The following is a 72,089-nucleotide window of genomic DNA, read 5'->3' as shown; positions in this document are numbered from 1 at the left end:
GCATAGATACTAAAATCAATTTTTCATATGTTTGAATTAGATTCATAATAATTTTTACCTTTTCATTATACCACCTTAATTTTTAGGACTAGAATTGTTATTGGTGTTATCCAAACATCCTATTTGTTTTTTAAAATCACGCTGAAAAATTGAAGTAATTATTTATTATTTTCACTTTCAATATGAAATTGGAATTGATTCTTGGAGATTGAGTACGTTTTTGGATTATTAGTAATAAAAGTAATTTGGGTTAAAATAAATTTTTAAAGTGACGAATTTATGTTTTAAAAAATTTATTATAAAAATAAGTTTGGAGTAAAATTTATATAAAATAGTATAGAATATCATTTTTTGTATAAAATTTAGGTAAAATAAGTATTGAACTCTTTTAAAACTGAGACAGATTTGACGACTCAAACTAAACTTGCATAAACATTATTTATTAACAACATACTCACATTCACAAGAAGATTCAAACCGACATTCTCATGACATATAAGTCGTATCCTTAAAATCTTCACTATGTCGTGTCATTTTAAAGTATCCTTTCAGTAATTAAAACAGAGTGGCTGAGCAGCCAACAATGAACTGCCACAGCTAAATTCAATTATAAACTTCTCAATTTTCTCACCAATCCACCCTTTTTTGTCAAACAAATCCACTCTTTTCTTTTTCAACCTTCACTTCAACGGTTTGATCTCTCACCTACTTTGAATCACATATATTATAAGCTAGTTTCCACACTTCTCTTTGACAAAAACAATCCAATCTCTTCCCTTTTTTCCACCTTCTTCCTTTACCTCTATTCTCTTCTTCACCACTCAATTACTCCAACATCACAACCAAAAGAAATTGAATCAATTGTGCAACATCTTGCATCATCCAAAATAATAAAAAAAGGGTCGCAAAATAATGAACCATGGCACGTACATTGCTTATGATGTGGTCATGGTTACTCTATCCATATCCTTCTTTGTTCTTGCTGTTGTTCTCTATCTTGTGTGCAAGAAGAAACCGGTTGAATCAGAAGAAACACTTGCTGTGAAGCATTGTGCTCGTGCATACTCATTGATGGACATTCATGCTGCCACTGATGGCTTCAACCATAGCAGAATTCTGGGAAAGGGTCGCGTAGGAACCGTGTATGCCGGTGTACAAGAGAATGGAGAACTTGTGGCTGTGAAAAGGATTCATTCCGTTCTTGTGTTGAGCAATGCAGGATTTGGATTCTCATCAGTGTTGAAATGGCTCTCTTCAGCTCAACACCCCAACATTGTTTCTATCCTAGGATTCTCCGAAGCACCGGGCGAGAGGATCATAGTGATGGAGTTTGGGAGAATGGTGAGTTTGGATTTCTATTTGCATCAAAATGTTAATGGTGCATCACTCTTGGATTGGAACAAGAGGATCAGAATTGCGTCTGGAGCAGCTAGAGGGATTCAGTACCTTCATGAAGTGGCGACACCAAACATTGTACATGGGTGTGTCAAGTCCTCAAATGTTTTAATTGATGTCAATTTTTGTCCTAGGATTTGTGATTATGGTCTCAATTTTTTGGCACCCCGAGAAAAGAGAGGGCTAGTAGGGTATGTGGATGATGAGTATTGGAATGAAGAAGGGGGTGGTGCTAGCAAGGAAAGTGATGTTTATGGGTTAGGGGTGATCATGCTTGAGCTATTAAGTGGTAGAGGGTGTGAGGAAGGATTGATAGCTAAATGGGCATTGCCTTTGATCAAGGAAATGAGTTTTGGTGAACTTTTGGATGCTAGGTTGGTGATTCCTTCTGACATGAAGCCTCTAGTTAGATTAGCCAAAGTTGCTTCAGCTTGTGTTGGTAATTCAAGGAAGTGTAGGCCTTCCATTGCTCAAGTGACAACTATTTTGAACAATATAGAGATGGAAGTGTGCATATGATTATCAGAGAAATTCTCATGTGGTTCTGGACGATCTCTTCGAATTTTTACATGACACATATTTGAGTATTGTTAATTTTAAAAACTTGAGTAGATATAGTGTGAAAATGATTCAAGATCAAGACCATAGATATGCATGTGGTGATTCTAGACTAAATAATTTTTCTTGTTGGTTGTGAGTCTCGGAGTCACTATGAAGTCCAATACTCAATTTGATAGGAGCAATTGCCTTCAATTTTTGGACAATTCGGACGGATACCCGTTACCCAAATGGGAAAAAAGTTGGTATGCACTTCTGATCTGTAAAGTGTAAACTATATATTATAAGCTTTACAAGTTTTACTCGCATGGGATGTTTTGCCTATTAATGAGGGACTTTGTACCCAAGCTATGACAGGTTGAGAAATTTCAAAATCATGTTATAGGAACGTTGAAATAGGTTCATCATTTAGGGCAACTTCTGTCAATTTATGGTTCCCTTTGGTGTGGGGATCCTTTTGTTGACGAAAGGGAAAGGGACCCTAGATTTTTGTTATTTTTTCTGGTCTCTGTTTTAATCAGCCTTTTATTTTAATTTGTGTATAGGTGTTTTCTTTTTCAGACTTTGATTATTCAAAACATGTGCCATAAATACTGCAAATAAAGGACGCAGATTTTGCATTCTTATGCCGGTGACCATGTGTATACGTATATAGTTTTAAGTTGAACACATTTGCAGTAAAAAAAAAGTTGAACACATTTACTTTACATATGATCATAATGCATACTTTTAATTAATATTTGATCCAGCTATTTTTCCTGTTTATATAGTCAGTAATGACACATACACTTCCATATTTTATTTTGAACTAAAAACTTATTTTTTTTTTGTTGAAATAACTTTAGGTCTTTGTGTCTCTTATTTCTTGAAGTTATTGAATATTTTGACTTTGTTTTAGCTACTTCAACTACATTTTCTCTCTCATGCATGGATTTTTATTTTATCTTATAGGAAAAATTTCACAATCAGCTTACCCCTTTTTCTTAATTATATTCTTGAAGGATACATATTTCTATATGCTGTGTGTTATTTGAAATAAACAACAAAAAAATATTTTCATTATCTATCTGACTAAAACGACATAATACAAACACGCTTTCAATATATAATAATTGATATTAGCCTATTAGGGGCGTGACTTCACAATGCATAACAAAATTGTTTCTCTCGTGAATTGCAAAAGTTACACTCCCTAATAACACAATGAAAACACATTTTTATGGTAAGTTATTCACAGAAGCTTTGTTTTTTTTATATTTATTTTTGTATAAAAAATTAAATAAAGAAAATATTAGGGTGTGATTGTGTGAATTTAACAGAGAATAACAAAGTCCCAAACAGAATTTCCCTGCCTCCCGAGAGTCTAACTGAACTAAACTAGGGAGGCCCAACATCTTGTGTGAACTTAATTCATTGCTCTTACATATTGAAATCAGACCCAAGAAAATCGAATGTATGCATAGGAAAGTTCGTAATCATTTGAAATTCAACCACAATATTTTGGCCACGAATAATTTATTAAAATTTATTTTAAATTCTTTTATTATTTTTTTTACAAAAATATCGTTAATTTTGGATCATTTCTAAGTTCATCAAATCATAAGTGGAATACATTAATGTCTTAAGTTCTTTGGAGTCTAACTTTGTCTTGCATGATTTTTTTTTGTTGAGATTTTACTCTGCCATTTCACATAGATAGCCAATAAAAATTAAAGCAATACATATTTTAATGATGAGAGAGATTAAAAGAATTATAGTCAATAAAAAACAGTGAAAAAAGAATAAGAGTATATTTCATTAATATTGAGGGTAGTTTTGAAAAAAATATGAAAATTTAAAATAGATTTAATATTATTAACTAAATTAACTATTTTTTTTTTCAAAATTTTGATGAATTAATTAATCGGGTCTTATAAAAAAGAGTGAAAGAAGTATAAAATATATTTATAGTAAGATGCATGTATATGTTTGTGTACATACGAGTGCGGTTTTTTCTCATTTGTGGTCTAACTCAAATGGTCTATGAGTAAGTTGATTGTTTTTATTTTTTAACTTTAAGAATATAGTTTTTAAAAAATTGAAATGTTTTTTCATATAGGTAAATGAGTTAGTTGTTGCAAACTAAAGCCATTTCTCTACGAGCTAGTTTTACGGTTTAACTCGCGTAAATCCACAATTAAGAGAACTATATTTTGTTTGGTTTAAACCTTGCCACACAAACTGTGTTATGCACAGCACACTGGTCTAAGGACTGCACTGCATGCAGGCCATGCACCTATCTCTAAATACAAAGTTACCAATTGACAAATTACTACTCAGTAGTTATATTTTTGAAGCAAAAGTCTTGCATTCACACTCAATAATTGCGTTTTCGTTGTCTTTTTATGAATTGTGTTGCCTATATGCTAATGACCACACCAATTGATTTTCCCTCTTCGAAAATGACCCACAATGAAAGCGAATTTCTTGTCGGCCCCTAAACATATATGCAAAAGGTTGATCTTAAAATTAACTTTCCCTTAATTATTAAGGGAAGGAGCGATTCTCAAAGGAAAAATCATTGAAATTTTTATGATGATAGGATAGGAAAAACCGAAGCATGGGCTGTCGAGCGATGAGTGATGACGTTTTAAATTGTAATATACGGCTATAGCATATAAGGCTATGGTTCTTGGACAGTAGTATAGTATATAAAATCGTACATGTTATGGTCAATACCTTTTCTTTTGGATCACTTTTATTTTTTGCACCTTACACAGATTTATGTGGCATGCATGGATGAATTTGAATTCACAAACTCATATCATTATTATAAGCTTTTTGTTTTCTTAAGGTTAATAATCTAAAATTAAGATTTTAATTTGTTTAATTTGAAAATTATGTAGTCGTATATATAAGGTGAGCCAGTATCAAAATATAATATTATTAATTAATTTTTATGAATCAAAAGAGTCAAAGAACCTGTAAATTACATTGAACCAACAACAATTTTGGACTTTAACTTTTTATGGATTCTTCCGCTCTTCCCTATTTTTATACATCATATCTCCTAGAGTTCCTTTTTTAATATGCTGGTAATTAAGTAGATGCAGCTGAATTCACATTATATGTTGAGTTTATGAGAGATAATACCTAAGTTCAATTACCATAAATACATATTTATAGAGAAGTGAAAAGTTTAATTTTAACCTGAGGGTTAAAAATTGTGGTACATGATAAACCACATAAAAGCTGGTTCACCTAGACTTCGCCTATATATGTAGGCAATTTCCTATAGATAAGTTTCCTTATCGAACTTTGTCATACTCGTACCTCATAATTACCAGCAATAAATTAAGCACTTAATAAATTATAATGTTAAATAAGTTTTTTCTTTATAATTTGAATCTTTAATTTTTTTTATTTGTTCTTTTAATTTTTAAAATTAATTATGAGAAATATATATTTTTGTGGTGGTTTAAAATTATTCAATAACGATTTTGAATCATCATAAATTGTGATTTCATATAATTTAATCTGAAGAATTAAATTGAATCAATTTAAAAAATTAGATAACTAAATTGAACCAAAAAAATTAGAGAACCAAATTAAATCTAAAAAATAAATTAGAGAACTAAAAATTAATTCAAACAAATTATAATGGCTAAATTAGTAAATTAAGTTATTAAATAATAATCTTCAAACCTTGTAAGTTTAACGCTTACACAATCAATTAATTACTCTGTTAATCAAATAACAGGAAACGAATTATTATTGGTTTTTGATTTTAGGTTTTAATTAAAGCTAATGAGAAACAAGTGCAAATAAATGGTTAAAAGAAAATTCAATAAGTAAAGACATGTAGGTATCAGAATCATTTCTATTATCCCGTAGTGTAATCTCATTTTCTCCTAAATCCCTTCTAATAATGTAATTGACATGTAATTTCTCTAATTTAATTCATTAATCCCTTTGTTGCCAATTATATGATCCTTAATTTCTTAAGCGAGCGCAATTAGAAGCAAGCATTATGTTTAAGAAATTACAAGGGAATGCATATATTCAAACCCTATTCCTAGGCACAAGAATTATTAGATTAGAACAATTCAAATCGCAATTTCTAATTGCAATTCAAATTACAAATTAATCTCAAAGAAAGTCAATCGGTGGAAGTAGTAAGCACAAATGTAATAAGTCACCTAAAAAATGTTCAAAATTTAGAAATCAATTATAGATTTTGTACCACTTCGTCAATCAATGATAAAATGACCTTATTAATACTTGATGTCTTCATGTTTATGCACTTGAAACTGTAAGACATTGTACCACTTCACTTCCTCCGCCCAGAGTGGGTACCAGATAGTGCTTTTGGTACCTGACCGATGCACTAGGGCTACCAGATATTCAATCAGTTATGCTTGCCGACCTTGGTCCCCAATTTACAAATGGTTCATGAGGTGATCCCAAGGATCTTGGGAGTTGGTTGCACCACTATTGGATAAGTTTCCCCGGACCAATTAGGTTACTTGGTTAGACGTATTCCTATATAAATCGTGTCGTTTAACCTAGGAAGGACACTTTACACTTGAATGTAGTTGGGATATGTTTCCTTCCTCTTAGGGAACAAGTTCAAACAGAGTTTCATCCATGATTAAAAAAACAGAGATTCATCCTAACATTAACCTAAAGAAATTAGAAACTTAGATAAGAAGGAAAAAAGAAGATAAAGATGAAGAGAAGATCATGAATCTTCAAATAACCTTTTTTTTTATTTCTTCAATCTTCAATGGTGGTTAATGATTTCTTAAGCTATCCCTCGCTTCTGGTCACTAGAAAAGTCAAAGAATACCCAAAGTTCATATTTTTTTTCACACTTAAACTTATTCGGTGCTACAAAACACATCTTGAATGCTAGCCATAGTCAATTTTGCATTGGCCCCAAAAAACAAGGTAAAAGGTTGTGTTGGGTGACTTGTCTCCTATGTTTGTTTGCCAACACTACACCGGAAGCCCTCTACGAACAGACCGGGTACCCGAGCACTTGGAAAATCCTAAGGAATCAGGTATAAGGTATAATCATATTCTTTCTCATTTAAGATTTTCTAAATATAAAACACTTAAAAATGCTTTTTAATTGGGTTATTTGCTCACAAAATTCCATCAAATTAATGCATAAAAATATGTAAAAATTATCTTTGAGATAAATCTACATATGTCACAAATTTATCATCATACAATTGCCATCAATTTTAGTCTTCACGGTGTTACCTTTATGTGAATCTATTTGTTGTTTCTTCCCCCGTCAAATAGTTGCAAGAAAGAGACAACATTGTTTCCCTGTAGAAAGAGATTTGCCCAATATTGATAAGGGTTTTTCCAATTGAACCCAAGTGAAAAATGGAGTTAATTAATACTATTTTCAAACATATAATTTTTACTTGTCATTAAAAATGGGGTTAATTAAACCCATTTTTACTTGGCATCAATTAGACAAGTCCATATTAACCATTACCAACTAAGAAAGTTAGTCCTAAATTTCTTAATTAAATTAGTTGGTCTAGAAAGAAAAACAAAGAAATGAAGTGAATGTAAACGTAAGGAATGACATAAAAATAAATGTTAAAATTTCCTTTTTCATGATTTAAAACCCTATAGGATATATCATAACAAAAGTTACAAAATAAATTATAATATGAGCAAACACGTTAAAATTTGTAACTTAAAAATACTGCAGGTTATAGTATTATATTTTTTCCTCATATTTTGAATGTAAAATATTTGATAATTGCTATGCACACTTACTTTGTACATTTAAATTACAAATCAATTATCTAATTTATTCTCTTTTAATGCTTCTTTTGACTTAAAAAGATAGAAATTTAACTTCTTCTAAGTTTTTAATTCGAAAATGCTAAAGTTAGTGATTGTACAGTGCTTTGATTTTATTTTTCATTATAGAATTTTGACACAGTAGCAGAAGTCTTGAAGATGTTGAAGAATTAGAGCAGTGCGCTGGTGCATGTTTAGTGTGTGAAGCCAAGCTGGAAGCCAGCTTTATCGAGCATGAGTGATAAGCGTGCTGAGAGACTTAGTGCGTGGTCACTTAAGACAACTTGTACTTTGCATGTGTGCACTATTATTTTTGAAAAACATGATTGTACAACATTTTGAAGATTATAAAAAGGTGACATTGTGCTTTTGGAGGGAGTTGGTCAGCAAGGGCACAAAATAGAGAAAAACACTCACTTTGGAGCTCTTCTTCTTCCATTTTCTTTGTTTCATCTTTTGTTTTTTGAGCATTTCATGACTATAAGAGGTTAAATTACCCATTGTTGAGAGCTTGAATACCAAACACTCTTTGATATAATGGTCTTTACTATCCATTTAATTTTATTTCAATATTATTCCTTCCTATCTATGTTTATGGTTTGATCATCCATTCACATGTATGTTATATGGTTTTAATAATTGGGAAATATTTTTACCCTAATAACTTGAAGGAACTTCTAGGTAATCCATGTCTAGGGATAAAATGATATTATATAGTCTTATTTATGCATCTTTATTCTTAAAGCACATTACTTGGTTTAACTCTTAAGAGATTATGAGTGAAATTAAGTGATTTAAGCTCTGTTACATGAGAAATTATGGTTATAGTAGTTTAGTCGATGAAGATAATAGTCGAAATAACTTTAAATGATGAAAAATCCTTAACATTACATCAAAAGTAATTTTGGTAGGCCAAACACCCAACATTACCACAAATATCAACACCAAATATCATTTTCCACCTGCAAGTGTTTGCTTTCTTGTCTCTCACATCTTGCTCTACTTTCTTATCCTTGGTTATGGTTGAAGTTTATATTTTTGCACTATCACTTTGAAAATATTTTGTTTTAGTCATTTATTTGCTTAAAACTTGGTATATACAAACTCTAAGTACAATTAAAGTCTATGTGAATTCGACATTCTATCTTACCGTTTAATATTACTGTGACAAATTGATGCATTTGCTAATGAATTAATAATACTATATCTTAATGTTAGACTTGTAATAACTAGCATATTAGTTATAAAATATTCAATAATTTAAATTTGTTTTTAATATATATTTATTGAACATTAATCCAAAGTTTATTTGTTACTTTCTATAAAAATAAAATAAAAATTGATTCAATTTGAATTGCTTTTAATTAAATCAAATCAAATTATATTTGAATATAAAATAAAAAAAAATTCACCAAAAAAATAAAATAAAAAATTGATAAAATTAAATCAAATAATTTTGTGAAAACCTCTTGACAAAATTTAATCAAATTATATTCAATCTAATTTGTGAACACCTCTTGATAATAATGAGAGTACTCCTCTCTACATATTAAATTAGAATAATTATCTTGAATGATAATATTTTTAAGAGCTATTAATTAACATAATTATTTTCAAGAATTTTTCTTCAATGAGAATACTTTTAGGGATTTTAATTTCTTGATCTCTTATTTCTTTCAATTTGTTCTTTTCATATTTATTTGTAAACTAAATTTCAGTATTTTATTTTAAAAAATTATCAATAGTTAAAAATACATCTGTATTAGAATATAAATTATTTTTCATAATTAAGTATAAAATATAACTCATAAGTTCAGAAATTTTTATTTATTATGAAAATTAATTATAATATATTTTTATATTTAAAATATTTATTTATTATAAATTTTATTATATAAAATAAACATTTATCCTTCAACTTAATTAATAGTCTCACATTCGAGTTTTCTATATAAAATTATATTAAATATTCATATTTTTTTTTTAAGATTCATGATAATTTTATTTGGCTTCAACCAAATTATACATTTCAAAAAGATATATATTATCTCTATATATTTTTTAATTATATGCATTATACATATAAAAATACTAATTCAAAATTAATTATGTAAGCTAGCTTTATAACTCAAACCTGTGTCCAACACTCCAACAATATTCAACCTTGACTGACCAGGAGTCACCGGGTCAACATTGTAATCGTTCAATTGCGTAAGCATTTAGGGCTCAACAGTTGGTACTACATTCGGCATTGCCTTTCTCTTTCCATGCATTATGACCTACAATTAATAAAGATAATGGATTAAAAAGTATGGCTCCTCTAAAATGCGAAAATATATTTTAGAAATTAAATTTTAAAAATATAAGTTAATAATTTCATAATTTATTATATGCACATATATTTTTATTAAAATATTAACCATTGCATTTTCAAATTAATAATTATATGTAATTCTACAGTTTTTTCTAAAGTGTATCCCATACTTTAAAATAAATTATTATTTTTTGACAACAAAGTCTTAAATTCAGAGAAATAGAAAAATAAAAGAAAGAAATGTAAATTTGGACGAGTGATATAACAGACACAGATATATAGAAGAAAAAAAAAAGTAGTGTTGTAAAATGTATTGTAAGAAATTATCTATAGATAATACTGTGTAATAGAGGAGCCATATATTATTGGATTATATTATTGGAGTATAACTTATTTCAAATATTCAAATCCAATAATCTAAAGAAAATGATCCAAAAACATGTTTAAAGTATTTTAACAATAAATACACTCGCGTTATCCTTGCTTTTTTCATGGTATATTATTGTTGAGTTTCACTTAAATGTTTACCATATAGGACGATATTTTTTTTTGAAGAGCAATAGGACAGCATTTTATTTACTGAAAGTTTTGTTCCTTACATAAGCATTTTATTTTTTTCACCTATTTCTAACGGTGAAATATCTATTCACTTTGCTCATGATTAATTTTTATAAAAAAATCTATTTTTTTTTAATTATATCTTAATTTTTTTTATTGATACGACTCAAACACAATATCTCATCTTTAAAGAATTTGAGTCCAGTTTTACTAATATCAATAATGTGCTGATGTGTTTTATTTGACATGAACACAAATGCTTATATTTTAGAAAATGGAAACGCGTATAGGCCAAGCCCGCGCGTCTATGCCAAAAACCAAATCAACAAAGGTGCCCTAATTTACGTGGTGTTCCTATGACAGTTTCCATGCCATGTCTCGTGTTCGATGGCCCATATCACGTTTTGGTATAAAGGAATTCTTCTCCTCCTTTTTTCACTCCCTCTTCCCTCCTTCTCAAACAAACAATCCTTATCTACAGAAACTGTAAGACAACTGGACATTATGCACTTATACGTGTACATATATATGGAAAAACAACATTCTCAAAAAGCCCTAAAACCGTAACCCCAAACGTTATAGTTATCATAAAAAAAAACAAATACAAACAAAACCAGCAGGAGCTTAATTAATACCTAAGTTTTGTATATTGCCTAGCTTCTTTGAGAAGCCGGCAAAGACGTGTCGGTTGATATATAGAAAAATGTTTATTCACATTAATTCTTAATTTGAAGGGTTGTGTTAAGATATGTTTGTTTCTTTTAATTTTCTTCGTGTACTCAAAACCATTAGCATCATTTCCACATCACGTAAATTACATAGTGAACTGACAAAAACGGCACACCAGGCTGTGGCATCAGTGAAAATGTTTAACAACTTACGTAGCAAGCTTCACACACCAGTTTATAATCACTTGGAATTTTATAAATAATAATAAGATGCTAAGTGATTGCGACATTCATATATGCCCCACAAAGCATGTGACATCAACAAAACCTTGTTGAAAAAACATGAAGATTTAGTACTAATTATTTGAAATATTGAATAATATTAACCAAGGTTTTAAATATTGGTCATCGAGGTCGTATTGTGGTTTTATCGTGTTTATTAATATTGTAATAAATTACGAATACATATGACTAATGTAATCTCAATTATTGTCGCATTATGGTGAGAAACAGTTAAAAAAATGTTGATATTGTGGATTAAATCACGGTCACCTTGGTATTAATTATATAATATCTTGTGTATGAAATTAGGATACATTTTTGTTGAACTTGGAATTCAGAAGAACGTGTAGGGAGCGTGTATGCGAACGAGTGTGAAAGAAAGAGGAGAGACAAAGAGAAAGAGAGAGACATCCGTTACTTAAGAAGTCTACGTGAAGAAAGGGGTTAAAAGGGTATATAGTGTTTTTTTGTTGGTTGGTGCAAATTAAGATGTGTATACATAAATCATAAACGTATTCTTTATGTTACGTTCTTTGTCGGTTTGTATGTACATTTCTGTGGATATTTACATGGCTTTAAGGACACTCTAATTCGACACTGCATCAAAACTCCTAACACACAAACACATGCTCTCTCTCCAAAAAAGGTGAAACGTCCTAAGAAGAATCAGGTTGCCCCATCTCCACTCTTACCTACCACCGTTTAATTTCTACATTTTTTTTTGTTTTCCTTGGTTCTTATTTGTAGTATTTTCATTGTTCACATAATTAGGGTTAATTTTATTTCCTTAGCCAGTCTAATTAATCTTTCATGTATGATAATTAAGCCAATTAGTGCAAGTTTATAATTAAGTCCTTGATATATTCAATCGTATATACGGGGACACAAGATAACTTGGCGTCCAAGCATCCTTTTCTATATGTAGAACCCACTTTTGAGTCCCACCTTTCTTTTAATTATTGGTTATACCCTTTACCCTCTCTTTCTCTCTCTCTCTCTCTGTTAAAACAGTTTAGAAAACCAACTTAACCTAGCTAGTTGAAACATACAAAGAGAATACATGTAGAAGAAGCAGAAGTGGGAGACTAATAGAATTGATTTTATCTCTACCAAAAACAAGAGGTGAATCAGGAAAAACGTGTTTTGAAAGAGACAAGGGTATGTATGAGCTTTAACTTATCTTTTCCTTTTTTTGTTGCTCCTTCTCTGATATTCTTTTTTGTGTTTAACTTTTTCTTTTCTTTTCTTTTTCCCTCCTTGGTTATATTATTGTAAGGTGGTGTGAAAGAAATTAAGGATCTGTTTTGGGATATATGGGCATAGGAAAAAGAGATGACATGGTGCAATGACTCAGAGGAGAGGGGAATTGATCAACTGGTTGCACCAGCTATTACTCCTACTTCAACTAATAACACTACTGTTCTTACTCATGATCATCACAGAAAACCAACTGAAATTCGCACCATAACTTGCCCCTCATGTGGTCATAACATTGAATTCCAAGATCAGGTACTGAAGAATGAAGATGGGGTTTTTATTTGATCATTCGCCACCATATGTTTGTTTTTTATTTTATTAAACCTTTCCTTTAATTTGTTATTTTTTGTAATTTCTTTGGGCTGTGTATGAATTAATAGACTGGAATCAATGACTTGCCGGGGTTACCAGCTGGGGTGAAGTTTGATCCGAATGACCAGGAGATATTAGAGCATTTGGAAGCAAAGGTATTCTCTGATGTGCCAAAGCTTCATCCACTTATTGATGAGTTCATACCAACGCTTGAAGGAGAGAATGGGATCTGTTATACTCATCCAGAAAAGCTTCCAGGTGTTTGATATTTTATTTTTGCTTTCAATTTTTTTTATTGTTAATTTCGTCATGCTTTTGGTATTTTTGGAAACGGGTTTTAAATTACAGTTATGATAATAATTGGAAACTTATCATCTATCTCACTTCCATCATATTTTCTTCTTTATATATATATCATCTCCTTTTCCGTTGACGTCATATATTACATTTATATTTTTTTCTCTTTACCTTTTTTTTTTTCTTTTCTTCTTATCACACACTTCTTTCTACTCTCAATCCAGATGAATATAATTACTCATAATAATTTTATTGTAACCTTTGACTTTATGAAAAATTGCATGCAAACTAATACAACCCCAGAAACTATGTTGTGAACTCAATTGTAGTTGCAAATGGTTTTGTATAACCTTGGTGTGGAAATACCGTTTAGAGCCATTAGATTGATGTGTGTTGCGTGAAACACGGCTTTAACGTATGTTTGTGTAGACTTTGCAACAAAATTTCTCTCTTTCCAATGCATAAAACGCAAAAATAACAAAATCTTTAAGCGTTTTGTGTATTGGTAAAATGGAGAATAGTTTGAAAACATCCACACAAACATACGTTTAGTGATGAAAATAAGTTTGCTGAAGGAATCAGATTGATGTGTTGCATGAAACAAGACTTTGCAAATAACTTTTTCTCTTTCCAATACATAAATCGTAGAAATAACACAATTGTTATGTTTTATATTGGTAAAATGGAGAATCGTTTGAGAACGGTCACACAAACGTACGTTTAGTGATGAAAATAAGTTTGCTGAAGAAAATTAAGGCAGTTGAAAATGACTACCAAACTCTCTACAAATAAAGTAAATACATTATGATAATCTGCTATTGGTTTTAAAATTCCATAGTTGTTATGGAAGAGATTCTAAAAATTAAATGAAACTCCCCGGGGGAGCGGGATGTTATTTTGTGAAAGTTAGGGGAGAAAATAAACAGATACCCTTGAATAAGATATTTTACCATTCAAATAAAAAATGTCTCATCTTTTGGTTTTTTTTTTCTTGTATTCATAACGTAGCTACTAAAATTTTCTGTCCATTGGAGTTATGTGTCACTCTTTGTCTTCAAAGAAATCGAGAAAGAAATGGGAGAAGAATCACATCTGTTAACCTACTCGTTCTAGTCTGTTACAAGGAAAAAAAAATACTTTATTCGTGTTGTCAATGACTACCAAACTCAATGGTGGCATCTCATCTTACATTTAGCCATGTAGCAAGTAAATGTAAATGCCTTCCCTTAATCTTGAACAATAATATTTCGAAAAAATTAAGCATTACACTCAATTGATATATTCTTTCCAACATATATATTCTTTATTATTATTGGGTTGAATTTATATTATAATGAGACCTGCATGCGTGATTTAGTATATATGACATATAGTTGATATTCAGATTACTTGTTGGAACTGAAACCACATGCCTCCTCTTTTTTATTATCCCTTTAATTGAAAAAAGACGTGTGATTAAAATGAAACACCCTTTTCTTATATATATTAGTCTTTTATGCTAATGCGTCGTTTTTTTATTAGGAGATAAAAACGGGACAACAATGGGGACCAAATGATTTTGATTTTAATTTATCATTTGTTGAGGCTTATAAATATCAAAAGGGAAAAAGAAAAAAGAAAAAAACCTAAGTCTTGGAGAAGCAATTTAGCTTTTCATGTCTTCACCCCAAAGCCATATATTAATGTACTCATATGTAAAGATTGCAAACCGTACGCATTATATATACTTCATAAATGCACGTGGAAGAAATATTTTAGGACTGAAAACAACCCCCTTTTTTTTTCTTTCTGAAAACAACAACCTTTTCCGTAACTCTCTCTTCTTTATGTTTTACTTACCTTACCTTATCCTCGAATTGTCATGTTGATCTTTATGTTGTTTTTGCATTCTTGACTATGATCTCTTTTTTCCCTATATGTTTCCTCTTATGCATGCATAAATCTCATACATGCACTGTTATAGTAGATCGAGTTTCTCTTCGCAATAATAAAAGATATATGAAACATTAATTAATATTCCGTGAAGAATTGCAGGTGTAAGCAAAGATGGACAAATCCGCCACTTCTTTCACAGGCCATCTAAAGCGTACACAACCGGAACAAGGAAAAGAAGAAAGGTTCACACTGATAAAGAAGGAAGCGAGACAAGGTGGCACAAAACAGGAAAAACAAGACCAGTTTTCGTAGGTGGTGCTGTGAAGGGTTTCAAGAAAATCCTTGTCCTCTACACCAACTATGGAAGACAACAGAAGCCCGAGAAGACCAATTGGGTGATGCATCAATACCACCTTGGTACTAGCGAAGAAGAGAAAGATGGAGAGTTGGTGGTTTCAAAGATTTTCTACCAAACACAACCTCGACAATGTGGTAATAATTCCATTATAAAGCAGGATCTTTATGATGAAGAAAGATTGATGTCTAACCAAATTAGTGTCCATAATGATGATGACAATAATATAATACCTAGAAGTAATAATGCAAGTGCTCTCATGGACTACTACAATCCTTCTTTCATAAATTATGACCAATTAGGTGGTCGTAGTAATAGGGAAAGTTCAGCTCAACTTATTCCAAATTTGGCCATGCAAGGTGATAGCTCTTCTTTCATTCGATTAGCAATGGATGCAACCAAAGCCATGCTGGACAGAAAATAGCTCCAATTGATGAAAGAACTTTCTTGGTAGAATTCTATAGTAGTGACAATGACCATATATTGATGTTGATGTTTTTTATATTAATTTCAATATACGTAATAGCATGTATTTATTCTATATATGGGATGATAAGGTGAAAGAAATAATAAGACATGACTTTTATTATTATTATTATTATTATTATTATTGGGGAGGATAACCCATTTGATCCACTGATGATTTTTGGTTGTTTATTCTCTAGAAACCTTATTTACAATAATGCCTTTTTTTTAATCATGCATCATTTTGAGTGAGTTAATGTAAGGTAAATTCTCGTACTTCTGTTGTGTACTTGTTCATCATAAAAGCCTTTATATTTCTTTACAAAGATGCACACTTTCTGGTACACTAATTTTTTTAAATCTCATATGTCATCTACTATTAAGTATATGTTTTAGATTTTTTAATACTTATTTTTCAAGTATTCTTTTACTAGTCTTTTCAAGTATAAATTTAAATAATCTTTTGATCAATTTTCTTAAATTCACACAGTTTTTTTAAAAGAGAGAAATAATATTTAGACACCAATAAATATCAAACACTACATTAGCATCTTTAATTTCTTTTTAAGGTTAAATATGTTTTTGACCTTTGAACTTTTTAAAGTTTTTTTAAATAAATTTTTTACCAGTTTTTTTTCATAAACAATTAATGATGACGTAACGTTCTTTTTATTATATTTAGTGACAATTTATTTTTGAACAGCAAAAAAATACATTGTTAAAATGAAATAGACAATTTATGACGATTAACAACCTCCAAAAATTACATTTGCTTTTTCTTTTCTAGTTTTCTCCTTTCCTCCATTAGAATCCAAGCTCAATTCAAAACCAAACCATATCCAAAATCAAAATCAGTTATATATCCTTCCTTTTATTGCTTGAACAAGACAACAAGCGATGTCTAGTGCTTCAACAAGACAACAAGAAAGCTAGGATGGAAAAGAGTCCCAAACATAACAAAGAGATGAAGATCACTATGCTTAAGCCAACCAATCAGCATACTGGTTGGCTTATCTGTAAGTGTGCTTGAAAGAAATGTTTCAATCCCTAGCAGCCAAATCTCTAATAGAGCTAATAAGAACATGATGAGGGTGCAATCCTTGCAAATCCTTCAAAATGAGATACAAGGAAAAGAGGGAATTTGTTTCAGAAATAATGTTTCTAAAATCGTGTAGAATTCAACATATAGGTTGGTTGTACAACCACACATGCCTAAAAAGCCTTTAATCCAATTGAACCTTATAAGTGTAAAGGACCTAATTATATCATTTTTAAAAAATATGGGATCTAATTTAACCTTTTAATTATAATATTTTATACAAATTAAAGAATATATATATATATTTATATATATAAAGTTAAAATAAAAATAATTCTATTAGTGAAAGACAAAATATTTTATTATTTTTAATTGTATTTATTTTAAACATTTAATTTAATTTTAGTAATTTTAACAATATAAAAGTACTTTTGTAAATTATCCGAACAGTCACTCTTAAAACTTTTGGGCTCTTCTAGAGAAGAGAAGAGCACTTAAATATGTAACATCCCAACACTAAATTAACTAATCTAACAAGAATTTTTCATAATAGAGTTTCTGGATAAACTATTATTCTTAAAGTTATTTAATAGTTTTTTTCAAAGTCAACCTCTTAACTAAATAATGGATTATATCTATTTATGTACATCTTTCCTATTCAATTATTTTCTATATAAGTATCCGTTTTCATAAATACTTAGATACTAAATGTAAATATCTATTCCAACTGCAATTCGAACCTTGAACTATATTCTGTTGAGCTATGTTTGACTCAGTTTTTGTAATACGAGTTATTTATAAGTTCAAACTCAAAAAATAAGAACTTTAAAAATAAAAGAAAAGTTATTTAATAGTCTTAAGTTAAAGAGTTCCTTGAAAGGCAAAAAATCTTGCTCCATTTCGCATTGGTTAGTTCCATATGAGAGGAAGAGAGGTTAAAAACACAGAATGTGCAATTTATTTTTAAAGCCACTTCACTTGGTTTTTTTTTCTTTCTAAAAAGCATTTTTCTCATTTTTTCTTTTAAAAAAAATAAGCTCTTTAATTTTTAAGAACCTTTCTCCGAATATGTTTGGACCCACTTTTTTTTTAGGAGAATTGAAGTTAAAAAAAAAATCGAGTCAAACACTATCAATATGTGATGCAATCGTGACATAGTAGGGGGTTCCAAAATAGCATTTCTCTACAGTTAATAGTTGCTTCAGAAAATAAAGAACTGATTTAACCACAGGGACTTGTTAAAAAAACCAAAACAATAATATTTACACAAGCGTTGGTAATATTAACATCCCCGAGAAAAATGACAGCAGCAAAATATACATATACTTCTGTACTGTACAAAAACATAACTAGGAGAAAGTATACTAACTTCTATGCTCAATGTCGTTGAATTGCTACATCAAAATTTTCTTCCCTCTTCCATGTTTGCTCATTCTATAAACCTGGAAGGTTTTGAGGAAAGAGAACGGAATGGAAGCCAAACAAGTCATCCAAGATGAATCTGAACCAAGAACTGTAAAGAGCACCAAAAAAATGTATACCCGGAGGAGAAAAAAGGCCCTTTCAAATGCGAATGGAGACATGTAGGTGCTTTTTAGTTTCCTCTTCGTCCCCAAAGCCATCTAGCTTGGAAATTTCAATTTATGACCCCCCTAGATTTGCATTGTACTGTGATAGAATTTAAAATTTTTTAGAACAGAGACATAATTAAACTTGAGAACCTATTTCATTCTAGATCGATGCAGAATCCGCCCACCGTCCCATGCTTTACCTTTTTCTTTTTCAATAGCAGATAATAAAATCTGTAACAAATTGGCTGCATCTTCCTCACTTGCTAGTTCCAAGTTTGTCTGAGGAAATGGAAGATGAGTGGCAAATTGGTTCCAACGCACAGATCTGGTTCTGCCACCACTACCACCCTTAGGAGAATGCTGATTTTGCCTCAATAAGGAGTCTGGCCGACTACCAACTATGTGTACAACCCCTTCACTACAGTCGGCATGTATTATATTCTCTAATCCAATCTCCCATTCAATTATCCACTCCAAATCAACAGGGATGCCACGGAATTCAGGCTTCCCTAAGTTTATCAAACTTGCACTGAAAACAACGAGTACAAATCTTTCTGTTATGACAACAAATTTACCAGCTTCTTTAAGGGCTTTGCAAGCCACTAACTTCTCATCTTTGAACTTTAAACCATCATCAGCTTCCACAAGTACTGACGTTCCAACTGCTTCTTCCCACGAATAAGGTTTTAATGGAAATTCACGGCACAGTGGCCTTTGAAGCCGAACCCTAAAGTGTTGCAGTCTTAATTGACTGGGTTTACTACGGTTTCTAATACTGAGTGCAGTTTTTCCCGTAACTTCAAGTATACTAGCAGCAGGTTTAGCCACAAGTCCTGTAATCCCCAATGCAACACCTTCAATAAAGAAAGAAAAAGAAAGCAGTCAGTAGCAAAGCAAAGAGAATATTCCATCTCAAGCAACAATTGCTACTGGCAATTGTTAATGCTGCTAGAAATTTATAAGAGACTTCAAAACAAGTCATTCAAATTGATTCACCAGAGAGGACACCAGGAAGACCATGCCTCTCGGCTCCTGTTACAGGAAACTGGAGAAGACCTGTGAGTCCCTGTAAACAACGTAGGTGAGCAGAAATAACATTAATAACAACAAAAACATATAAAAAACATTCAGATAATAACATTAACAACAATACAGAGTATGGGAGTACAGTATACTCCTATACATAGAAAGCAGGAATAGATGTAGTAGTGGAAAGGAAGAAAACAAAAGTTGAACAAAAATTGCATGATAAAAAATCAAGGAAGATGCTAGTTAGGTTAAGCATCACACTTTTATCAAGTTCAACTGTTAATACATGATATTATATAATTCAAGGGAGATGCTAGTTAGGATCAACATCACACTAAAAATAAAATGGTTCTTGCTAGCAACTGTTTAAGGCTTTAATTTTATTGGTTCTTCATATAAATTATAAAATGAACACTTCAGTGAATATTTCAGTTTGTATTATGGAATAATATCAAGCTCATAATTGTTGTTGGACTTTTCTAAAGGGAAATAGGTGTATTGGGGTTTTTTCTTTAAATTCTGCACGTGTTGGATATTGTTATATATTTAAAGATACTGTATCTTGGGCTTCTTTTCATGGGCCTATTCTAGGATCTACATAATTACTGTAATCAAGCAATTAGGATATCTATAATTATGCTTTTATCTACATGGATTCTTGTTCACAGCTGTATGTCTATATTAAGAATTAATTAGACAGCTGGATGTTTATTTTTGGAATTAATTTTCTAGAAGATTGAATAATTAGGATCAAGATCAGATTATTCCAATTTGATCTTATTTGATTATTATTTTGGGTTAGAATCAAATCTCTGATTTGATCTGATCCCTTTTTCTTTACTTTCCTTTCTGCATTTATTATGTAATTGACAGCCTTGCCTATATATGTAAATCTTTTATTCCTGAATAATATACAAGAATTATTCTTCCTCTCCTATTGTTTTTCTCCTAGCAGTCCCTAAAATCACAATTCTGTTATGTTTTTGTTGGGAATCCATGAGGTAGTGGAATGAATCTCGACTCTTGGAGAACTCCACTGCCATTATGAGAGATAGTGAATATTTGTTGAGATTTTCCTGTGAACACAGGCAAGAGGTTCCAAACCACATTAAATTGAACTCGTGTCTTCACTACTTCTATTTATGATGTTTGTATGTGTTTTATAATTTGATCCTCCTTGTGTGAAGGGCATTTTCCCCCAATAGTTTCTCTTCCCCTCAACGTGGTATCTAGAGCCTAACAAGAGACAACCCTATTATGTGCCTTCCTTGTAGACCCATTGTTCATCAGTGCCAATTTTTTCTTTCAGAAACTGTCTCCTGTTTCCAGTTAATGCCATTGACATGCCCTCCTTCTGGCACCATTTCCCCTTTTCCAGCCTGCACACTGAAATATATCCTCCTTACATAAGCTGAAAGATCCCACATCAAGGTAAATGAACAGGAATGTAGACTATATTCCTATGTTCATGTCCTAAGAAAACCAATTTTGAGGTTTGAAGACCACTGATTGAAATGAAGAGTGAAATTCTTTTCTAAGCATCTGAGCCATGTCCATAGAAGAAACACCGCGCCGTCCATTAGTTTATGAGCGTCGAAAGTGGCATTGGAGAAAATGATTTTTCTGTGCTTCCAAATAGTATAAGTCAGAGCTAACCACCACCACTGCCATCTGTTTGTTTGCAATCCTTCATACACTCCATGAATATGCTGTATAAAATGCTGTCTCGGATGATATGGGAAGGCCCCCACCAGATTCACCCAAGACACCGCTTCCCACAATAAAGGGCTAACTTTACTGCAATGAAAGAATAAGTGACTTGCACTCTCATCCGCTAATCTGCAAAGAGGACACAAATACTCCTGCAACTCAACCGTTTCCTTTTCAAATTGTCTCTGGTTGGCAATTTGTCTTTGATTAACCTCCACGCGACCACTTTTGATGGTACCCTGAGCTTCCATAAATCCTTGTACCCTTCATCCTGCCCCTCACCTGATATGCCTTCCCTAGTTACCTTATAAGCACTCCTAGCCGAATAATTGTCACTTGGCTCTGCAGTCCAGATCCACTGATCGTGCAAATCCTGCCTGATTCTGAACCCTTCAACTTCTTGAAGGAAAGCGACCATCATGTCTATCTCACTATCAAACAATGGTCTTCTCCACTGAAATTGCCACTCCCACCCTTCTTCATTGAAAGCTCCTAATTGCTGAATGAATTGGTGTTGCTGAGCCGATATGATGTATAATCTTGGATATTTCTCTGACAATTGAGTATCTCTACCTATCCACTTATCCTCCCAGAATTTAAACTTGTCTCCACACCCGACCTTCCACAAAGTCAACCTATTCAGCTGTTGTCCCTAATGTGAATGATGATTTACCATCTTCAGATCCCTCCACCATAAGAATTCGGTGCTAGCCCTCGAAGCTTCATCTAGACTCCTCCACCCTCCATATTTTGATTCAATAATTCTTGTCCAAGTCTCCTCCTGATTCTGAAACAGGTCCCATTTCTACTTTCGCAGCAATGATACATTGAACGAAGTGATATCCTTCACTCCCAGTCCTCTTTGTTCCTTTGTCAAACATACCGTTTCCCACCGGATCCAAGGAATCTTGTTTTGATCAGCCTCCCTACCCCATAAAAAATTCCTCTGTAGTCTGACTAGCTTGTCGGCCACCTATCTGGGGACCCTGAAAAATGAGAAAAAATAAATCGGAATGAATGTTAGCACTGAATTTATGAGAGTCACTCTCCCCCCAAAAGACAAATGTCTCTGTTTCCATCTCGCTAATTTTCTCTCGCATTTAGTGCTTATAGGGTCCAAGTTTGAAATCTTCTGGGATTGGCACCAATAGGGATGCCAAGATATGTGAAAGGAAAAGAAATCAATCTACAATTGAGATAGTTGGATGCACCATAAGTCCACTGATCCGACACACCAAAGGTCCCGTAGCTACTTTTAGCAAAATTTATCTTTAGCCCAGATGCAAGCTCAAAAGCACGCAATATTGCTTTGATTGCTCTTACATTCTCCATAGTTGCCTCTCCCAAAAATATCGTGTCATCTGCATACTGGAGCATGCTAACTTCAACCTTCTTTGTGCCCACTAAGAAACCCCTGTAGAGCCCTCTTTCAATAGCCTTTGACATTAGACCGCTCAATCCTTCAGCAGCAATATTGAATAGAAGAGGTGATAGAGGATCTCCCTGTCTTAGCCCTTTCTGCGGTAAGAATTCAGTCGAAGGGCTTCCATTTACCAATAACGAGATAGAAGCTGATTTTAGACATCCAAGTATCCATTGAATCCACTTCGAACCAAAGCCCAATCTCCTCATCATGTAAATCAGATACTCCCAAGACACCGAATCGTATGCCTTCTCATAGTCCACCTTGAACACAATGCACGGTTTTTGACATCTTTTAGCCTTTTCGACTGCCTCATTTGCACTCATCACACTATGGAGCATATGTCTGCCTTCTATGAATGCTGACTGTCGTTCATTAATGATGCAATACATAACCTTCTTCATTCTATTAGCCAACACCTTAGCAAGAATCTTGTAAGTAACACCTTATCAGTGAGATAGGCCTGTAGTCATTCAACACTTGAGGGTCCGTTACCTTCGGGATTAATGCTATGAAAGATGCATTCAGACCCCTCGGGAAGACTCCATTAACATAGAACTCATCAAAGAATCTGAGGAAGTCTGGTTTGATGACATACTAAAATTGCTTGATGAATTTGAAATTAAACTTGACAGGAAGTGTTAGATATTGTCAACTATTGGGATACTATATCTCAGGCTTCTTGTCACGGGCCCAGTCTAGGATATACATAATTATGGTAATTAGGATATTGGTTATTATTTTATTTATTACCCAATGTTTATAATTATATATTTGTTTCATTCTTATATATATTTTCTTGTTATCTTTTGCGGTACCTACATAGCCAAAGCATCATCCACACTTAACTAAAGTGAGAGAGGAAATGAGGCATGGCAAAAGTAGGAAGGGGAGCAGCCAAAAAGTTTAACAAGTATCTCACATCCTTTTATGTAGAACATCAACGCCCATCCAAGAATTCTGTAGACAGTGTTGAGTGTTGTCATAAATGAAATATCCTCAGATGTCTGAAAGTTAACTTTTATTTAGAAGAATAAGGGAAACAATGATTGGACTCTCCACCACATGGTCATAAAGAATCTGATAACTTGTCAAATCCACATGAATGATTTTGTTACATTTTTGCATGCCCTTCCTATCTAGTGCTTAATTCAAATTTTCATTTTAAGTAGAATGGGAAGAGTAAATATCAAACTCTCAATTACTTTATAATCTCTGATACCATACCATATAATGAACCAGAACATGGATGGTTTTATATCTAGCATGTGTCATCTCTAAACCCATTGTAAAGAGAAAATGCTTTTCTGTCAATGTTCCTTTTGGGCATCCCACACTGTGGAAAGGGGAAGGGATGCACCAATGAAAGCTCACATTTTTTGGAAAGAATAAACATGAAATAATTGACATACCTCTAAAACTTCATTAATTACACCTTTACTGTCAGAAGCTACAATTGCCTGGTGTTTTTCCATCCTTGAAACCGCTTGGTCATCATATGTAAATGCAACAATACCCTAGAAAAAATAGGCTAGCAATGATTAAAAAAAGTAAATCACTAAATCTTATAAATCAAACATTGATTACATCAAACCAAGAAACACCTTGCGTGCAGCTTTACTGAATTGAGAAGCTGCATCACTAATAGCATACACTGTGTTGCTTAAAAGACTAGTGGTGCCTTGAGCCATGCCCATAATAAGTCCAGTAGGGCTCTGTAAATTGAACCAATAATGATAAAATAGTGAGTTATGCAAGGATATCATAAGTAAATAAATAAGGGCCAGCGTATAGGACTTTTACCCGCACAATGCTCTTTGCAGGCACAGACAAGAAATCTCTAATGCCAAGCCCCATGCTCCGTGCGAAACCCAAGGGATTTCCAATGACACCAGCCGAACCAAACAACTTCAAATTTAGGAAACAATACAAGGTTGTTACACAGATGTGAAACTGGATTGTTTAATGCAATACATTAAGCCATAATAGTAATAATTCAACAAAAATTAGCTCATTATGTTTCCTTGCAACCTTACTATTCAATTAGCTGAATGCTTGAATGTAAGGAAATTAATCATTCAACTAGGAACAGATCAAAATATTTTCAACTAAAAAGTTCTAATCCCAATTCAAATTTATTAAGATATGAGCTACATTAATGACCACATCAATAGAAAGAATGAACATATAGATAATTCACAATATTTTAATGAATTTTGGGCAGGCATGCATAATTAACATTTCTAGCCTGAATAGTGAAGATACATGATTTTCAAATATAAATTGTTCTTTTACCTTGTAAGTCTCATGAAGTAGTTGGCGGTTGTAATGCCTAATTAGAATCTCCTGAATGGATTCCCAACTAGCCATATGATGTGCAATGATTAAATCCTTTAGATAAATATGTGCTCCCTCAACATCAGCAAGAGCCATAAGGCCTCTCTGTAATTATTAATAATAAGTTGTTAAAAAATAAGCCACTTTATAAGTGAGTTCATTCTCATTGGTACTCTACCAGTGAAATAGAATACTACTTACATGTATAAGAAATTCCTTGGATGTGAGGATCCTATTCCGAAGCATCCATGGGGCACTGGAAAAACTGCATATGTACAGTTTATGTCATATTTCTCAGAAAAAGTATACGTAGAAAACTGAATACTGCAGTTGGAAAAAAAAAAATGAGCAAGTGACCTTAAAGTCAACTTGATTGGTGACAATTCAAGCATTTCTATATAAATTTTCTTCTGGGTTCTGGCCAACAGAAAAATTTCCTGCCATGGGGCTCCAATTGGAACAACGGAAGGTAAAGATGCAATCCTTTTAGATTTTTCATCGAACATGGGGGAAATTCTTGGAGAACATTGGTGAGCACTTAATCTGAAATTCTCACTAGTTTGAACAAATGAGGATGAATTCTCTAGTGACACTCCATCATAGGGATCTGAAGATGGCATGATTCCATATTGCATCCCTGAACTGACATTCGTGAAAAACTCAAATAAGCTTAATATGACTTCTTGTTCAATCTCAAGACGGAAATCTTCCATCCTGCAAGAATTAAGCATAATATGATAAGCATTGACTTTAAAGTACAAAAACAACAGAAAAATCAAATCATTAACAGTAAAATGTACATATTTAACAAAGTTAGAAGATAGAAACCTCAATTTTATGTATTCAAATGAAATAAATGAAATGTCTTTTTTCCTCCACTTTGATATTTCTAGGCAGAACACAGGGACAGAAGAGCTGCTCATTTGATTTAAACTTTCAATTCTTGTTCTCGTACCATCATCCCTAGATTTCATATGATCAACATGACCAGATCTGTATCCACTATCGAAGGACAACATAACAGGATATGGAGTAGAGCGCAACTGGTTATCAATTTGTATGAATAATATCAGCAAGGAAAGACATTGACGATCCAAACTTTGCAGTAGATTCATTTCTACATCCTTAATACAGGCAAAAAGCAATTCCTACAGAAATAAAATTATGATTAACAGAAATAATGAAGGAGAAGAGATCCAAAAATAAAATAAAAAAGTTGCTAGTTCAATTACCTGTGGGTATGAATCAATCAAAGAAATCCCAATATATGGAACACAAATTGATATTTTCTCCTTGTATTCTGAAGCCCTAACTAGACTGTGATCACATAACCTTTTCTCTGTAGGAAGTGGAACACTTGATTTCTTCACATCATTAAAGATATGGTAATTTGAATCAAGAACACTAAGAACCTGAAAAAAAAAATATACATATATATACACACACACACATGAAGGAAAGAAATGTAATTTTTCAGGTCACAGAGATGAAATCAAACTACTATTAAATCACCTTTGTTGCTCCCTCTGCATGCACTGATAAATAGAAAGTCCTCGCAGGCTTCTGAAATCAACATTTGCATAAGCCAACATTAGAATATAGAAATCGTGGAACCTAGACTTCAGTGCAAGAATTTTGTATCTATCAAATCTACAGACTTCAAACTTGTATTTAGACAAAGTTAAAATATCATATCATTCACGTCAACAGAATAGCTCTGATCAGCTTGTTAAATCAGCTCCCAAAACCTCTCCTATAATTACTAAAAACAGATGTTCTTAGGAACAATTCTCTGTTGTTATTTCATCATTAACAGATACTGTGCAAAGAGGGAGAAAAAAGTCACTTAAAAACTTGTATTTTAATCATAGGCAATGCACCTATTTTTATATAAATCATGTAAACACGGGTAATAATTACAGATATCCTAAATCTAATTCCTAATTACCATAATTATGTAAATCCTTGTATTGCCTAACTACCATAATTAAAGACATCTAACAAAAGCCAAGCCAACAATTCTAAATGTAGAACTTTTCATTATGTAAATCACAAAGGAATAATGAATTACATGCTAAGAGGTAATAAGTACAAAAAGAAAAAAGGAGATACCCTCATCATAAGAGAATGAACCAATGAGTTGTAATACTAATAAGTACCAAATAGCAGAATAAGAAAATAGGAAGTCAGAATATTTGGAGGATATCTCATAATATCATGATTATATATCACAAAACAGTTTAACATGACCTCTGAGAAATAGTCTCCATATTTCCAAATAACAATTTGTTTCCCTATTTAATTAGGAATGAGTCTTATGCGTATAAGGTTTACTTTTTTTTTTTTTTGTATTGCACCATTACACAACATGTATTTTATTTTTTAGAGTTTGTTCTTTCCCCCACTCCTCCCAGCCCCCCAACTCCATACCTAAAACCCTATTAATTTCAATTATTGAACACACAACATGTTAAAATCATCCAATGAAAGGAAATAGACCACTCTTACTGTTTAGAAATTAAAAAGATAGTTGTTAAAGATTTGCACTATACAAATGATGAACAAAAGGAACATAATGTCAAAACATATATATTTTTTTACGTGGAAAATGTAAAATGGTACCTCAGAGGTTGATGGCAGGTAGACAGGCACATATTCTTTAACATCGTCGAGGTCATATGATCCCAAAACTCGCTCTCCAGGTACCTTCAGTTTTGGTTATCATTTTAACGTCAAGTAATTTGAAGTTTCCATTTTCTAAACGAAAAAAGTTTTACCTCCACAATAAGACGACGAGGATAGCAGGGTTCATCCCAGGTGTACGGGCAAGAAGTATAGGAGTGAATGACTGTGTCAAACATTTCACACCTCTGCTGATATATTCTCAATCTCTAGAAAGTACCAAGAACAACACAATAAATTTCAATCAACACGGGATTAAGAACTTTTTTGGCTCATAACATTAGTAACTGCACAAGGTAAGTACAACCAGCACATTCATAATTTTTTGTCTATTAATGCAATACACAGCGGTGTCGTAAAAGAACAATTAATGCTTTGTAAAATAAATGGAATGACTTTTGAATTGGTTTTGTAAATTAAAAAAATTAAATTCAATATAAATTAATAATCCAATATTGACATTTGTATTCACTAGAACATAAATTTTCAAAAATTGATAATCTGTTTCATTTCCTGGAGAAGTATATTTCGTTGAAATGTTTGTCTAATTCTACTAAACCTGCACCTATAAACTGATATAGAATGATAAAGAAAATTCTTATGTATAGAGATAGATAGATGCATTTCAAAAGGTTTTGGGCCAACAGAGAAGGAATCTTGGTGGAGAAACTGTGAAAGGAAAATGCTAAAAAGCAAGGTAATAGATAAAAAAATACTTTAAAATCTTGCATGGTGCTGTAAAAACTAAAGATCTACATTGTGAATTGCTTGCTTTTTCATTCATTGGTCACAATATATAATACAAGGATATAGACTTAAAGACAAATGGACTGGGCTTAAGGCCCAACCACATAAAACAAAAATAACATATTCTAACAGGTGCAACAATGTTGAAAACAGGGCAAGGTATTGAAATGCTAAGAATGAGAAGAAAAAAAACTTTGAATGAAGCATGATCTAAATCATTTGAAGAGTTTTACAAAGATACTGGAACAAAGAATGGAGAATGTGTAACATATATAAGCTCACCAAAAATAGAGAAAAAAATGAGATTTGGATCAAGTAAGATGCATTAAAGATGAAGGGAATGTTTTGGTCACAAATCATGATATCAGAGATGGGGAATTATTTTTATAAACGTTTCAATGATGGTCAAGGTTTGGATCCTAATATGGAAGGAATAGAAATCTAAGAGGACAAATGGAATTTGGCTTATTATCGTAGATTGGAGACATTAAAAAGGCCCTTAAGAAGATGGATAGTGGTAAAGTAGTTTGTCCAAAAGGTATCCCTATTGAAGTTTGAAAGTGTGTTGGAGAAAACGGTTTTATCAAGCTCACTAAGTCTTTCAACGAGATTTTTTAGGAAGGTCTAGAAAACAAGTCATTTACCTTTTACTGAGGTTGATGAAAAGGTACCAAAGTATAGGAAAATACTTGCATATGATTTTTATTGACATGAAAAAACTCTCCCTCTCTCTCTCTCTCTAGACAAGAGGAATATGACTTGGAAGTAGAAATAAGAGAAGATGTTATATCACAAGTTCTTGCATATGATTTTTATTGACATGGAAAAACTCTCTCTCTCTCTCTCTCTCTAGACAAGAGGAATGTGCCTTGGAAGTAAAAATGCACAGGTGATAAGTTCTCCGTCATTGAACTACACTCAAGGCTATTCGCACCAAAATTCTTATAAAACTAGTGGTTCCCGAAGTTCATATGGCCATGGCGGTGGTCGCGGTGATTTTTCTAATCGAGGTGCCGGACGTGGTGGTGGTGACTCTAACAGAGGACGTGGTGGTGGTCAATTTGCCAACTTCCAGTGTCAAATTTGTCTTAAATATGGACACATTGCCAATGTTTGCCACTTTAGGTTTGATATGAATTTTCAGCCCCATGAGTCACTCATCTTCTTTGATCCTACCACATTTCAACCCATTCCCTACTCCATTGGTTCAGCCAGAGCCTCCAATACCTGGATTAATCCTAATTCCAAGGCTGCTATTCCAGACCCCAGTCAACCCAGTGTTATGCTCACAAATTCTTCTTCTCATGGGAGTGGTCCTGCTGGCTCTACTTGGATTCCAAACTCTGGAGCCAACTTTCATGTGACTGGTGAATCACATAATATTAAACAATTCACTCATTTTGATGGACCCGATCAGATTTTCATAGGCAATGGAGAAAGTTTAAGTATCTCTAGTGTTGGTTACTCTTCCTTTGTGTCCCCTAATGATGTTGGCATTACATTTAACCTTTACAAATTAATACATGTTCCTTCAATTTTGAAAAATTTGTTAAGTGTGAGTCAGTTTGCTAAAGAAAACTCTGTTTTCTTTGAATTTCATCCTCACTTGTGTCTTGTGAAATCTCAGGAGACCAATAAAATCCTTCTTCAAGGTGTTGTTGGTGCTGATGGAGTTTACTCCTTTCATAATCTCAAGCTTCAAGACAACTCTCCTCTGCTGTTGTCTACCTCAACCTCAATTTCAAATATTGGCTTCCTTAGTTTAGTTGTTATTGTTAATAATAACTCTAGTGTAGTTTCTTCTTCTAGTACTGCTAATCTTTGGCATGCTAGGTTAGGTCACCCTAATGGTCATGTAATGAAACTTGTCTTCAATCATTGTAACATTTCTCCATCAAATAAAAATTTCACAAGTTTTTGTTCTTCATGCTCTGTGGGAAAATCTCATAGATTACCATCTCACACTTCTATTTTTGTTTACTCCCCAATGGAGCTTATTTTCACATATTTGTGGGGACCTTCTCATTTGACTTCATATGCAGGTTATAAATATTATGTCTCTTTTATTGATGTCTTCTCTAGGTACATCTGGATATTTCCTATAAAGTCCAAGGCTGAAACTATTTCTGTTTTTCAAGCTTTCAAGTCTATGGTTGAATTGCAACTTAACACTAAAATCAAGAGTATTCAATCTGATTTGGGGGGGGGGGGGGGGGGGAGGGGGGTGAATACAGACCTTTCTCTACTCTCTTAACTTCTTATGGCATCTCTCACAGACTAATATGCCCCCACACTTATCACCAAAATGGTGTGGTTGAAAGAAAACACAGACATATAGTTGACTTGGGCCTGACATTGTTGCATCATGCTTCTTTACCCTTGCAGTTTTGGGATTATGCTTTTTTTTTTTGGAAGGCAAAATTATATTATTATTAATATAAAGACATAACAGTACCAGAGGTACTGAGATAGCAAATACAAGGCACTGAAAATGCCACCTTCCAAAAACAAATACCCAACAAAACCCACCACGAAAGGAAATATTACAAGTTAACCAAAGGCCTCCGGAAGAGTGATAGACCAATGGTTAAATGGAATATTGAAACCTTTTTCTGAAACTTTAAGCCAAGAACAAGCATGAAATAGAGCATCATCCATCACTTTGAGAGGTTCAAATGGGGTGCCCTTAAAAAGGAGGGAATTCCTGTGTTGCCAAATAGTACTAGTTAGAGCAATCCACCATATACACCTCCTATTATGATTCCTCTGTGTCCCAAAGCCCTCGCAGAATTGAATAACATGTCTTGCTGGGTCAGTTGAGAAAGCTCCTTTAATTCGGGTCCAGCTCATAAATTCCCACCACAGCCCTATAGTCATTCTGCAATGGAAAAAGAGATGGCCAGCCTCCTCCTGGTGATTTCCACAAAGGGGACACATAGTATCTTGTAGAACCATGTTTCTCCTGAGCAAATTGGCCCTGGTAGGGAGTCTATCCCTAAACAATCTCCAAGAAAACATGTCAGCCCTTGGGGGGATTTTAAGCTTCATTAGAATTGGGATTATGCTTTTACTACAGCTATCTATCTAATTAACAGACTTCCCATTGCTTCCTTCAACTTTGTCATTCCTTTTGTTACTCTTTTTAATATGGATCTTGATTATCATTTTCTAAAAACCTTTGGTTGTGCATGTTTTCCCTTGCTGAGACCTTACCATACGCACAAACTAAATTTGTCCTCATCTAGCAGAATATACATTTCCCACAAAGGTTACAAATATTTGGGGTATTCCTCTTCCCACAAAGGTTACAAATATTTGTCCTGATTTGGCAGAATATACATTTCCAAAGATGTTTTGTTTAATGAATTAAGGTTTCCCTACTCTGATTTGTTTCCCTCTTCTTCTAACCCCATTAAGAATCTTGATTCCTCTTCAGTATCAATCCCAACCTATCTCCACCTTTTGTTACTCCTACCCCTCAATCCTCTCAAATGTCTCCCTCTCATTCTCCCTCTATACCTCTTGTTCCCCCTGGTTTTTCCTCTATACCAACTCATTCCCCCAAAATCTCTATTCAACCTCAAATTTCAGAGTCCACTCCCTCTGGTGCATCCATTTCTATACCAGTTGATACACACCTTATGCAAACAAGGTCCAAATTTGGAATTCACAATCCTAGACTACATCCCTCTTTATTTCTTACTCATTCTAAGCCCAAAACTATGAAACAAGCTCTGGAAAATGCAGATTCGCTTGCTGCTATGCAGCAAGAGTATGATGCTTTGCTGAAAAAAAGAAAATGTTGATGGTACCATTAACATGTTCAAAGAAGGATTGGTAGCCAAGGAGTTTCATCAAATTCATGGATTCGATTTTCATGAGACATTTTCTCCTGTAGTCAAGCCTGTCACCATTCGAATTGTTCTCACCCTTGCTCTGTCACATGGGTGGAAATTGTTTCAAGTTTCAACTTGATGTGAATAATGTTTTTCAAAATGGGTTTCTTGAACAATCTGTTTTTATGATACATGTGAATCATGCAGGTTTTGATGATGCCAAAAAAAATTTGCTTGATAATGATTGTCATCATAAAAAAAGGGAAGAATGTGAATGTATGAATACATGGTTTTGATGATGCCAAAATATATTCAAACAAGATTACTTCAAGAAAAATTCAAGGATTAAACAAACAGAGATTGTTTCAAGATTAATTTAAGGTCAAGCAAACAAGATCAAGAAAAAGATAAGGCCTTAGTTTATCTGTTAAAAGAATCTCACTAGTTGATCAATTTTGGCCTCAAACAAATTATTTTCAACAACTCAAGGCACTGGTAATCGATTATCAGGCATTGTAATCGATTACCAGAGACAAGTTTGCAAATGAGCTTTTCAAAAAGAGTTTTGAAATTTGAATTTTGAATCTTGTAATCGATTACCAGATGTTTGTAACCGATTACTAGTAACGACACTTCAGAAAACACTTTGAAAAGTCATGACCCTTCAAAATATAACTGTGTAATCGATTACCTGAATCCTGTAATCGATTACCAGTGAGAAATTTTAGAAAAACTTTTTGAAAAGACACATCTCTTCAAACCATTTTGAAAAGACACAATGGGCTATATATATATATGTGTCTGACTTCGAAGAGCGAGAGATTCAAAGAGAATTTAATTGTCAAATCCTCTCTCAACAACTATTGGCCAAACACTTGCAAATCTATTGAGAATTCTTTTAGGATCTTCAATTTGTATCATCTACTCTAAAGGAGAGAAATCTTTCTGTTCATCTTGAATTCAGTTGTAATCAAGAGACTGGTTGTCTGGATTGTAAGGATTGTAATCAAGAGACTGGTTGTCTCTTGGAGAATCTTGAACACAAGGGTGAGGGATACCAAGGTGTGTTCAAAGTTTGTAAAGGATTTACAGAGATAGTGAAAAATCTCAAGTGGATTGCTTGAGGACTGGACATAGACACGAAAAGTGGCCGAACCAGTATAAATTGAGTTTGCAATTCTCTCTTCCCTTATCTCATTTATGTTATTGCAATCAATTTTGTTTTGCACGTTTAAAGAACATCGATTAAATTGATTGTTGCTTCTTTTTCTGCATTCTGAGCTTACCTTTAAAAGGGGATTAAAGTTTGTTAGTGGAAAAATTGTGAAACTTAATTCACCCACCTCTTAAGTTATTGAGGCCACTTGCCCAATAATACAACCCCCTAGTTTTGAAGTTTCAGATAGGTCTCTAGTCTGCAAGCTCAACAAAGCTCTGTATGGCTTGAAACAGGCTCCAAAGGCAATGGTTTGACAGGCTGAAATCTACTCTGCTGCAGTTTGGATTTGTTGGGAGCAAGTGTGATTCTTCCCTTTTCATCTATCAACAACAAATGCATATTGTCTACCTTTTAGTCTATGTGGATTTTTTAGTCTATGTGGATGATATCATCATCACAGGTAGCTCTGCTTCTCTAATTCAGCAGCTCACAAACAAGCTACACACTGCATTTTCCCTCAAGAAACTTGGTCGTCTGGAGATCAAGTATCTATCCAATAACTCCATATTGATGACTCAATAAATATATTCGTGGTTTACTTCACAAAACTCACATGGCTGAGGCTCATTCTATTTCTTTTCCCATGATCTCCAATTGCAAGTTATCTCGACATGGTGCTGATGATTTTCATGATCCAACTCTATACAGGTTTGTAGTTGGTGCATTACAATATGCTACCTTTACTAGACCCGAAATCAGCTTTGTTGTCAACAAAGTTTGTCAATTTATGGCTGCCCCTCTAGACTCTAACTGTGCAGTGGTGAAAAGAATCTTAAGGTATCGCAAACAAAAAGTCACTATCAGGTCCAGTACTGAAGCTGAATATCGCAGTTTAGCTCAAACTTCGACTGAGTTAACTTGGATTCATGCTCTCTTAATAGAATTACAAGTTCCATTTACTCCTGTAATCTTTTGTGATACCGAAAGTGTTGTCTCTATTGTTCACAATCCTGTGTTTCATAGTCATACAAAATACATGGAAATTGATGTCTTCTTTGTAAGAGAAAAGATTTTGGCCAAGTAGCTTTCCATTATGCATATTCCAGCTCTAGATCAGTTGGCTGATGTACTAACACAACCTCTTTCTGCAACATGATTTGAAGTTATCAGAGGCAAACTCAATGTGAAGAGTGTTTCTTCTGAAAACTCTTCCCCTTCAGTTTGAGGGGGGTATTAGAGTATGTACTTGAACAACTGTGAAAACAGTTTGGTAGAATGATTGTAAGGGCTGTTAGCTTTTGCTAACAACACCACTCTAGTGTTAGACAGCAGATTATGTGTTTGTACGGGCCGTTAGCCTTTGCTAACTGTACCTCACTGATATTAAGAAGTCAGAGTCTGTTAGTGTTAGTTTAGAAGAGTAAGAGGTCTATATATATCTCAGTTGTAACACTCTAACTAACTTTCAGATCAAAATAATATCAGTTACATTTTTTTTCCTCGGGTTTTCTCTCTTTCTTTCTCTCAGTTTATCGAATGCATAATATACAAGAAGAAATTGATGTAGCATCGATTGAGGAAAAATGACAGAAAATTGGCTAAGGTGGTTTAGACACATACAGAGAACATTAGATTGCACGGTTTAATAATTAGACTAAATGGCATCATGTGATCCATATGACCGACCAAAAACGAATTTAGAGGAAATTGTAAAGATATATCACACGATAAATAATATTCCTGAAGCCATGATTTTCAACCAAGCCAAAAGGCGTCGTGTGATCCATGTACTGCCGGCCTCACATAGGAGGATAAGGCTTTGTTGTTGTTTCGGTATTAAGATAGATGCATTCACATGATAATTTAGAGAAAGCTTAGCATACATATCAACATAGGGAAACAACCTAAATCTTATTATAAAAGCAGTAACCTTTCAGGGATCAGAAAACAATTCAACTAGAATTCTAACTACTGAAGTAATGCAACTGAAACAAGAGACAGACCTCTTTTGAGAAATTATCAATTCGGTATGGCATATACCCTGTATCATCATCTGACAAAAGAATCAAGTTGGTCCCAGAGTTTCCTTTGATGTTTCCAACTATTTTTTCATCTCCCATAGATATGTCAGCATTTTGCACTTCAACTCGTATCATGTTTGAAGTTCCAAAAACATAGTTCCTCATTTTCAGTTGTGTATCGCCCAGATGGTCTGGTAAAAAGCTTCCAGACCACTGCCATCCAGATTCATTATAACAAATTGAAACAAGCAGCTCCCTGTGTCATATTAGAATACAAGTAGTTTGAACTAGTGGGAAAATGAGATAAAGATAAAATGCAAAAAAGTATGAAAAGTGTGCCTGAAAGCAACCTTCTTTGATAGTGGTAGCAAGCAACTAGTCCAAGTAAAGACAATATAAACTTTCCAAGATACATACCTGGTTGTATCTGTCCAGTGAAGATGATCATGTTTTCCTATTCCTAAATAAAACACGGCATCAGTGCCTTTCTGCTTATAAGATATTTCCTTGCTGCATGCATTGCTGATTACATATCTGCATATTTAGATAACAATAATTACAAGAAGGAAGCACACTAATATAAACAACTATGTATAATCCGTCTAGAAATTTGTCATGCTAAAGGTGTTCATCACAAGGCAAAAGAATGGTTTTCAACTACAACACACATCCTCATATGAACATCCTTTTGAATTAAAGGGTGCATAAATCTGGTCAATACAACAATATCCATGAAGACCCATATGTACCTAGGCTGAAAAGTGATTGCATTTATCCTCCCAGCATATTGTTCAGTAACTGAGTTACATGTCATAGCTAGAATGAATGCAGAATTTGAAGTCAACTGAGGAACAAGGATAGTGCTTGAACCACTTGGTGGTAGCAGAGAAAATGGATTTGACCACAGAGAATATGGCAACTGTTCCTTGGCATCTTCAGAAAAACATCTACATACTTTAACAAAAGCATCATTTACAGAGGAATCAGGGCTTGGAGAATAAATGCATGGCTGAACCTTCTCACGCTCATGATTACCAGAACCTGAATCCTTCCAAGTGGACTGGATCTTCGAGCTCAGCATACTCTTCAATTTTCCTGAAGAAGAATTTCGAAATATAGAATCAATTTTGCTGTGTTGCCTTCCCAAATTCTTATGGTAATTACCAATAGAGTTTGCACTACCATCCTCTCTGTAAGAAATGGTATGATTCTTCATATAACTCCTTGGGTTATGAGGAACTTCCACGGGTAATTCACGGTTGGATGTAAGCAAAGAAAGACCATCCTTTTTATATGATAATGTTTCATTTTCACCTCCGTCAAAATAAGAAGGAATGACAAATTCCCTTTCATTGGTTTCACCAGTGGCTTCCGTTACGCACAGGGGAAAACCCATACAGTTATATAAAATAAAGGGAACAAAAAAGATGAGTTCCCTACTACCAGAATAAGCATCCATCACTTTCTCTACAGTAACATATACTGGGCCTACAGGTAAGAGCAAGAGAATACATTTAAGGATACATTCACAAAACTAATACAAGACAAAAGTTTACAAATAAATCAATTACCATTAGAACTATTTGGTTCAAATATCAGGGTTTCAGAAAATGAAAACTTGGGTTCAGTGAACTTTGCCATTGTGCAGAAAGTTTCTAAACGAGGAAATTTAAAATTAGAACATTTAAATCCATCAATGCAGATCTCCAGTCCTAGGTCATGTGAGGGATCAATATGATATACAGAAGTTCCCACCTAAAAAAAGAAAATATGGGAAGTCTTTAGAATGCTGCACCACTGTAATGAACAGATGTAATACACAGACACAAAAACAAACAAAATAAATAAAAAACTAAACAAATAAAAATAAAACAACTATCACAAACCTCTGAAACTCTCACAGTATGGCCTACCCCACCACTCTCACTGATCAACAAAATTTCTTTAGGAAGGTAGTTGTTAATTATTAGTGGAGCACTTAAGATCAAGTGATGAATATAGTGCTTCTTTACATCATTTGCAGGGACATTATTTTTCAGCCAGCCAGATGAAGTCAAGCTAATATTCTTAACTGATAGACAGCACCGAAACGGACGACTACTTGGATGAGATGGATAGCACATGAAAGATTTAAAATTTCCAACTTTGCTGTTTACTGAAAGAAGATTGGTGAGGTTATGAGCTTCACTCCACAAGTAAGAGTTCCCCATTGGTCGCCACCTTACACAGCCAGCTTCAGCCAAATGTAGTGGAAGTGGAAACTGCTGCCCAGGTTGTATTGGACCTAATAACTGAAGTAATGAAATGATACATCATACAAGTATATCACATAAAAATAACAATCCACTAGCAATGGAAGATGTGAAATAGCAGGAGAAAATCGTGTACCGTTGGTGACACACTAAATGGAATATCAAACCGCAGCTCAACAGGGGTAGAGGTTGCATTTAGAAGTACAACCTGTACATCATAAAGCTAACTAATAAGGACGGTAAAATGGATGAATGGTGTAAATAAAATGTCCAGCTAATTGTGATAAACAAATAACCAATTTGTACATACAGTGGAGTATATTCGTATTAACTTGCTATGGCGCAGCACTGAAACATCAAATACAACCGGAACAACAAAAGTAGGGGATGTATTCAGACTATTATCCTCAGCAGTGTCATTATATGTCTTGGAGAAATTAACCTCAAAGCATGTTAGTCCCACCAAATCCATTGAAATGGGACCAGATGACCTAGAAGTTCCTTCAAGCTGCACAGTAATATAATGATGAGCAAATCCATTTGACCTTGGCTCATTTAAACTATCAGAAGAATGAGAAGGCCTGAAACGCGAAAGTTGCTGTTCAGCATTTTCATCCATGTATATCGGAATTGAAGAACCTGGTTGCACATATTTTGCATGATTCTCATCAGAATCATGAAGATCATCAGGATTGACAAGCCCATGAAATACTTGATATAAAAGAGGCACAGAAGTCAAGTTTTGCAAAACATAAGGAGCACCACATTTTCTAGTACACATATATTCTGCACATGGTGAATGCACAAGTTTGTTGCCTTCATGATCATCCAATACCATAAGACCCAGGGCATCAGAAAACATCTCTGTAGCACGTGAAAGACACTGCAAAAAACAAAGCTCACAGGTAAAATTTGGGTCATTTTTCATTTACAAATACTAGATATTAAAAACCACCAAACAGAGCAGTAACTGACAACTGTAGATTATCAATATTGAAATCTGATTTTTTAAACAACAGTAAAACAAACCATGCAAGCCTATAAGTCTAAATTAAAGATGAAAAACAAAAATTTCCATATTAAAGTATAGTATTAAGCTTGGCACATTACAATAGTAGAAAGTAGGGACTACGACCATCCCTTCAAGTCAAACTTATTCAATCATTCAAGGGAAACGAATTAATTAAAGAGCAAACAAACAAAACAAAAAAAACAACAGAACTGGAATCTTCATTATAAATTTAATATGCCAAAAAAAATTATTTTATACTTTTGAACAGAATTACACTATTATAGCAGCAGCCTACAGGGCCAATGGACTGGCTGATGCTTGATACTTCAAATTAGTTTTCAATTATCATAGAGAAAAAAATTATCAATTACATTGTAAGCCTATCAAAATGATCAGTCACCAAAACAAAGAACCTGAACTAGTTAATTCCGAAGTTGTCCATAAACTGACTGCAAAGAGATTATTTGGAAAGTCATAAAATAACAGGTTTCTATATACATATATGAGAGAGAGAGAGAGAGAGAGAGAGAGAGAACAAAAATTTATATACCTCTACTAAGGATTCTGTAATATTAATGTTCAGCTGGGTTGTAGATTTGAGAATGATATCTGTTGAAACGGACCTATTCGGCATAACACTCATTTCTTGTTCCCTGACTAATGTCAACACAAACTTCCAAGGCTCAATAAAAGGCTCCCATGACACCTTCAATTCACAACACAACCGCAAGCAAGTTGTTAATGCAAAAGAATTAAAACAATAACAATGGTATGTGACGGTAATTTTACTAAATATACCTTTTCGATGTTATTGTAGTTTACTTGAAGATCACCATTGACAGAACATTCCATGTGCTTTCCACTTGCAATTGTATGAAACAAGATGTTTCTGACCAGAATCTCCAGCTCAGGCCCATTGTAGCTCCACTACAAGGAACAAAAAACACTTGGTAAGAGTTTTTTCGGCTCAATATCAACTGTGTATGAATCCACGGTTCAATTTCAATCAGTATCATTCAATGAAAGTTAAAAAACTTAGTAACAGTTTTATTATATATAGGAAATAATATTTTTAGAATGATAAACCAAACAGAGAAAATCAAGCGGTAAGTCATTGATGAACTAAATGTCAGTAAAATGAAGTACAAAGTAGTGTAAGTTGATATCAACATACCCTTCCATCTGTTAGTAGAATAGAAACCTTCCTCATCTGGAATTTGAAAGTAATGCCACTAGTTGAATATTGAGAAGGTCCTGATTCCGGAACATCAAATTTTACAGCATTCCATAAATGAAATGTAGGATGCGAAATCCATACATTTGAATTATCACATGCAATTTCCACATTGAGCTCAATGGTGTTCGTATGATTCTTACAGAGTACAGCATCCACTTGAACCTCAATTACATCAAGCAGTGGGCAAGATGTATGTCTTCCATTCTCAACTATCATTATTACACTGCTAAGTTTTTCCATTTTGGACGTCAGTTGGATATCTCTGCTTCTTATAACTAATTCAAAACCATTCATGTTGAAAGAAACAGTAAGAAATTTTGCATCTTTTTCTTCAACTATATCAGAAGATACACTTAAAGGTGTCACATTGAGACCTTGAGAATGCTGAAATTCCACATGAGGTTCCTCACCAACCCAAACAGGGATGTGAAATGTAATACAAAAATTTTCTGACTTAATTATAAAGACATCATTCTCAATCTCTTGTGAAGTAAAAGGTGCTGAGGTGCTTTCAGAATCAAGGAAACTTGAACTATGTTGAACTGTTGATTTTTTTACAGAATTAGAAGCATCCACGGACAAACTATTTGTTATTGCATTCACAGGAGTTCTTTCCAAATGTAAACGGAAATGATTAAGGAATTTAACAACCTCAGTCCACTCAGCCAAATGAAGCCAAATATCAATGGATGAAAGACAAAGGTCAAGTTTATTTTTTCCACCAATAGATTGAGAAAAAGAGATACTAAGTACTGACATGGAAAAGGAAGTTGGGGTGCATTTTGCTAAAATAGAATCACGTGGAGAGTAAAACACTACGGTAGAGAAACCCAAATCTAAACATACCAAGGAATCATTTATTAAGGATGCAGAACAAACAAACCCCAAATCACCCTTGGTTATTAATTCCACAAAATCTTCTTTTCTATGATGGAAGCTTATAAATAAAGACTGTGCGCAACATTTAACTTCTGTTGACATGATAGTTGAGGCCATCAGAGTTGGAGAAATGGTTCGGGTTGCCTCTAAACTTCTCTTTGAATTAAGGAATTGCAGAACATCTGATTTGAAACATTTGGATTGATCATCAACTGAGGAGAATTCCTCAATAACATCCCATATGGCCATGCATCCATCAAAAAAGTGGCTATCTGTTATTGAAGGAAATTTTATTTATTACAATTACATGATCCAACAAGTATAGAAGTAGGGAAGTACATGAATAAGAAAATAGAGGAGGGGGGGAGGGGGGAGGAAGATGACCAAAATAAGTAGAAAAAAAAATACCTTCTGCAACAATATGACAACTGCTGATGCTTGTCATGAAACATATTGATGAAGTACTTTTGCAATTAGATTTGCCACCAACTGGAATTCTGACCCAAACATCTGCATTTATGGGTGCAATTAAAGCACTTGTTAAAAATTCCGTATTCCGTTCAACTGTTGCTAAGCCAAGCAAATCATTCTTGTAAAGAAGGAATGATACAAACAAGTCTCGCCCAAATACATTTAAACAATCATTTCTTTTTGCAAGCTTATGAATAGGAACCAAACATTCAGGAGGGATGTTCTTTAGTACTTCATCAACACCAGAATTCTCGATGAAACTACAATAAAGCTGTGGCATTTCAATCTTTATAAACTGACGGTCATTACTTACCACTGGAAAAATAAGATTGGAGTCCAAGATTTCAAATTTATATGTAATTTTCATTTCATTTTTTACATCTGTATCACTTTGCTCGTCAGAGAAACACTGGTCACCAGAAGCACCACCCCAATCAGATAATGAGAAGTAACCAATGATAATGGAGAGATATTCGGAAGGTAACATGCAGTAGACATGCTGAATGCCAATGCTTATTTCCAAATCAATAGTTGAAGATATATTTTGTCCTTTCCTGACTCGTACATTTAAAATAGGAGACAAATTTGGTGAAGAGGGACCCCATAGATTATCTTGAAAATTTTGCGGCCCCCAAGATGATGTAAGAGCCAATCCTTCAGAAGAAGACAATATATCCATACTGTCTTCACAAAATAATAGAGAAGACTTAGAAGTAGGCACCATGATTGTCCCAATAATGCATGATGAGTCATGAAAATGTGCTCTTATTCCAAATAGGTGCAATTCAGTAGAAAAAATATCACAGGTGCTCGCAATCCCAGTTTCATGAGAATATACAAAATCAGATTTGGATTTTGAGGGAGAGACCTGGAAAAATTTGGACCCTCTCCTCATATTTATATTGGAACTTTTGATTTTTCTGTCCCTCAGGATAAAATATTTTCTCCAGTCAGGAATGGCATGTACGAGTGCGCTCTCTAGATTACCAAGAGAACCAGAATTGTGAATCGTTACAAATGGAAAGCAATCCAATGGAATGCAAGCAGAATCAGTGAAACCAAATTCAAAATAATTTGAGAAGCCAAACTTCTGTAACCCAAAACTTGAGAAAATTTTTGAAATGTCAACAGTATTACTGGCAGAGGATTTCTCAAAACTGCTACTATAGGCAGACAACCTATGAAAGAATCCAATGAGCAGTCCAGCAATATGTGGGTAGCAGTGGATATCAGCATTATTTAAGTACATAAAAATCTTATGACAAAGCACATCAGTTCTGGAAGATTCATAATGCATAGCGAAACATGCATCAGCCAGCATAGCCACATCAGAATATTGATCAACTTCAATATTTGGTCCAGAAACACAGTCTTCTCCAACTGCAGCACCAGGAGAAGATAAATTTCCCAATAAAAGCACAACCTGGCTGTCTTTTTCTTCCTTCATTTTACAAGCACAGATCATTAAAGACTTCATACTGAGAGATAACTCCTGAAATTCTGAAGAAGCATACCTGCAAATAGTAAAGCAAAATCTGAAGATTTGTTCTAAGGGAACATCTATAATTTGCTTTGTGAGGGGTGCAAACTTCAATTATTTTTTCAAAATCCCTATAAAGTCAATAATAGGGTGTTGACAGAAAAAAGTTGTAAAGAAATAGAAGAAAAAGTCTTTCAAAATCCCATTCATTACTCATCACCACCATTAAGAGGCTCATTTACATTGAAGTTTTGTGCAACACATTTCATCTCTCATGGGAGCTGGGAGCGGAGAATAACTTTTATACTAGGTGTGGACCCGTGCTGCTGCACGGATTTTAAGAAAATCAGAGTTAGAATTTTTTATAAGAAAAAAGTGGAAAAAAAACAATAGTTTTTACTGTCCGGCACCCAACAGAAGACACATGGCAAGGTGCTGGACAGTTTATATGATGCTTTGTTGAAAAATAAAACTTGGGACTTAGTTTCTTTACCTTCTAATAGACAGGCTATTGGGTGCAAGTGGGTTTTCAGAGTAAAGGAAAATGTGGATGGTTCCATCAACAAGTTTAAAGCAAGGTTGGTAGCAAAGGGGATTCATCAAGTTCATGGCTTTGACTTTCATGGGACCTTTTCTCCTATAATCAAACCTGTCACTATTAGTATTATTCTTACCCTTGCTCTGTCACATGGGTGGGAGCTATTTCAGCTTGATGTAAATAATGCTTTCTTAAATGGGGTTCTTGAAGAATCTGTATTTATGACACAGCCTCCAGGTTTTGAGGGGGGATATTAGAATATTAGAGCATGTGTTGTTTAACTAAATAAACAGTTTTGTAATTTTGTGTACTTCTAAGGGCTGTTAGCCTTTGCTAACAGCACTTCTCTAGCATTAGATATGTGATAACAGATTAGTTAGGTCAGTTAGTTAGTTCAGTTAGTAAGTTAGTTAATTCAGTTAGCCTTTGTTGTTAGTTAGTACGATTCTGTTACTGCTAGTGTAAAGATTCAGTTAGTTATTAAATAAGCCGACAAACCTACTGCTAAATAGATTAACGAGTCTAAACTTATGTAAATGCCAGCAAGTTTAAAGCCTTTTAAATAGACAAACAAGTATACGATCTTAGAGGATGAGGAGGCAGCCCATCTGTTTTTCAGCTGCCATAAAATTATGCCGCTTTGGAGGGAATCCTTATCTTGGATAAACATGGCAGGAGTGTTTCCGCAGAATCCAAGACAGCACTTTCTTCAGCACTCATTCTGCAGTAGCTTTCCTGGTATTAAATCGCAGCGATGACTCATTTGGTGGATTTCCCTAACATGGTGTGTATGCCACCACAGAAATAGATAGTTCTTTTTAAATGGCAACTTCAACGTCAACAAACTGATGGAGGATGGTATATTTTTCTGCTGGACCTGGCTGAAAAACCTCGAGAAAGGATTTGACATACCTTTCTACTATTGGTCCAGCAATATCAGAGAACGATTTGTAATCAGGGGGAATTTGGATTAGGTGCTGGGATGATCTATGTAACCTATACAGTCTGAGTTTTGGTTCCTTAATTCGTGCTGAATAGTTTGTATTAGGGAACCAAACCTCTGCATGGGAGACTAATGTTTGTACATATAATAGTACCCCTTGTACTGCTTTATCATATTAATATATTCTACTATTAGAGTATGAAAATACATAACTGTGAAAATTAACTTTTCAGAATCAATAATATCAATTTTTCCCTCTCTTGTTCTCAATGTTCTCTCTTATTCTCTCTGTTCTCTCAGTTCTCTAACTCTGATATGGTATCAGAGCTTGTTTCTTCGTAAAAGCTCTTCTCTTCAGTTTATCGAGCACCTTCACATCCATGGCTTCCACGTCTCAAGGTTTTAGTTGCATTCATTTCCGACGACGATAGCTGAGAAATTGGATGATTCCAACTATCTACATTGGCGACAACACGTCAAGCCAGTCATCAAATCGCATAAGCTGCAGAGGTTTGTGGTTAATCCAGTCGTTCTGCCTCAATTTCTCACAGAAGATGATTGAATCATGGATCATGTTAATCCTAAATATGAAGCATGGGAAGTACAGGATCAAACACTCCTTGTTTGGCTTCAATCAACGCTCTTGAAATTCGTTCTTTCACGCGTGTTAGGCTCGAATCACTCCTATCAGGTGTGGGAGAAGATTCCCGAGCATTTCAGCCTTCACACCAAGTCTGGGGCACGCCAATTACGGACCGCGATGCGTGCTATCTCACCCGAAGGGAAAACAATGGACGAGTAGCTTCACAAAATCAAAGGCTATGTCAATGAGCTTGCTGGTGTTGGAGTTCCGGTACGCCATGGGGAGCATATCAATGCTATTCTTCAAGGTCTACCTTCGGGTTATGCGCCAGTAGTTTCTGTGATTGAAAGCAAGAAATGTACACCATCCATTGCAGAGATCGAGACACTCAGGTGCTTGCGTCTCCTCCCTGAATTACACTCAAGGTTATTTGTATGGAAGCTCATATAAAGGTAATGATTTTGGTGGCTCTAGAGGAGGTTATGGTAGAAGTAACGGTGGTCGTAACACTTTGTTTGATCGCGGTGTTGGTCACAGTGGTTCTGGCAGGTGGAGGCAGGTTTGCCAACTTTCAGTGTCAAATCTGCCTCAAGTATGGTCACACTACCAATGTGTGCCATTTTTTATCAGATATGAATTTTCAACCCCACGAGTCACTCACTTTTGTTGATCCAACTACACTCTAACCTATCCCGTATTCAGTTGGTTCGATTAGGTCCTCAAACACTAGGGTTAATCCTAGCTCCAAATCTGTTGCACAGCTAACTAATCAACCTAGTGTTATGCTTACAACCTCAGCATCTCATGGCAATGGTCAAGCTAGTGGATTCCAGATTTTGGAGCTAGTTTCCATGTGATTGGCGAATCTCAACATAACAGTTGTCTCATTTTGATGGACCTAATCAGATTTTTATAAGAAATGGTGAAGGTTTGAGCATTTCTAGACATGGCAAGAAAACTCGTACCCGTGGGTACCCGCCCGAATCCGTCCCGACTTTGACGGGTAATATCCGAGTTGACCGGGTATGGTTCGGGTTTTCCCCGATAACCAAAAGTCGGGTACAGGTACGGGTATGGGATTATTAGACCCGTCCCGACCTCAACCCCGAACCCGCCCCGCCACTTAAAATCTTTAGAATTTTTGCATAATTTAATCAAAAGACATATAATTTTTATTACTAGTTAATTTTATTTTAGAATTTTTACATAAACTTCGTACCCCATTGCCCAGAGGCTCTTCGCTATGCGAAGGTATGGGGGAGGGATGTTGTACGCAGCCTTACCCTTGCATATGCAAAGAGGCTGTTTCCGGATTCGAACCCATGACCAACAAGTCACCAAGGCACAACTTTACCGCTGCACCAGGGCTCGCCCTCATTTTAGAATTTTTACATAATTTAATATTATTTTCTTAACTATTTATGTAGACACACACGTTATGATAAATTTATTGATATATAAGTAGTTAAAAATAAATGTTTAACAATCAATTTATTTTTTTCTAAAATCAAATTTTTAATATTTTTTTTACAAAAAAAAATATATTTTTCTAAATGGTGTGTGGAACGGGATTGGGAATACCCGATACCCGACGAGTACGGGGATGGGACAATAAACTCAAACCCGTCGGGTATCGGGTACGGGTATGGGAATATGTTGAGGAGTCGGGGTAAGGGATCGGGAAGACAATACCCGTACCCGACCCACCCCATTGCCATGTCTAAGCATTTCTGATACTGGTTCTTCATCTTTTTATATAAGAAATGGTGACGGTTTGAGCATTTGTTAAATGTCAATCAATTTGCTAAAGATAATGTTATTTTCTTTGAGTTTCATGCTCACTTATGTCTTGTGAAATCACAGGGGACCAATAAAGTGTTCCTTCAGGGTACTGTAGGTGCTGATGGTATCTATTTATTTCATAACATCAGACTTATGTTTGTTACATTCTGTTAGAAGTTAGTTAGGATTAATTAGAGTTAGTTATGGTTAGTTTCTCAGTTCAAGAGGTCTTTAAATACCTTAGTTGTAACTAACTCAAATTAACTTTTCAGAAGCAATAATATCAATTTTTCCCTCTCATGTTCTCAATGTTCTCTCTTATTCTCTCTATTCTCTCAGTTCTCTACCTCTGATATCTACTATTTTTGCGGATAAAAAAAAAGTATATGATCTTAGAAAATTATGAGAGCTTTAAGCAATAATGTAGTTTTCACATAAAATAAGCACAATAATGACACGTACAAGAACAGCCCCACTATACAGAATGAATTCAATAACAAAGTAAGGAGAATGAAGACTGATTTTCAAATTGCACAGTTGATGTCAAAATATAAACAATGCCCCCATGGAAGGCAGCCAAATGGATAATGATGAACATACCGTAAGACCATTTTTTGTAAGGAAACCATGAGCTTTGAGCTGTTATCTCCACTATCTTCAAGGTCAACATCAAGATCAATGGAATCAATTATTGAAACAATGGATATGCCAAAAGTAGAATATGTTGGCAAAACTGAAACAATATTGGGAGGATGAGGGGAATTTAAGACTCCAGATTCACCCGTTACATGCAATGTACCCAGATGATTCGTCAATTCTATGAATGCACCGTATATTGAAGGAGAGAAGTGTACTTTAAGTGATTCAATAAGTGCATAAACCTGAAATTAAGAAGTATTGGGAATCAAGAGAGAAGGGGGAGGGGGAGAGAACAGAAAATTACATGGGAGACAAGTTTGTGTAAAGTGTATGTTCAAGTAATTTTACTTCATATCTGATAAGTGACAAGTTAATCACCTCTAACTGCTTCAAAATGGACTCATCTGGGATCATGCAAAGTGCCAGGAAGAACGAAACACTAAATTTCTCAAGAATATAAACCTTTTGTGACTGGTCAGAATTTACCATGATGATCTGCAGTAACAAGAAGCAATCCAATAGTTAGCACGATAAAAAGGATGAATAACAAATGTAAAAAACAAGCACAAGAACTACATATGGACTAAGCCTTACCTTAAAATCATTTAGTGTAACATCAAAATAATCATATAGATCTTGAAGTTGGATGCCTAAACAAATCCCAGATGTGGATATTGAATTTAAAAAGTTCTTCAGAGAGTACGGTTGCTCCTCAACTTTTGAAGAAAAAGACTCAAGACTATTTGTGGATTTACAGCATAAAGATCTTGACTTCAATACCTGTGCAAAAATATCATCAATAAGAAGCATAAAAAGGAAAAAATTATTAGGAACCGAAGTGTAATATAAAAAATGCTAATGACAACTTTCAAGGAGAGTATGGTGAATAAATAAGCAAATACTAGCACCACATACTGTTCCTTTCTTGTCAACAAAAATTACCTCTCTAAGATTTGTCTCATGAGAACTGTTTTCTGAAGAACCTGCAACAGGCCCCTTACTCCTATGACCACCTTTTATCCAATATCTTGACCAGTTGATTTAAAGAATATGATAGATGGTTTATAAATCATCTAGTAATAATTGTTGATCCAATCCATTGAGTTTTATTTTTATGATTGGGCAGATTGATTGGATTTATGTTAGCTGGAAGGTTAGTAAATAAATGGATGCAATTGCCACTCCTATTCACAGTGCAAGAAAAGATGGCACAACTTTTTATTTCACAGTTAAATTAATTTTTCCATTGAGGTCATCAAACAGGACACATAAAATATTTAGCTTTGAAATATAGAGGAGTTACCAAGTTGCTATACTCTGATGCTGTACTTCTCCAAGGAAAATTAACAGAAACATCAACAATACTAACATCCCACACAACTTTTTTATGGTTTACAGAAATGTATCTGCAGATTGAAAGAAACCCAGAAGTTACAATTATTGTTCAGGAGATTCGACATAAAAGAGATGTTACGAGTAATTGCCAAAGCACAGCTTACTCTGCTTTGGATAGGAGCCTAATATTGTCATTTTCAATTCCATTCAGTGACAACAGCACCTGGAGTTCAACAGAAATTTAACACCAAAATACAAATAAATCCTCCAACAGGAAATACAATGAGATAGAGAAAACATTAGCATTTACTCTATAGACTACAACCCTCCATGTTGCTTAACTATCAGATAGAGCCCAATGTTGTCATTTAGACCATGTAGCTGACCCCAAGAGAGTACAATGCATCAGTTAATACTATATTCTCTAATAATTTGTTATGATTCAATTCATAAGTTCTGAATCGAATTGTGAATTGTGTTAGATTCAAATCTCATAAAAAAATTCTCTTCATAAGTTCTGATTCAGTTGTCATATTATTCTAATATTGGCTAACTTTGCATATTTTTTATTCACGATTCAAAAATTAGCTCAGTGATTCACAACTGTGAAGGTACCGTAATGGAGTACAAATCAAACCACAATCAAGCTTTTCCTTGATAAAAAGCCTATCCCATTCAATTTGTTTCATACAATCATGTTGAACAGGATTATGAGCTTTGCTAATTGCCGACTTATCACATTAAAGCTTCATAAGTCCATCCTATTATTTAATCTTCAGGTCTTCTAAGATAATTTTCAACCAAATTAATTCACAAATACCTTGTGCCATAGTTTTAAACTCAGATTCAGCACTAGATTGAACCACAACATTCTGTTTTTTAACTCTCCAAATTACTAAGTTTCCTCAAGAAAGGTGCAATATCCAGTAGTGGATCTCCTATTAGTTACTGACCCTGCATAGTCAGGCATTTGTAAGCTTCAAGGATTGTATTAACATTTCCTTTATATAAAATTCCTCTTCCTAGTGTTCCCTTGATTGCAAAATCCTATAAGTGCCATGTAAGTGAACTTCTCTTGGACAATGCATAAATTTGCTAACCAAACTTGTAGTGAATGCAGTATCTGGCCTTGTGTGAGAGTCAGACAAGAAATTTAATTTCCCAACCAAACATTGATACATCTCGAGTGGTAAAGATACTTCAACATTGTTGTAAGCCACTTGAACATTAACAAGGGGAATATAAAGCAGCTTAGCTTTAGTCTGAAAGCACTACAATTTCTGTCCACTATTTTTATTATATTCCCACACTTTCTTCCATTTTCTTTTTCTTGTAATATGATATCACAGCTTATTGATCCTAACCATGACCTCACCAACATCAAACTCTGTCTCTGTCCAGAATTCAGGAGAAAATAACCCTACCTCTTAGAATGTGGGTTATGGGCCTAACTCAACTCTTCAAAACGGGCTTGTAAGGTGAGGGTTGTCCCTCACTTATATACTCTATCTCGACACTATCTCAAACCAATGTGGGGCTTGGTTTTTTCCCAATACCACCTCACACTAAGTTCATGTCACAATTTCTACTTTGCACCAGTATCTTTTTCTCACACCATTCTCATTAAACTTGATGAGAAACCTTTTGGTTTGAAGAAAGCAAACTAAAACTGACATCAAGGGCTACAGATTCCATCAGTTTCTGATGAATCCAGAACTTCCACCCCTGTCTTGACTGAAGATCAGGATATTGAGAAAATCAATAAGAAATATCACTGTTACAAGAACAGATATTTCTTGTGCAATTGTAGTAGCAAACCAACTCATGTGATCGATTTATACTGATTATTGGCATGAAGTGGTACAGATAATCAGTAAAACTTAAGTTAGGGCCTGTCTGTTTTCATGTTTTTGAAAATTGTTTTGTTAGTAAAAACAAAAAACTTGTTTGGTAAGAGCAGTTTCTGTAAACTGTTTTCATAACTGATAGTAATATCTCTTTTTAGATTTTGAAAAAAAAAAAAAAAAACTAGAGCATCTATAAGTTGTTTTGGTTTTCTACTTTCAACTTTCTTGCTTGTACTTTCACACAGTCCCCCCACTCTTGCTCTCTAAGAATTAGTTTTTGAAAACTAAAACACAGACAAACACACAGTTATTGTGATGCAGATTGGCAGGATCTATTGATATAGGTTCCACCTCACACACAGTATTGTGTCTTCGCTGGTGAAAATATTGGCTAATGAAAGAGTGAAGCAAAATATAGTTGCACAATCTAGTGCAAAAGCAGAATATGAGTCATGCTTATAGCCACCTGTGAGCTTATTTGGATTCAACAACTTCAAGAATTGAAGTTTGGAGGATGGAAATAACCAACAAATGAAGTTATGTTGTGATTGTGATAATCAAGCAGCTCTGCATATAGTTTAAATCCTAAGTTTCTTGAAAGAATTAAACATATAGAAATTGATCATCATCATGTCTGAGAAATTCCTTTCTACGGAAGTCATCACTGAATTTTTTAGTTCAAATGATCAACTAGCAAACTTTTTCCAAAAGTCCCTCATGGGATCCCAAATTCAGTATATTTGTTCAAAACTTCGTATGCTTTACTTATATGCTCCAGCTTGAGAAGAGTATCACAAAATAGTCCTAATTAATTTTCTAGTTGGCACACATAGATAAAGTTATTCATGCACCTAGGAAGTACCACCATTATTAATTGTCTTGTAAACATAAGTTGTAATTATTTATTAGTGCATATAAACTGTCCAGACTGCTTAGTGTTATTCACTCAAGTAATTCAGACAATTTCTATTCTAATATTCTCTAAACCTTTCTCAGAAAGAACAAAACACATTGAAGTCAGTTGCCACTTTATTCAGGAAAATATTCAGCAAGGACTTGTATACAACGGACATCACCAAAGAACAAATCACACTTTCAAAATGGCACTTAACGGGTGTAGGGTTGATTATCTTTTTAACAAGTTGTACACAATTAACATTCATGATCCAACTTGAGAGGATGTATTACCCATGTGATTAATGTTCCAGCATCATCTACATTGCATTGATAGCCTAATCTACTAAATAAAAATATAGAGATCTGCACCTGCATTGGGTACAGCTTCCTCCAAACAAATTCCTATCTTAACAAAGGTAAAGAACATAAAGCAATCCCACATTGAAAATTTAAAATATTATTGACTGCTAGAACTTGAACAATACTAAAAACAGGGAACGAGAAAAAACAATAATAAAACAGGACATCAATAAAAAATAGTGCATACCCTTTCATTAAGAAATTTGAAGGATGTAAAGACATCAGAAAACTCTAACAAATTTGATAAAATATTTGCATCAACTGTCACTTCAAGTTGTTGAAGTATTCCCTGTTAACACAAGATTGGAAAAGAAAAAGTTATATAACAGGACATTTATGCTTTGAACATGTACAACCTACACACGCATAACTATGCCTTTCCCCTCACTAGACACATCATCAAATTAGTGACACACTGTCAGGTACCTTCACTGACACGTCCATATCTCCATGAGAAGAAAAATTTACTTGAATGCTGCAAGAACTATCCAAATTGTCCAGTATGTTGTTTTCAATGACAGGCTGCAAATCAAAGAATATCACCATTAGTGTCAATAGAATTGAAATTGAAATAATATAATATAATATAATAACTATCTGCTTAAAGTTCCTAGCTTTCTGTTCTATCCTTCTCTATACCACAAGTTGCATAATTTAGGTATCTTGATTCTTGATTTTATCTTACATAGTGGTGAATGAAATGAAATAATGTTTAGGAATCCAGGGGAATCACACAAGGTGGATTAATTTGTGATGGCAAAGTTCCTATCAAACTGAAATAAAAAGTCTACCCAATGGCTATAAAACTAAACAATGCTCTCTGGCAGTGAATGTTGGGCAATAAAATGCCAACAGCCAATAATAACTGTTACAGAAATGAGAAGGTTACAGAGGTTGAGTGAATATAGAAGAAATTATAAAATTAGGAACCACTTGACTAAGATGGAAATCAGAATACTACCTATTAAGGAAAAGATGGCAAAAACTCCCAAAATTGATTTGTCATATTTATTCAAAACAAAAGAAATTATAAGAATGATACCCCTCCAATATGTACAATGACTGTCTTGTTGCTTAGATCAACCATTTTCCCAGAATTGAATTTGGATATAACAATTCCACGTTCTTTGTAGATGTTAGACTCGACAATTCCACCTTCAATAATTATTTCTGCAATTCCTTTATCGTGCCTCCTTAGAAAAATGAGAGAAAGATTGGGGAAAAAAATTAGTTGACACTATTAAATAGTGCTAGCACATGGGTTTTATTTCATATCACACATAACAATGATCAGAGAGACAAAGTTCAGTAAATGAAAAATTGAGTAGCATCCTAAAAATTGAAAATAAGTCCACATTTTTCTTAATAATAAAGTGCTGCATTGATAAAAATAAGAACCACCAATAAAGTGAGAAAGTAAGAGAAAATTGGGGGGAGGGGATAAAAACACAACAAAGCAGAGATTTTACTATACTACAATTAAAATGGAAAGAACCTCTAACAGGTTCTTTCAAATACAGTAAGTGATCTCACTCAGATTCCTGACTGAGTTCTAACTGTGAGGTTAACAGCTGGGCAAACGACACTACATTAAACAGTATTACACATACTGCACAACTGAACTGAGCATTACTCTAACATGAATTATGTGAAAACATATAAACCATTCCCATAGAATATAGACAAAAAGATTATCATAAAATGCCTGTGAAAAAAAAACAGAGCACAATACTTGTTACAGAGAGTTGCAGAAATCTGATGAATCTGAAACTTGATTGAAAATATGCATAATTCATGCTTTACAGCAACATCAAAGCTAGATGAAACTAGAGGATGAAACTCAGTTGCTTCAGATATATCCTGCAAGAAACCAGCAACCGTTAACTGAAAAGTGTCATACTATAATAAAAAAATAATATTTGCTTGTTTGGTTCAAATTTTGGTGTTGTCAAACAGATATTTACACAATGCAGTAAATGTTGATGTTCATAATTCATTCGCATTTGGAATTATCCTGAGTTAACAGAATAACAAAGAAAATCAAATTCTAGCTACTCATTTTTTTGAATTAGGATTAATTTGAAATATTTATTTTACTCTGGTAGTTGTCACCTTTCGTACTGGTCATTTTGCCTTCTAAATTATCTGTAACTCTCAAGCCTCTGCCAGCTGTTTAAAAGTGAAATAGAAACATCTCCCTTTGATTAAAAACCCCCTCAAATCAAATCTAATACATCTAGGACTATTAACTACTCTGTTTTATCCAGCGGCGAAACTGTGTAGAGCATTGGGGGGAGCCTTGCCCCCCCCCCCCCTAAGTTTTTCTAAATTTTAATATTAGGGTTTTTTATCCATTTTAATTTGGAAATAGAAATATAAGAGTTGTTTTTTTATAAAATATTTTCTTCTTTTTTATAGTTTTTTTATACTTTTTTTTAATCGTTTTCATTGTAAACATAGTGGCATCTTTTTTAAATAACTATTATTGTATTTCCCATTTTAGATGATGACAATTTCTGTTTTTAGATAAATATTATATTTTCCCTTTCTATAGTCTTCTTTGTTCAGATAATAATGGTTTTTTTTCTCTTTTTAAATTTGAGTATCATTTTTTTTTAACTTTCCTTTTATAATTTGTTATTGCTATTTTAAATACTATAAATGATTACATTTGCAATCAAATAGCTTTATTAGTGTTTCAACTCTTTATATATATATTTTTTATCAGTAAAAAGTAATTTGTATTATAATAATAAGATTAGTACAAGAGGTACTGTTATATTTACACTGTTTCAACTATATATATATATATATATAAACGTATAATCTATCAGTGATCTCACTGCTCCACTCTCCGTTACATTCACTCTCATTTGAATACTCTCCTCTCATTAAGTAGTATATTTCACTCTCCTAATATACATTTGGTATGCTCCTTTTTCCTTTAGAATTTTTTGTGAAAGGGCATTTGGCCCAGCTTCTCCTTAGAAGGAGAAAAAAATTCAAAAAAGTTGGGCCAAACACTACCTAATTATCTATAGGATACAATACGTGTAGGATAAATACTAAGATATATATAAAAAATATAATTGCAATTCTGCAAGTCCAAGTTAAGAGTATACTTTTAGGACACAATTAAAACAAAAATTAAAATTATGCATCATTGTCATCATAAACCACTTCCTATTTTCTACAAATAGGAATGATATCAATCTCATTCCTTTCTTAAGTATCACCAATGAAGAGGATAGTCTCTATTTTTAGTTCATCGAAGGATAATGCTTCTATATTTCTATCTTATACGTGCTTCTATGTCTCAAAAGTAGCTATGTTAGAATAACATTTTTTAAAGGCGGGGATACTTCACTGATACCTAATGTCAGTATTTGATACATATACGTGAAGCAAATGTAGTTATAGGTGCTTCGTAGTTCTGCAGTATTTCTGGCTGTTTCAACCGAATAACAGTTTTAAACACGCCCATTGACCTCGACAGCCCTGCCCTTCCACTATCCCTTTTTTCTAGTTTGTCTCAACATCCCTGCTTTGTTGCTTCATTTCTTTTTTGTTTGATTGCAAACTCCAACATGAAACAGGTGTTTCATCTTTATCTTGTGTGTAGTGTGTTTAGTACTTTAGTTTCAAATTCTGACCTTCGATCATTTATTATGAATACCTCTTTAACTTGGGGTATTTTTTATTTTTCAGCATTTATAGATGTGTAATATAAATTACTTAATGTGAATCTCAAAACATCATAATAATGGTCATCCACCACCTGCCATCCCTCTAGCAGTTTTGCAGTCATCTGCTCCATGCAGCAATATGATATCAATAACTAAGGGCCAACCTCAAGATAATGTGATAGTTTAATAAACAAGTGCATGTACCTTAACATCATATGACACAACTCCAGAAAATTGACTCGAATCATCAGTTCCCCCAGCACCAAGCATACCACGAGAAAGCCAATTCAACCATCCCCGAGATTTTACTGTATGTTCATCATTGCAAGACTTCTCTGTAGGAATATCATTGTTAATCTTGCCATTGTTAGGCATAGAACACCTTGAAAGAAATTCCTGTAAATGTAAAAAAGACAAGATTTCAAAACAAATCACACATCTCAAAATGCATTGCTTCATGCATTCAATGTAAAAGTTGACCAAAATATGCCAGTCAAATAAGGAAAATAACACAAAACAAGTGAATGCTTAGTTTTCATTATATAACTTGTACCATACTCACCTGCATTTCATATTCTGCAGCAGATCGATAATTTAATATATCATCTAGATCTGATTCTTTCTCCATTTGCTCCAAATCTCGAAGAACATCATCATCAACTAGCTAATAAACACAAATCTAATCATTAACAGGATAGTACAAAATTAACATTCAAAACAATGTGGTGAGAAAAGAGAAAACGAGACATATATATCCATTTGGCTAAACAACATGGTTAAGCTGAATTGTATAGACAAAAAATTACAAGACACAAATCAAATTTATCCTAATTACCACAATTACATGATTCCATTAGCATCTGCAATGAATCTAAGTCCTATTTATCAAGCTTGTTTATGTGTAACTTATTCAAGGACCTCCCGAGTCCCAAAGATTTAATTAAGACATATCCCAACAAGTCACCTAAGTAACCAAGGTTTAATTGATCATTAAGTCCTTATGCCTCCATTTTGTAAAACTAAAAACAGCATCTAAAACATAAAAATTACTCGTATAGGGACCAAAATGTCGAGTTTTTAGGTATAGGGACTAAAATGAAAAGTTAGCATTGAATAGGGACCAAATGATTAGTTAAACCAATAAACCAAACAAGTGATAATGTCTGCAAATAAAATCACTATAATTAAATAAAAATCAATCTTAATGTCTTTGGACATCTCAAGAAACATTTTATTCGAGGCATAATATAGTGCAACTTGATTATCACAAATGAGTCCTTCCCAAATATGACTTTTTAAAGGTAATTGTTTGAGCAAAATGAGTTGAAAAGTAGATTAGGCTAACTAACAAAAGTATTGAAATACTGATGAGGAAACAAGACAAAGTTATTAAGGACAGAGACAGGCATTTGATTACTAAGGTAGCAAGAAGTAAAAAAGGCATCGGCCCCAAAAAACAGAAAAGGAATGAAGATTCTCTATGTAGTTTCAACAATGTGACAAATTTTGTGTCTGGTGAAGAGAGAATGCTAGGAACACACTCTCTCCTAATGGTTGAAATTTATTGGAAAACACAATTTTGCTGATCATGATGGTACAATTAACCAGAACACTGATAAGTTTTTCATTTGTGCAGAGCAAATGTGATCCCTCTTTACTGATTTACAAGAAGACTGATGTTATAGCTCACCTATGTTGATGACATCATAATCACATGAAATTCTTTCGCTATGGTTCAAGGATTTATTACTAAGTTGAATGAAATTTTTGCTCTCAAGTCTATTTCAACTTGGTGATCTAGACTACTATATTGGCATATTAGTCAAGCACACAGTTTCAGGTTCTATCATTCCTACACAAGCTAAGTACATTTGGGATCTTTTGCAAAGGGCTGATATGGATACTGCCAAGGGCATATCAACTCCTCTTCAAGCTAATCTCAAGTTAACCCGTTATGGATCTGATTATTTCGATGATCCTGTTACTTACAGATCTATAGTTGGGGCTCTTTAATATGTAACAATTACTCATCCTGAGATTGGTTATGCAGTTAATCAGTTTATATAGTGCCAAAATTCCCAAATCTCTCATTTTTCTTAGAACCCTAGATCTCTGTTTTCTACAACGTGTGGCCTAAGAGTTCAACTGCAAGCCAATGTAGACAGGGCACATTAGTTGGAGGTGTTGTCAACCAGACATCTCAACAAATGACAGTGCATGGTAGCCATAACAATGAAAGCTGATGGCCAAAAAAGTGCCTCAAGCTGCTGCAATGACCAGATAGCAGCAACATGTGACCAAAGTTTAAGCATGTTTTTTTTATTAAAAAAAAATGCTGGCATTGGGTCCACCAGGTAACCACAAAATAAGTTACCTTGCATCAAGCTCAAATGCCATCTAAAAGGAAAAGATAACAGAAGACACATGACAAAATTCATGTGTCTAAACTGTAGTGAGGCTGAATTATTTAGATGAGAAAAAGATTGCATATATCAGTTATCCAAATTACCATAAAATATTTTCTGGTTATCCTATAGAGTGAATTTTGACACTATTTAGTATTTACATACTCTAAAACTACAAGCAATCCTTTTCATCAATGGTCAAGCCATATCAGAGGGGTTTTGTAATTAGTGGAAAATAGCTCCACAGATAGGGATCACCAATATACATACTTAGAGTTTTGGTTCTCTAATCCCTCATGGTTAGTTTTGTATTAGGGAACCAAACCTCCACATGGGAGACTTCATTAGTGATTGTAAAAATCACCGTACGACTTGTACTGAAACTTATCTAATATATAATATTATTTTTGCAGATCAAAAAAAAAAACTACATGCAAACACTAAATGTATTTCTTGCAAGTATAAATGCATCTCTATAATTATAAGGCTTAAAAATGTTTTTAGTACTTGAAAGAGTAACCAGTCATTTCCAGAGTAGCCACACTAGTCCTTGAATCAAAGAATATTCTCAAAAAATCCCCAAAACTATAATTTGTCACTCCCATTAGTCCAACACGTGTGACTTAAGTAATAATATGCCCAGGGACCAAAAGGCCAGTAAGTGGTTAGATTTGGGGACTTAGAAGAAACAAATTACACTTCTAAGGACATTTTTTACATTTCATTAAACCTAAGGACTTAAGTGATACCAAGTGCCAATTTCAAGGACTAAATTGGCCGATTACTTTTTTGCATCAGTCCCTATGAAAATTTTATTTGAATGTAGTCCCTTCATCTAATAAACACAACATGATTTTAGTCCTTCACTAGGGACGAAAAACATTTTTTATAAATTTAACGGACTAAAAATGGAAAAAAATCACTAGAAATAAAATCGAAACACGTTATATTTCCAAAGAAAGAAAAGGGAAAAGAAACCACCTGCTCTTGTTGAAGAAAATCCAACTTAGCCTTGTACAAGTTCAAATATTTCCGTCGGAAACTTCTGCATCCAGGAAACTTAAAGAATTACTAAGACAAGGTAGATGAATGTCAAGGAGAGACTGCATAACAACACAAATTAGAAGGAAATCAGGTATACTCCCTTTTTCTTTCTTTTCATGCCCTATATGTAGAAAAAAGGAAGACAAAAATTTAAAAGATTAAAGTAGAATACATAATAAGTACAATAAACAAATCCAACAGACAAGTTAGGGTCCAATGCTGTCCAGAGCTATAGATAGTGGTTTGATCAAGAGTCTATTAATTAGAACTGAGGAAGTTATGTTTTCACACTTACAATTCGCAGATGATAAAACATTGGTTTATTTCAGGGTATCAGTATTTGCTCATGTGCAAAGTGGTTGATTGGACAGCCCTTTTAAACTCTTGTATGTACAACTTTACCTTTTCAATACAGATTTACAATTTACATTTAGTTTTCTCTGTATATTACTTCAATAAAACGTGAAGAAATACTTCAAAACCACAACCCCACCAAAAGGCCAAGCATACATTGAATATTATACAACAAAAAATTCTCAATTTCATATACTACTTTGAGTGTGTTTTACACAAATCACACATTCATATTGAACACCAATCCCACTATCACAGGTCATTGGCATCCACCGTGACACGACATGAAATCAAATCAAACACAGCCTTTATTGAGTAAAATTATCTTTACATGAACTTACAATCGATCCCCAAGGTATCTCCAAGATGTTTTCTTCAATTTCCTACGAACATCAGAAAGGACTGATTCTTGTGCATAGTGCCACCAAAATATTTGCCAACCTTCACATTTTCTTGGTAAAAGACAATGCCAGGGACGAAAGCGACCATACCTATATAATATAATGATTAGAATATTTGAAAAACCTCAAACTAAACTTTTTATATAAAAGGGACAATTTCATTTAAAGAGCAAGAATTGACTGAAAGCCAACATAAAATTAGAATAATAGCTATCATGCTGATCCTAGAAAGGTGATTTTCAACAAATTAATTACATTTGGAAAATCAAAGATTTACAGGAACATATAGAATAATTGACACAAGTACCAAGTATTTACACAATCCCTGTGTTATCAAGTGTAACAACTGAAAGTCTGAAACCAGTTTAGCTCTATCAAGGAATTGCAACATCCTGAGTCACTGATACAAGTATTAAGTATTTAATCCTTCTGATAAACTATTAGGCATAACAACAGGAAGTCTGAAACCAATTTTAGCTCCAACTCAGATAAGAATTGAATGGTGCAAGTTGTCCACGATCAGCGCCAAAGTTGGATCTAGCTTTTATAAAGAACACAGGAATTACACAATTGTTGCAACTGCAAGTCTTCCTAGATCAACATTTTCACATTTTATAATAGACAAAAAGTATAAATCAATGAATATGTTTGCAATTCATAAAAGGGTACTGTACTATCAATATCATATAGAATAACTGAGCAGACAATGACTGGAAATACTCTTCACATCCACTGATCAGCTTCCAACCACTGCAGTCGGCAAATGGGACAGACTAATACAGGTTTTTACTTTAATAGCAAAGTAGGGAACCTCTCTGTTCTGCTGAAGAGTTTCTTCAATTTTAAATTAAAATTGTTATAAAGAAAAATAATTAAGATTAGAGTATAATAATTGCCCGTGTTTTTTCCTTGCTCATGTATATCAATATCATTTTGCTTCTCTCTCTCTCTCTATATATGTATGTGTGTGTGTATAGCAAAGGTATGTCCAGAAGGTACTTCATTTTTATTTTTTTTTTGGAAGGCAGAAAATATATATTATTAGATAAACTTAACAGTACCAGGGGTACTGTTGAAAGAAAGTACAATGCACCTAAGGTGCAGCCCTCCAAAATATAAAAAACCCAAGCTAGTTGTAGCATGCGCAGCATGTCATTGATGTGTTTATTTCTTCTTTCCTTTCTTTGTACAGATTTAATTTAATTTATTCCTTATTAAGATTGATTAGTCAAGATTTCATTATTTGTTGTGATCAGGCTCAATTTTGATGCCCATAATCCTAGCATACGTTTTTATGACCAAGGCTATATAAATAGACCCTTGCTGTACACTCTGAAAAACAAGAAAACAATATTTCAATGTTTTTCTTCATATTTCAAGTCGAGCTTCTAGCAATGAACTTACTTTTCTCTTAATCTACAAGTGCAGATATAATCCCACACAAGGCACATGTGCTGTAACTGAACCTCATCTAAGGATATAACCTGATAAATAGAGACAATATTAGAACTATATATAAAATATAGGTAGGACAGCAACATATCAGTAAAATTGCCAAAAGTCCATATAATGAGTAACAACCAAACCACTCAATTCAGCAGTGACAGAATACTGAGGAGTATTGTCATCGAGCTTTTGCAATCTGTTATCCTAGAAAAGAGAATAAAAAGAAAAGCTTAAGCAGCAAGAAAGCCTCTCATCATCTTAATAGTAATTAAAAAGAATACTGACCAGAAAGTTATGCATAAAAATAATAAGGGGAATGCAATACACCTCCACTGCACAATTAATGGAAATATGCAGTAAATATAAAAGGCGGTTGCAGTGCTTGCAAAAAACTGCAAGAAATAGAGTTACAGTTGTTGTCAAAACCGCGGTTAAGATCATAAAATTGCACATTCTTACGCATTTTGAAGGGATGTCTGCTGGATCAAACATATGATCATAAAGACATAAACTGCTGCGATCATAGTGAAATCTGATCATGCTTGTAAGATCGTGGGATCAACAAGTTCTGCTATACAATTTTGGTTTGAGTAAAACTGGGTTTTGCGGTTTGGTTTTTATGACAGACTCAGGTTGGGGTAAAAAAACCTTCTAGTTCCCTCACCGGTGCAGTTGTGCCCTACTCTCTGTTTCTTCACACACTCTAATCTCTCCCACTCCCTCCCTTCTTGTTCTCTCCACTATCTGCCTTCTGTTGTTGCGTTAAGACATTGAACACTGTATTCTAATATCCACCCTTGTGTTCTAACTTCATTGCCATCTTCATGCTGGTGATCTGGTTTCTATCTCTCTTATTAGAATATATACTTGTATAACTGTTAAAACAGTTTTGTAAGGGCTGTTAGCTTTTGCTAACAGCACCTCTCCCTAGCAATTTTGTACTCAGTACTCAGTTCAGAGGTCTATAAATACCTCTCTGTAACTAACTTTTGAGATATTCAATAATATCTGCTTTCTCTCTCTTTTCGCTCTCAGTTTTCATGCCAAAAAAAAGTCTTCAAGTTTTGGGGCTTGGGGCTGGTGGCAACCACTCATTGGGACTATCTTATGAGATCTTATGATTATGAATTTTCAATTTTAGTTAAATGTTGTGATTTAAATGTTATTTTTGTCAACTATGTTACTTTTTATGCATTTGAATATTTGAAGTATAATTTTGCATTTCTGATAGGATCTTACAATCCATGTGCTACGATTCTGTGATTTATGATTTTTCACTCCCTTCTCAAATTTAGATAGGTTCTTGATTTAAACAACATTGGCTACAACTTACAATTATTATAGAAAAGGAAAATTTATTGACAAGGAAATTACAAAAGAAAACAGCTAAAATCTAAGATATTGAATCATGTAACAGGGCATGCCTATTGCTTTGCATGCCTAACAAAGAAACACCTCGAAAGAGACCATGAGAAGATCATACACACTGTCTCTCTCTGTAAATATAGATATAGATATCTAAAGTTACAGTTCATTTTCTAATAGTGAGTTACAATCATAAATAAAACAACAGTAAGATGCGAGGTTGATATGGAATTATGGAAAGAGGGGGTTCTATTCAAGATGTCCTTACCGAAAGAATTAAGGTTACATCACACGGTGCCAGTATAGAAAAGTAATGTTTTCCTTCCGATCTAATACTGTTTGCTGAATAAGAGTTACCCATATTGTTCATATTACCCAAGTCCATTGAACCATGAAACATTCTGGAATAAAATTCCAGCCCCTTAACCTCTACAATTTTATGTTCTTGGCCAACTCTCACCCTTCCATTTGAAGATCTGAAATATAAGGAGAATAAATAAGTCAAAACTAAGTTGACACATAAAGTGACATCTCAAAACATTGTTTCTCCCATTAAGAAAATTTCAATCAACCACTTGCATTGATTTGGATTTGGTCACTTGCAATCTCCTTCTGGGTACAGATAAAACTTGAAACAGGACAGGAACATTTCAAATACAATTCCATTAACCATACCAAAAAATGTTACAATTGAATTTGAATTTCAATGGAGGTAAAATGGTGAACATTTAGAAAAATTATAAGGGGATGCAAGTTTTAAAAAAAATGTAGTAAAGCCTAGTTAAGTAAGACATGAGAAGGCATAAAAATAAGCACCCACAGAATAGGTGTACTGGTACTTTCTGTAACTTGTAGGGCACCATAAATGAAGCCAACTTTCAAACCAAATATTCCAGAGAGCCCATATCATGCAAACATTGAAACAGAATATTCCACAGCCCTTAAAGAGATCCAGAATAACCTCTTTAGAAATCTTCAACAAAAAACAAGGTCCAATTATAAGATGAAAGTAAGCAAGCATTACCCAATAAGATTTTGCTTCATGGTCAAGCTAGTAAACTTCAAACCAAACATAATATGCCCCTGGAAAAACATATAAAATCCTTAATAAGAGTTGAATATTCGGTTTGAAGTGTCAATCAAAGTTAGTCCTTAATAGGCAAATCCTTAAAATATATAGTTTTATGGCAAAATGCAACACCTAGGTAATTTGAAGGGGAATATGAAAAAGATAAACATACCAGATCATTCTGCATGTCACAGTATAATACGTGAAAATTCCGTATGTCTACTTGGATGCTGTCAAGGATCTGAAAGAAAAGGAATAAGGCATTAATGGTTATTGGTATAAAGTATTAGTCACACCAAATGTGAGTGTTATTTATATAGAAAAAGAAATTCAATAAGAGATAAAAATATTACACAGATAGGAGGATAAAATATCTTCCACAAAAAGACTACTAAAACGGAAAACTACAAACAAACAGAAAAATAGAACTCAATAGTAACTAGCATTGCACAATGGCAATCCAATCTTTATACCAAATTTAAATTAAAATTTCTCTTCTTTCTTCATTTTTTAATCGTTTTGCACCCAAGGTCTAGCAAAAGAAACTTAAAAGATAGATTTAACCATGTGTAACTCTGTATGTGCATGTGTATTACCAAAATAAGAAAACCAAAACAACAGACTTATCCAATACAACTACAAACAGTTGATCAATACCAGAAGATAAACTTAAAAACCATTCCTACGTCAATACATAGCAACCTAAAAGCTATAAGAGAGATAGTCATTGACATGGTATTAGAGTCTCTTTGACCATGTGGCCAAGTGTTTGGTTCTTGCTGCATCCATAATCCTTAAAAAATCAAGTTTCAGTACAGGTACAATAAGTCTATGATCTATTCACACTTTAAGTACATTAAATGAGGGACATGATACAGATAAAAACCATTACTAGGCTTGACCAAACAACACATGCTTAAGGGAGCTTGGTCCTAGACACGTACAAGGAACAAGATTAGATTAACATGAAGAAACCAGCCTAGGCAGAACGAACAATAATTCCTGGCTAAAAAATAAAATAATCCTACCTTAGTAGTGACATGAGAAATAAACGATTGCCCAGCTTGACTACCTGCAGGAAAAAAAAAGCTATTAATAAAAACCAAATATACAAATGTTTCACCCTAATATTAGGTTAATCAGTACACAGATTAGTACAAGACTATGGGTCAGAAAGCTGAAATTTAATCTTGTGGAAGATTATTAAATGAGGAGTGCTAGCAACACACTCTTTTGAACACTCTCTCTTGTTGGTTGAAATTTATTGAAAATCATTAAATAAGATGTTGGACCCACAAAATTGTGATTCCTAATAAATTTCAACCAATAAGAGAGAGTGTGTTCAAAAGAGGGTGTCGGACAGTGAGGAAACGCACAAAACCAGCGGAGGATAATGTATCCTACTATCCTCTCTAGTAAAGGACGCAACAAAGTAAAAAATATTTGTTCCCAAATCATTTTTTTATAGGGAACAAAAACCAAACAAACAGATTAATCGATAAACAATAACTATTTTCAGTACCCATGTCTTCTTTGGCAACATAAGGATTGATCACTACTCATTCCTCCCTTCTAAGGATTAGAAGGGATCGAGTTGGGCCAGATAAGTTTTATATTATATCATTGAAAAAATTGAAATTCCTTCACTGTCTTGAGAACCTAAGCTTAATAAAAGAGAAGTCCTAACAGAAGATTGACAGCTAAAATATGTTGGAATTGGGAAGGAAACTTATCATGGCACAATAGGAGAGGAGGTCAATGTTAAGTAAAGAATAAAAAACAACCCAGCGCATGAGGCTCTCACTAGTGAGGGTTGAGGATCATAGATGTACACAACAACCTTAACCCCGCAAGAAGAAAAACTGTTTTCAGGGTTTGAACTCATGAGTCAGGTCACAGGGCAGCAACCTTACTTTTGCACTAAGGTTCGCCCTCATTTATGTTAAGAAATGAATATGAAAATGCTTTTTCACAACAGACAGAAATCAAAAAAAAAAAAAAAACAACAGACAGAAATCAAGGCTTGAATATGTCAAGGCATTGTAACTACAGGTAGAGGGAGATGGAGCTTAAGGATTGATATCATACAGAAGAAAATTTCAGTTTTTACTTCTTTGAATACAGAGGTAACCCCCTCTTGAGGCCTTCTATCAAAGTTCTAAATCAATTCCCTATCTCTCAAATCAAGGTTTGCTAAAATCCAAAGCCTTGTTTGGAGTTGGATAAGGAAAATCTCCAGGGCCAAATGTTTCAATTTGCTTTCTTCCAGTGAAAATGACTTAAAATATATTTGAACATAGGGCCGAAGGATAACACTTCAAGTAGAAGTTAAATGCTTACCGCACACCCTTCTGGATAATTTTCCCAACTCCGCTGCTGCTAGCTTGGCCTTTTTTCCAGCAAATTCTCTTTGTTCAACAGCGTCAGCACTCCACTATTAAAACACAGAATTGCTAATAAAGTGTACTATAATAAAAATAAATACTCCCTCCAGTCTCAAATATAAGAAAAAAAATTGATTCACGCTAACTAAGAAAATTAATTAACTACATTTAATTGCAGCAATTTCAATTAAAAAGTAACTTTTTTCCCAACTTACCCTTCATTGGAACTTGGTCTAGGAATAAAAAAGAGTCATTGAAATTAACACCTTAATTAAATGAAGGGTATTTTAGAGATGATAGCATTAAATAAGGTAAAGTTAGTTGAAATTTTCTTATAATTGAGACCAAGAAAAAAGTTTTTTCTTCTTATATTTCAGACCGGAGGGAATATAGTACATAACAAAAAGTTTGGCTGCAAATGATACGACTGAGAAACTAAAATTTATTTGCTCTTTGTTATTTTCATTAATGGTTACAAGTCAATAGACATAGGTAGCCAACACCTTTGAAACAGAAGCTTAGACACAGTGATGAAACTAAGAAATACCTCTTGATCGCCTCGCTGTGATGCAGAAATAAAGACATCCTCTAAAATGATTATAATGGGGTCCCAAGGCTTCTTCCACGGAATTTTTATGCTTAACTTCCCAACTCGACCTAGCAAAAATTTCAAGCTTTGTTAGGAAAGAAAAAATAGGAGCTCCTCTGCACAAGAATTTTTCCATCCAGCTCTTTCAATCAATCACTTCATCAGAAAAAATAAAGCAGAACTGTATAATACTATAATTATAAATGGAAGAAGTAGGATATGGAATGAAAAAAGAGGTCCAGATTTTTAAGGAAATGAGCTGCATTTGTTAATCTGTGTTGTGTCAAGTTGGAAAAGAATGCTTAGGTTTTTCAAGGTCTTTTGGTATATGGAGAAATCTTTTGGGAAAGGATACAGTTTTAGCTTCTCCAGTTCTCCTTGATGCTCTGCTCAAGGTCTTCAAATGGGGTTGCCATTTCAGATTTTCCCAGAGATCAGGGCACTAGGCTGCTATTATGCACTGTTACTCTTGACTTCTGTTTTTCTGGTTCATTGTAATTAGTTTTCTTGTGGAGGAAATATTACCCTCCTATCTTTGTATACTTTTTATTTATTAATAAACTTCCAGTTCAATCAAAAATAACTATATATGGAAGAATTTAGTTAAATGTTTGTAGGAGAATGAACTTGCTATATACCTTGCTTTAGTGCAAATGGAAGTTGGAGATAATCAAATGCGTCAAGTATCAGCTCCACATTCTCCAATAGTACTTCCTCTATGCAACAATAGATGTCAAGTCAAAAATCAGTTCACCAAAAACCATCAATAAAATAGCCTAATGGAAGCACAGCATGATTATAGCCAAGCTTGGTTATCAAATCGTGAATCACCATGCTAATTTTTAAATTGTGAATCATAATTTGTATAGAAACATAAGATCTAAGACAAGGAAAAACAACCTCAAATATTTCATATAGACGATATATAGTAATAACTTTAAATTAGAAATAGATAAAAACTATTGAACCATAAGTCTCATAAAACAAAATTCTTAGTTATATCTGCGTTTGTGAAGCCTCTAATTTGAAAGAATGGAAACAAAGCAATGAAAGAGCCAAAAAAAGTGCATCCATCAAATGAACAAGTGACAAATATAGTAGTGGAAAGTTGAATAATCAAATACGATAAGTTCAGTTGTGCTCCTTCAATTCATTTTCATTTAACAATTTAAGCTTATATGACTATTCAATTTCTTTAATGAGAATTGGTGAAAGAAAAATAACAATTTGTTGATTCATATCAATGACACAAAATTACATTGGTTTGTTAGTTTCAAAGTCATTTGAGATTCATCTTATGATACGAATCAATAGCTTGCCAAATCACATCAAATCATACTATTTTAATAGTGAACTGAAAGATTCAAGTAACTATAAGTCAAAAGTGCACATTGAAAAGAATTAATCAAATATTGATTATCGTACACCCTGAAATCATAACCAACTTCCACCCAACACACATGGTTTCACAAGTAGTTAACTATTATTAGACATTTTCATAATCCTTATGACACTATTAACCTATGAAGCACAGACAAGGCGACTGAAGAAGGTGTCGGGGTGTCTAACATGTTTCCCAAACTGGCACGCGACAGACACGTGCCAGACACGTTCTTGCAGTGTCCAATTTTTTTATGTTTTTTAGGCTTTGACAAAGCAACGACACAGCCCAGACATATATATTTACATACTTACACATGAAACTTACCACATGTGATGGTCAATAACCTCACGACATTATTAACCACTTGTGGCATAAACTTAACAACCATTAAATATTTCAATAATAAAAACATGACTCTTTAAACCATGTATTGATAATTGATAACTGTCTGCAATTTACTGTTAACCACTTGTAAAACAAAATTAAGCACATTTACACATGTACTCAACCATGCAAACATGCATAATGTTCATAAAGTTGAAAAAAATATGACGAAAAACATTCACATTCAGGAAACTTTACATCCTCAACCATTGTAAGACCGGCAACGTGCATTGCCACCAACAGTACACTAGCTCACAAACTAATAGTATGTTAACACAAGTAAACATCCATTCTGGCCTTTCAAATATACAAGTGTTATCGGTTATGTCCTCTAACAACAACAAACAGTTAAACACATCATAACGATTCTTAAGCACCAACTTTTGAAATCAAATAGGTCCTTCCACAACCTTTTAAGCATCAAACTCACCAATGCGATGTCAAAATTTGACACTGAAGCAACAATTTCATGCAATTATTGTCAGAGGACCAAACTGAGTTTCTACTAAAATTAACTCAGCATCAATGTAAACACCAGGGTAATTCCAGCACGTATTTTTAAGCATCAAAACAATACGGAAGATAATTAGTAAAGAAGCACTGCGAGTGAGTGAGAAACGTACCGAGCCTAATCTTGAGCTGCTCCTTCTGGATATCTTTGAAATACCGACCGAGGTAACCGAGAAGCAACTGATGAACCAGTCCCTCAAACATTGCTGCTGCGGAATTATAATCTTCGCCGTTGCAGCATCATCTGATTCCACTGAAATCAATCGCTAGGTCAGTTAATCGAATCTGGTGTTATAGCTTCGGGTGATTCGAGCAAGAATCGTCGTGCGTGGGCTGTGGAAGCGAAGCGAAGCGAGTGCCAGTTTCGAATCGAATAGAGAATATTTAACAGACTAGGGTGGAAACTTTTATAGGGTCTCCCACCGTGTGGGAAAATTATCTTGCACCCTTAGATCTCTTTGATTTTAAATCTATGGCTAAGATTACTTTTTCTTTTCTTTTTTCTTTTTTCTTTTTTCTTCTTTCTTCTTTCTTGTTCTTCTTTCTTTCCCAACCTATCCTTCTTCTTCCTCTATATCCTTCTTTCTCCAATTCAGAACTATTCGGCAACCACTCAAAACCCACTCCGATCGAACAGACGCGGTCGTCGTCGTCGCTGTCGAGGGAAAAATTAGAAAAGTGATTGGGAACAAAAGAAAAAGAAAGTAAAAATAAGAAATAAATTTTGACCATTGATTTATAAATTGGAAGACCTAACGGTGTAAGATATATTTCCCAAGGTGGGAGACTTATAAAGGTTTCCCACCCTGATCGAAAGTGGTGGAAACAATTTTCGTAGGGTTTTTTTGGAATTTTGATGGAGGGGGTGACACGTGTAGTTGGCGCTGGAACCCTGCGTTAGGAGAAGTAGGTAAGGAAATTGTAAAATATTTCTTTTTGTAAACGTAATTGACTTTTTTTATTTCTAAAATTTCACTTTTTTTTCTAAAATTTTACAATGTCGCAGAATTACTCTTCCAAAAAAATTCACTAACTTTATCCCCTAATCTATATATATATATATATAAAAACTGTCCAACAGCCGACCGTTTGCACTTTTTTTTAATATATTTTTGTTAAATATTTAAATATTTTTTTCATTCTTTCATTTACTAAAAAAATCATGCATTGCATGGATTCCAATTCTAATTAACAAAATATTGTAATTTTTTCCCATAGAAAAAAAATGCCACACTTAATAACAAATCATCTTAAATTAGCTGTTTAAACTTCAAGGAGAAAAGAATGTCCAAAAATGTCTTAATTTGAGGCGATTTTTATATGTTTGGACAAAATCCATTATGTTTTGTTAATTAGAGACAAAATTTGTGGGAAAAAAAAATAGGGAGTAAAGTTTGCAACATTGTGAAATTTTGAATGTCATCAATTAACAATAACGTTTGCCAGAAGTGACCAAGAGTATCAAAGGAGGAAAATATTAAGTATAAAGATCAATCAATTTTTTATTTAAACACTGAAAATAAAAATTAAAAAAATTCAGAAAATAAAAACATAAATTAATCCTTTCAAATTAATATTTGAAACATTTTCAATTTAGGGTGGGCGGGAGAACAAGGTGGCAACTCGCAACAATTGTGTTTCTGTTTTTCTCCTCATCTGACATTCGCAACGGTAACCTAACCTAACCTCACTCACTTTCATCCACTTCTCCAAAAATGGAAGAACAAGAAGAAGAAGCTCCAACTCTGCGACTCGAGATCCTGCAAGGCCCTGGCGAGGGCAAAACCCTAGAATTCAAACCCGGCACCGCCGTCCGAATCGGCCGCGTCATCAAAGGAAACAATCTCCCCATCAAGGACTCCGGCATCTCCTCCAAACACCTCACCATCTCAACCGAATCCAACAAATGGACCCTCCGCGATTTGGATTCCTCAAACGGCACCGTTTTGGACGGATCCCAAATCCCTCCCCACACCCCCTTCACGCTTCATCACGACTCCGTTATTAAGATCGGAGAACTCACCTCCATCCATGTCATCTTCGTTCCTCGCGAACAACAACAACAACAACGCGCGGTTCAGCCGCGGCGAAACCCTACTCGCCGCGGCCGAACCGAACCGGTCCCGGCTCCGACTGAACCGGTTCAGACACGCGGACGCGGTAAACCTAGGGGTTTGAAGGGTAAGGTTCAGATTCAGGTTCAGAGTGTTGAGGAAAATGACGCGAGTGTGGTGGACGCGGAATCTGAGCGCGTGGATCCACCTGCTAGGGTTACGAGGAAGACCAACAGAGGAAGGAGTGTGGCTAAGGAGGATTCGAGTGTTGTTGTTGAGAATTTCGATGCTCCAGAGGGTAAGACTCAGATTCAGATTCAGACTCAGAGCGTTGAGGTGAAGAACGCGAGTGTGGTGGAGGCGGATGGTGAGCGCGTGGTTCCACCTGCTAGGGTAACGAGGAAGGTGAACAGAGAGCGGAGTGTCGTTAGGGTTTGCAATGACGACGACGATGTTCCGGTGGAGAAGGCGGAGGAGCCGAAGAGAACTAGGAATTTGAGTTTGGTTGAGATTTCTGATTCCAGCGTTGGGAATTCGGATGCCACGGTGGCAGAGGAGCCGAAGAAGACGCGCGTGACGCGAAATCCGAAGAACACGCGTGCGGTGAAGGGTAATGTTGAGAATAAGACGAAGAGGGGTGTTGCTGGAAAGAGAGAATTGGAGAAAGAGAGTGAAGATTTGAATGGTTTGAAAGAGGTTTGTGATGGGACAGAAGAGGAGAATTTGAATGGAGACGTTGGAAAATTGCCTGATTTGAAAGGAAGAAAGAGGGGTGCTACTGAAAAAAGGGAATTGGAGAAAGAGGATGAAGATTTGAATGGTGTGAAAGAGGCTTGTATTGGAAGAGAAGATGCGAATTTGAATGGAGATGATAGGAATTGGCCTGATTTGAAAGGGAGAGAGAGGGAATTGGAGAAGGAAGGTGAAGATGGGAATGGTGTGAAAGAGGCTTGTGATGGAAGAGAAGAGGGGAACTTGAAGAGAGATGATGGGAATTGTCCTGATTTGAAAGGGAGAAAGAGGGAATTGCAGGAGGGTGAAGATGGGAATAGTGTGGAAGA

At 34.1% G+C, this 72,089-nt stretch overlaps 4 protein-coding genes across 9 annotated transcripts in view; 3 read left to right on the top strand and 1 right to left on the bottom strand.

The window, feature by feature from the left end:
• Positions 1 to 615: 615 nt before the first annotated feature.
• On the top strand, positions 616 to 2,577 carry LOC114375937 (serine/threonine-protein kinase-like protein ACR4). The gene has a single exon (XM_028333806.1). The coding sequence runs from the start codon at positions 913 to 915 to the stop codon at positions 1,912 to 1,914; it is 1,002 nt and encodes a 333-aa protein (XP_028189607.1). The 5' UTR covers positions 616 to 912; the 3' UTR covers positions 1,915 to 2,577.
• Positions 2,578 to 12,279: 9,702 nt separating this feature from the next.
• On the top strand, positions 12,280 to 16,274 carry LOC114374222 (NAC domain-containing protein 73-like). Its single transcript, XM_028331841.1, has 4 exons — positions 12,280 to 12,741; positions 12,860 to 13,092; positions 13,221 to 13,410; positions 15,484 to 16,274. Exons 2-4 carry the CDS (start codon positions 12,916 to 12,918, stop codon positions 16,101 to 16,103), a joined length of 987 nt encoding a protein of 328 aa, XP_028187642.1. The 5' UTR covers positions 12,280 to 12,741; positions 12,860 to 12,915; the 3' UTR covers positions 16,104 to 16,274.
• Positions 16,275 to 18,381: 2,107 nt separating this feature from the next.
• On the bottom strand, positions 18,382 to 69,722 carry LOC114374374. Of its 6 annotated transcripts, none has more exons than XM_028332012.1 (48): positions 69,088 to 69,722; positions 67,335 to 67,412; positions 66,655 to 66,764; positions 66,064 to 66,157; positions 64,752 to 64,795; positions 63,896 to 63,964; positions 63,679 to 63,737; positions 62,923 to 63,130; positions 61,425 to 61,493; positions 61,248 to 61,327; positions 59,784 to 59,933; positions 59,026 to 59,089; positions 56,202 to 56,303; positions 55,844 to 56,035; positions 53,686 to 53,813; positions 52,996 to 53,146; positions 52,380 to 52,475; positions 52,141 to 52,242; positions 49,014 to 49,072; positions 48,818 to 48,920; positions 48,109 to 48,294; positions 47,893 to 48,009; positions 47,476 to 47,756; positions 41,487 to 43,063; positions 40,137 to 41,350; positions 39,761 to 39,889; positions 39,513 to 39,668; positions 38,261 to 38,833; positions 38,087 to 38,158; positions 37,585 to 37,989; positions 37,270 to 37,453; positions 36,448 to 37,186; positions 36,116 to 36,232; positions 35,681 to 35,954; positions 28,031 to 28,144; positions 27,876 to 27,959; positions 26,766 to 26,816; positions 26,486 to 26,665; positions 26,082 to 26,401; positions 25,611 to 25,967; positions 25,455 to 25,518; positions 25,212 to 25,358; positions 24,720 to 24,824; positions 24,521 to 24,631; positions 24,329 to 24,433; positions 19,751 to 19,820; positions 18,955 to 19,608; positions 18,382 to 18,851 (listed from the first exon to the last, which is right to left on the bottom strand). In XM_028332012.1, exons 1-48 carry the CDS (start codon positions 69,176 to 69,178, stop codon positions 18,820 to 18,822), a joined length of 10,467 nt encoding a protein of 3,488 aa, XP_028187813.1. In that variant the 5' UTR covers positions 69,179 to 69,722; the 3' UTR covers positions 18,382 to 18,819. The 6 variants fall into 6 exon arrangements, with proteins under 6 accessions (XP_028187813.1, XP_028187814.1, XP_028187812.1 ...); XM_028332013.1 differs by having other exon boundaries at positions 18,382 to 19,608; positions 36,448 to 36,793; positions 36,881 to 37,186; positions 69,088 to 69,721; XM_028332011.1 differs by having other exon boundaries at positions 18,382 to 19,608; positions 69,088 to 69,721.
• Positions 69,723 to 70,689: 967 nt separating this feature from the next.
• The window catches only part of LOC114373251, a 1,605-nt gene continuing 205 nt past the window's right edge, over positions 70,690 to 72,089 (top strand). Inside the window, exon 1 of the mRNA XM_028330760.1 lies at positions 70,690 to 72,089. This exon is cut by the window's right edge and continues 205 nt beyond it. Within this exon, the coding sequence (XP_028186561.1) occupies positions 70,690 to 72,089 (1,400 nt within the window).

The sequence above is a fragment of the Glycine soja genome, chromosome 11, assembly GCF_004193775.1.
Source record: "Glycine soja cultivar W05 chromosome 11, ASM419377v2, whole genome shotgun sequence".
Classification (NCBI taxonomy): Eukaryota; Viridiplantae; Streptophyta; class Magnoliopsida; order Fabales; family Fabaceae; genus Glycine; species Glycine soja.
The sequence above is the reverse complement of the archived record's forward strand: the minus strand, read 5'-3'. Positions and strand labels throughout refer to the sequence as shown.

Coding starts and splice junctions, on each gene's coding strand:
- LOC114374374 (XM_028332011.1), bottom strand. CDS start 69,178: ATGTTTGAGGGACTGGTTCATCAGTTGCTTCTCGGTTACCTCGGTCGG. Junction 59,090..59,783: donor AGATACCTTGGGGATCGATT/GTAAGTTCATGT, acceptor TCCTGGATGCAG/AAGTTTCCGACGGAAATATT. Junction 39,669..39,760: donor ACTACAATAACATCGAAAAG/GTATATTTAGTA, acceptor TGTGAATTGAAG/GTGTCATGGGAGCCTTTTAT.
- LOC114375937 (XM_028333806.1), top strand. CDS start 913: ATGAACCATGGCACGTACATTGCTTATGATGTGGTCATGGTTACTCTA.
- LOC114374222 (XM_028331841.1), top strand. CDS start 12,916: ATGACATGGTGCAATGACTCAGAGGAGAGGGGAATTGATCAACTGGTT. Junction 13,093..13,220: donor ACATTGAATTCCAAGATCAG/GTACTGAAGAAT, acceptor ATGAATTAATAG/ACTGGAATCAATGACTTGCC. Junction 13,411..15,483: donor TCATCCAGAAAAGCTTCCAG/GTGTTTGATATT, acceptor GAAGAATTGCAG/GTGTAAGCAAAGATGGACAA.